Source organism: Salmo salar, chromosome ssa21, assembly GCF_905237065.1.
Source record: "Salmo salar chromosome ssa21, Ssal_v3.1, whole genome shotgun sequence".
Classification (NCBI taxonomy): domain Eukaryota; kingdom Metazoa; phylum Chordata; class Actinopteri; order Salmoniformes; family Salmonidae; genus Salmo; species Salmo salar.
In genome coordinates, this window is record NC_059462.1 from 13,819,473 (window position 1) to 13,891,561 (window position 72,089).

General features: G+C 42.0%; 1 protein-coding gene across 1 annotated transcript; it reads left to right on the forward strand.

The window, feature by feature from the left end:
• The first annotated feature begins 17,268 nt into the window (after window positions 1–17,268).
• Window positions 17,269–40,671, forward strand: LOC106581825 (potassium inwardly rectifying channel subfamily J member 3). The gene is made up of 3 exons (XM_014164207.2): window positions 17,269–18,879; window positions 19,573–19,789; window positions 38,686–40,671. Exons 1-3 carry the CDS (start codon window positions 18,040–18,042, stop codon window positions 39,321–39,323), a joined length of 1,695 nt encoding a protein of 564 aa, XP_014019682.2. The 5' UTR covers window positions 17,269–18,039; the 3' UTR covers window positions 39,324–40,671.
• Window positions 40,672–72,089: the final 31,418 nt, after the last annotated feature.

The window sequence follows — 72,089 nt, forward strand, 5'->3', positions numbered from 1 at the left end:
AAAAACACACAAGAAACTCAAATGTTAAGCTAATTATCACTCAATATAAGATATGTAGTCTTGCTTAGATATCCTTTTTTTGCAGGACAGTAATTATTCACTGTATTCAACAATGCATACTATATATAACATATTATGCATTATGTTATGTTAATGAAGGATGGATGTTCTATGTAACAAAATCATCCCAGCTCTTGGACAGATGTTATTTGATAACCACAATATGTTCACAGTTTCTTGTCTGTCTCAGTTGCTCTATCCATTTGACCCAGTTGTGATGCTCCATGGAATCACCCAGGGATACTATGGTATCCACCACATGCTCTCATGTTACATGACAGAAGAATGTGCGATGGCCTATAATTGCATCCATTTGGAGTGGCCATGGCTGCATCCTAATTGGCACCCTAGCCCTAGGTAGTGAACTACTTTTGACCCGGGTCCACAGGGCTCTGGTCAAAAGTAGTGCGCTAGGGAATAGCGTGACACTCGGGATGGAGATCGTGTCCTAGATAAAGTTAAAACGCCATCTTCGCTGAGAAAATCACAACCCATTTCTTTCATGGATAGAGGATTTTTGATCAACCTTGAGCTCCATTAGGAAATCAATATTGTCCCAACGAAACAAGGTTGTATAGTTTTTCAAATAGAGGTAAACGGCATTCGTGAGAAATAGGGCTCCAAATCCATCAACCATCAAATATTAAACCAGCAACAGGACCCATGCAGTATCCCTGATCGGAGAGATTATGGGGTGAGATGGGAAATTAGAGAATGTCTTGTGAAGTGATTGGCTGTTCTTCCCAGCGAATGACCTCAAGTGCCATCTCTGCTGATATAAAGTGCACGATAAGTGCATCTCCCCTACGTCTCTCTGATTAGATTATTAAATCAATCCCAGCCCTCCTATCAGGCCTTGCCCAGGCTATTTTTGTTAAATGGGTTACACAAGAACATCAAACTCTCTTCAATCAAACTCTGATGGGAGACGGTATATTGGCAAAAGAAAATCGAAGTATCTTCAGTAGCAAGAATAACATACCCTCACAGGATTTCTCAATGATGTGAATCTGAAATACCAACCCTGATATCAATCATCCTTTTATATGTGCGATCACAACTAGCGAATGTTTTTCTCTGTCCTTCTTGCAATGTGCATTACTCTCAACCCATCACCCATCTAGGATCATCTTGAGACGAGAACAAATCTGCACATCTTCCAGTTAAGTGCACAATGTTGCACAGCTCAACAGCCTTTCAGTGTGTTCTGTGAAAAGACTCAGATCAACCTCTAACCCACATGTTCTAAGTACTTTTGAGTGACATGCAATATGAAACTTAAAATTGAAAACTAATCGTGTGTGTGTGAGTGTGAGGGTTCAAGGGATTGCTCACAATTAAAAGGATTATTCAGACGGCTTTTTGAAATTGTTCCTTGTCACTGATCTAGCCGGGGCCAGGCCATTAATAGCCAATGCAATAGCAGACTCCCTTGCACCACAAAGTCAATGCTAGCTGTGTAATTGACTTGCTTTGATTCTGATGTCTGTGTGGTTAGAGTAAATCCCCATCCACAAGCAGATGTTTTATCCTAACACAGTCTGAATTGGACTGAAACAATAGGACAGACGAGGGTAACACTTTACAGTCTTCTTATTCCTGCTAATGAACAACTTACTGTGTATCTATTCTTCCACAGTGTAACAAATGTCATGATCACTGTTGATCCACTGTACAACAACAGTTACACAGTAATAAGAACACAATAGGGTAATATAGTGACTCAATAAACAAGGACACAAATGTATCCAGTTAGGCCTGTGTAGCATGTTCTCTACTAAAAGTGCAGACTTAGTCAAGACAGTGTAAGGATGTCTGGCCTAATTTTAGCTGTGTCTGAAAATATAGCAATTAAAAATCTCTAGCTCACAGCACAGAGCAGACATTCTCCAGCCAAAGCTAATGCTTTGGTCTTTTTACAGAAAAGTATCTAAGTAGCCTATTCCTCATAATGAGGGGATGGATATGTCACCCCATAGTCATTATAAAACGACTGAATGCAGCAGTTTGCTTTTCTTCAAGTCAAAACAATTCAAATCAAGATTTATTTATACAGCATATTTCAGACACGGAATGCAACACAATGTGGTTTATAGGAAAAAACAAATAAAAAACAATGAAAATAAAAGCTGAAATATTTACTACACAACAAACATAAGATAAATAATCTTTTTCATCTTCTTCTACCTTGGTATAATGAAGACATTGGTGGCTGCTGTCTAGACTCGCGAGGATTGAACTATTGCTTCAGAAACATGCTGCTATTGTAGGCACATTAAAAGTGCACTGACATACAGGTCCGGCCCAGTGTTAGCTGTTACAAGCGTTACAGTGGCTTGCGAAAGTATTCACCCCACTTAGCATTTTTCCTATTTTGTTGCCTTGCAACCTGGAATTAAAATAGATTTTTGGGGGGGTTTGTATCATTTGATTTACACAACATGCCTACCACTTTGAAGATGCAAAATATTTTTTTATTGTGAAACAAACAAGAAATAAGACAAAATAAACATAAAACTGGAGTGTGCATAACTATTCACCCCCCAAAGTCAATACTTTGTAGAGCCACCTTTTGCAGCAGTTACAGCTGCAAGTCTCTTGGGGTATGTCTCTATAAGCTTGGCACATCTAGCCACTGGGATTTTTGCCCATTCTTCAAGGCAAAACTGCTCCAGCTCCTTCAAGTTGGATGGGTTCTGCTGGTGTACAGCAATCTTTAAGTCATACCACAGATTCTCATTTGGATTGAAGTCTGGGCTTTAACTAGGCCATTCCAAGACATTTCAATGTTTACCCTTAAACCACTCGAGTGTTGCTATAGCAGTATGCTTAGGGTCATTGTTCTGCTGGAAGGTGAACCTCCATCCCAGTCTCAAATCTCTGGAAGACTGGAACAGGTTTCCCTCAAGAATTTCCCTGTATTTAGCGCCATTCATCATTCCTTCAATTCTGACCAGTTTTCTGGTCCCTGTCGATGAAAAACATCCCCACAGCATGATGCTGCCACCACCATGCTTCACTGTGGAGATGGTGTTCTCGAGGTGATGAGAGGTGTAGGGTTTGCGCCAGACATAGCATTTCCCGTGATGGCCAAAAAGCTCAATTTTAGTCTCATCTGACCAGAGTCCCTTCTTCCATATGTTTGGGGAGTCTCTCACATGCCTTTTGGCGAACACCAAACGTGTTTGCTTATTTTTTTTATTTAAGCTATGGCCTTTTTCTGGCCACTGTTCTGTAAAGCCCAGCTCTGTGGAGTGTACGGCTTAAAGTGGTCCTATGGACAGATACTCCAATCTCTGCTGTGGAGCTTTGCAGCTCCTTCAGGGTTATCTTTGGTCTCTTTGTTGCCTCTCTGATTAATGCCCTCCTTGCCTGGTCTGTGAGTTTTGGTGGGCGGCCCTCTCTTAGCAGGTTTGTTGTGGTGCCATATTCTTTCCATTTTTTAAATAATGGATTCAATGGTTCTCCGTGGGATGTTCAAAGTTTTGGATATTTTTTTATAAGCCCAACCCTGATCTGTACTTCTCCACACTTTGTCCCTGACCTGTTAGGAGAGATCCTTGGTCTTCATGGTGATGCTTGCTTGGTGGTGCCCCTTGCTTAGTGGTGTTGCAGACTTTGGGGCCTTTCAGAACAGGTGTATATATACTGAGATCATGTAACAGATCATGTGACACTTAGATTGCACACAGGTGGACTTTATTTAACTAATTATGTGACTTATGAAGGTAATTGGTTGCACCAGATCTTATTTAGGGGCTTCATAGCAAAGGGGGTGGATAGATATTCACGCAACACTTTTACATTTTACATTTTTTGTAATTGTTTTAAACAAGTATTTTTTTTAAATTTCACTTCACCAATTAGGACTATTTCGTGTATGTCCATTACATGAAATCCAAATAAAAATCCATTTAAATTACAGGTTGTAATGCAACAAAATAGGTAAAACACCAAGGGGGATGAATACTTTTGCAAGAAACTGTATGTGGTGTTAGGCAGCCCCAGGCTCTGTGCTGTTTTTAGAATGTGCTCATTTGTACTATAAAGAGGTGTATGGAAAGCCGTGTTAACATACTGTACATTCATAGAATGTTTTATACCAATAATAGTATTTTTTATATAAAAAAGGATTATCAATATCAACACATTAACACATTAATTGCACTATAACGGTGACAAACGGTGCCCACAAACTGTTAGGCGTGTCACGTCGGTTGAAAGGAGAGGACCAAGGTGCAGCGTGGTGAGCGTACATATTCTTTTTATTAGAAAAGACGCCGAACAAAACAATAAACACTACCCAACAAACCGTGAAGCTAAAGGCTATGTGCCATAAACAAAGTCAACTTCCCACACCACAAGGAGGGAAAAGGGCTACCTAAGTATGGTTCCCAATCAGAGACAACGATAGACAGCTGTCCCTGATTGAGAACCATACCCGGCCAAAACATAGAAAATAAAGAACATAGAAAAAGGAACATAAAATGCCCACCCTAGTCACACCCTGGCCTACCCAAAATAGAGAATAAAAAAACCTCTCTATGGCCAGGGCGTGACAAGGCCCTACATAAAGCTGTCCCAATAGGAGTCGCAACACCTTACCACTGCTACACCTGGCTATCAGCGGAGCCTTGTCTGGCAGCGAAACAGTTTATTCAGAGTCGTTTACTGCCTTAAAAAAAAACGTATCTGATATGGCTGACTTGCTGAAACAAATGTGGTTTCTACTGACAATTGAGATGTACAAACTATGGCATAAGGGGCCGACAAGCGGATAAGAGGCAATCCGTAATTTTGATTAAGACAATGACCGAGCGACGACGGACGTAGTCAACATAACTATTTGTTCAGCACTTTTGAAATGTACAGCGACAGAATTCAGAACATTGGCCGTTCTTACAGTGTACTCCCTGTACACCAAGTCAGAACCGAAAGATAAATAAAAGGGGCTATATAAGCAGACAATGAAAACTCTTACAATATTCGATGATTACATTTATCTAAAATAGGTTATAGGCACCACCAAGTTAGAAAAGTAGGCAAAATTAATAGGTGAAAATAGACCAAATTATTAGGGTGAGGCACATGGGCTACTAACAGCTTACTACACAACATACACTTAGTATTTCTTTCTTAGCTACAGTATACATATCTTCTTGGTATATTACATAATTTATGCAGCAGCATACAAGACATTTTTGTGCTGTGCTCACTTGAACAGGAAGTTGGCACGGTGGTTCTTCATCGGAAAATTTTGTCATCATAATTTGTCATCAAAGTCTGCCTGTTAATGGAGGTGACCGAGAGTAATAGAGAGTGGAAGAGATATCAATCATTGTCTCCCAAGACCAAGTACATGTAGAGATCAGGGCCTGTATTTGTCAAGCGCCTCAGAGTATATGTCACGTCCTGACCAGTATAGGGGTTATTTGTTATTGTAGTTTGGTCAGGACGTGGCAGGGGGTGTTTGTTTTATGTGGTTCAGGTTGTGTTTTGTGTATGTGTTTAGGTAGAGGGGTATTTGATTTATAGTCCGGGGTTTGTTAGTCATTGTTCTATGTTAGTATATTTCTATGTTCTATCTAGTCTTTTGTATTTCTATGTTTAGTTAATTGGGGTTGGACCTTCAATTGGAGGCAGCTGGTTATTGTTGCCTCTGATTGAGGGTCCTATAATTAGGAGTTTGTTTTTCATGGGTTTTTGTGGGAGATTGTTCTTGTTTAGCTGTTTTGCCTGACAAGACTGTCAAGTTCGTTTTGTATACGTTTGTGTTTTCCTTCTTCACTATAATAAAATAAGATGAGTATACATTTTCCCGCTGCGTCTTGGTCTCTACCCTACAACACCCGTGACAGTATAGTGCTGATCTAGGATCAGGTCCTCCCTGTCCATTATGATCTAAAAGGTTCTGGGTCGCTGAATACACTCCCAGATCTACTTTCCAGTTAGCTAATAGCTACAGTGTGACTGGAGAGAAAGAGACATTCCACAGAGTTTTTTTCATATCCTCATTTATCCTTGTTAGATCCCAGACATTACAGAGGGTTTGCGTGAATTTAAAATGTAAATGCATTCAGTGTATCGTATGTATTATATAACACAATTGAGGAATGGATCCATTATCTTACATCAGATAGCACATAAATTCCGCCTGCACTGATCTGTCTCGTATCTCGCAAAAGGTCATGAGATAGCGCGAAAGTAGTCTGCCTACAATGGGCTGCCATAACATTTGAAAATATTACCTAGGTGACATCGCCTTATGAACCAGATTTCAACCTCAAATCGTCCAAATGAATATAAAACAATAAATCCGTAATTGATTGTGATTTTTTTGTTTGTTAAGGAAGTCGTAGTCGTTCAATTTGATATCCAGCTAAGAGGTTTGGTGCTTGAATGAGCAGTATTTCTGGAGTTTGACAATGAGCATGACAACTATTTGTCCATTAGCTTGCTAATGCAGCTCTAAGCTAGTCACTTTGTATGAAATTAATAGGAAGCTAACCTAGTGCACACACTCTATGCTGAACACCAACTGCTTCCTCCATAAGCTAGCTAGCTAGCACACTATTTTAGTAACATTATTTTATCACAATGAATGAGTTTTGAAGAACAGCTAGCCCTGCCTGTTGTGCCGCGAGTCATGTATACAGTCGGTCAGTAGTCTCCTCTCAGCTCAGCTGCTGCGCTTAAGCGCTTATTTGACCCCTACGTTAGCAACGATCACGGAGAAACATGCTGATCTATGGACTGATTTCTGATAACAGTCCCTCTTAATTTTGGGGTAGCATGTCTACAACTTCAGGTCAAGCTACTGTAAGCAAGCTGTTTATTTTTCAGTAAAGGTAGAGCTAGTTATGTTATAGGGTGTCCACCCACTCTGCCCAACATTGTTGATCAAATGTCAATTCCTTATGTTATAAAATACATTTGACCAAGACAAATGGTATTAATGCTCTGAATTGTTCAGTGGGGTCATTCTGTAACACAACATTACCATAATATGTTTTTGTAATCTAATGCATTCGATAGTAAGCACAGAGGTCTATTGACATAGTGATGCAGGTTTCTCGTAACAACTTTTGAGGATTTGACATTTTGTGGTCGTCGTCTTCAAAGTTGCTTCCCCGGGTCACAAAAAGCAATGTAGCATGACACGAGCTAAAATAAATGTAAAAGGCTTTGAAAATGAAAAGCTTGGTATAAGCTCAGTGTTCCGTTGACATTTCACAGATATACGCTTGTTGAACTCTTCGAAAAATAACAGGAATTTGAAATGAATATGAAAAGTGTATACTAAATTATGAAAATAATACGTCTCAAAATCGATCTCTATCTTACCTCTATATTGTTTTATGTCTTGCGGATTCGAGAAGAAAGACCATGAGTTCAATGGGAAAGTGAGCCTGTCAAGTCGACTGTAGCCTTAATTCTTGCACAGAATCCAGCCTTGCTGACACAATACAATTTTCCTGATTTAGACAACTTTTTTTCTCTGGCCTACATTGAGTGGATTATGATAGAGACAGAGTTTGAACCAATGGTTTTCTTTGAGGATTATCTACACAATTAACATTATTTTACCAATTGGTCAAAAGATGCGTTTTTGATTGGACACCCTATATCTTAGTAAGCTAGTTAGCTAGAACAAGTTGGCTAAAGGGCTCCACACAGCCTACGCAAGGTTTCCGTAATAAACCCGACGGCGCTTCGTTTGCGTAGCGCTCCACGTAGCTCTACGTACTTTTTTGCGAATTCAACATAGTTGAGTCAGAGAGGAAGCAGGGAAGTGACATGGATAACTGGGCCCAAAATCTGTCTTTTCCAGCAGTTGCCTTAAAAATAAAACATTACACATTTCCAGCAGGTGGTGTAAAAATAAAATAACGCTCACCAAGCAGGAAGTTTTTATTGGAAGTCAGTGAGAGTGTCGAATATGGTAAATAAAAATGTAATGGCTTATTTGCTACATGTAGCTTATTTGATTGAATATAAGTTTCGTAATGATTAGGTTGTTAACAATGTACTGATATAAGTACGTGACATCCCAGCAACTTTGAGAAAAAATAAAACTATATATCGGTGTTGTACCTTCCCAGCTAGCAATGAGGATTCAACCCTCTTCCAGGCGGACGGAACTGATTGAATCGGCCCGGAATCGGGTGTCGGACTCGGCCCAGAATCAAAATGAATAACTACCCAGAATCGGCCCAAGTACAATGGGCATTTTCCGTCTAACGGAATTCAGCCGACTTTGCTGGCATCTTACCAGAATCCCCCCAGAAGCGGCCTGATGCAAGTTTTTTATTAAAGAATGCAAAATTACCCAATTTAGTCATTTTAAATATTACTATTATACATACAAAGTATAACACCCATCCACAAAAAAACATTTTGTGTAAGGAGGAAACACCATACATCTGGTGACCGTGTCAGTGTGCATGGCTCGCCACAGGAGTCGCTACAGCTCGATGGGACAAGGACATCCCGGGCGGCCAAACCCTCCCCTAACTCGGATGACCCTGGGCTAATTGTGCGTCGCCTCATGGGTCTCCTGGGCGCCAACGGCATGGGTCTTGAACCAGAATCTGTAGCAACGCAGTTTGCAATGCGATGCAGGCTCCCGAGTGGTGCAGGAGGCTCCCGAGTGGTGCAGGAGGCTCCCGAGTGGTGCAGGAGGCTCCCGAGTGGTGCAGTATAAATGCTTATCAATTGCCTTGCACAAAGTATCAAAATACTAATATACTACTTAAACAGGTATCTTAAAGAATTTAATTTAAATGTTAATTGTATTTTTTGATCACAGAAACAATGCGAAAATATGGAAAAATAAAGAAATAATGAAATGTTAATTATATAAAGCAGCCCCAATCGTCCTGAGCCCCAAGTAATACATTTGGGCCAGATAACTCGGAATTGGCCTGAGCTCAATCCCCGCATCCTAGCCATAAGTAATACTGCCGAAGACGGCCCAGACTCTCAGCCGAGTGCCCAGACTCTCAGCCGGAATCGGCCCAGATCAACTGTGCTAGCTGGGTTGTCGTCACTAGTTACCACAGCCACAAAGTCATAAACCCCACGCTGTGACACAGGGAGGGAGACAGGGGGAGTGGGCCATCTGGAGCCTTGTCGACGGCACCTGGGGGTGGGTGCCTGGAGAATGTCATTGCCAGAGAGTGAAATTGTGGGGGTCCCTGGGGTTTGGGGAGAAGCGGCCCCTCTGTATGGGGCTAACCTGTCCCGGTGCAGTGCCACCTTTCTCCCCCTGGAAGGAAGCTGCACCCGCTACACAACCTCCCCTACCCTCTCCAGGACGCTGCAGGGCCCCACCCAGTGGCTGTCCAACTTGGGGCATCTGCCTTTTTTCCTTAGGGGGCTGTAGACCCAGACCAGCTCCCCAGCCACAAAGTGCCTTCCCCGGGTGTGCACGTCATAGTTCCTTTTCTGCCTCACACCTGCATTCACCAGCTGCTCTCTGGCGAAGGTGTGGGCTGTCTCCAGGCGGTCCTGGAGTCTCCGGGCATACTCTGGCCCCGGGGGAACATGAGGGCTATCCAGGGGCTGACCAAACGCCATCTCCGCAGGGGTGCGGATCTCTCTCCCCAGCATGAGGAGGGCAGGCGTGCAGGAGGTGGAGTCTTGGACAGCGGAACGGCATGCCATGAGGACCATAGGCAGGTGCTTGTCCCAGTCACGCTGGTGTTTGGCAGAGACGATGACCAGCTGCTGTCCAAGCGTTTTGTTGAAGCGCTCCACAAGGCCACCACTTTGAGGATTGAGAGGAGTAGTGCGGGTCTTGTGCATACCCAGCCACTCACACATGGTGGCGAACACACGGGACTCAAAGTTTCTGCCTTGGTCGCTGTGGATGGACTCCGCAGCTCCAAACCTGCTGAACATCCCCGCTGTCAGGGCGTCGACGATGGCCTCTGCCTCCTGGTCAAGCAGAGCATAGGCCTCGGGCCATTTTGTGAAATAGTCCATGGCCGTGAGCACCCAGCGGTTTCCACTGTCTGTGGTGGGGAACAGCCCAACTACATCCACTCCCACCCTCTCCATGGGAGCCCCCACTGGGAACTGTTGGAGCTGAGCATGACAACTGGCGCCGCCCAGGGACTGTCTGAGGGCTCGATGAAGTCTGCCCGCTGCATCTCCAACAGCCTTGTCTGCCGCCTCCTGGCGTGCCAGTGGGATACGGCGGGGACGCATCTTGATGGGTCGAGCATCACCTGTGTCAATCTCATGCTGCACCAGATGAGTCTGACCCACCTCTTCCTCACTCAGCGCAAAGCTGTCTCTGAATTCAAACAGTAACTGCCACAACCGTTCCTGCTGCTCGGGGTCAAGACCAACACAGTTCCTCCCCCATATCTCCCTCACTGCAGACAGTGTCCTCTCCTCTCCCATCTGGGGTAGCTGGGCTGGGGGGGGTGCGGCCCGGGCTCACGGAGGGCTGTGTCGTGGAGGTAGCTAGGGGAATGTAACACACAGCCGTAGGGGGAAAAAATCACACACAGATGTGGGGGGGCAGCCATGAGTCTCTGCTGTTGGAGTAAAGGGTTTGTTGGGTTGAGTCTATGTGATATTAGGGGGGGCCATGGTGACTGCCAGCCCTCCCTGGAAGTTCAGTGTGCCCCCATTTAGGTCTAACTGGCAGCCTGTGCACCTAAGAAAGTCCAACCCCAGGATACAAGGGTCCTGCACAGCCGCCACCCACACAGGATGACGCACAGTCCTGCCCCCTACTGTCAGAGTCATTATTCCCTTCCCTTTCATGGGTGCCAGCTCACCTGTGACTGTGTGGAGCTGCACAGTTGTGGGCTCACACTGAGTCCAACCTGGTACAATATCTGGCCTCACCAGGGTTACTGTGGACCCAGTGTCCACCAGGGCAGAGCAGGGCACCCCCTCCACAGTGACAGGGACATGACAAAAGTCCCCAACACAGGTCCGGCCCACCACAACAACAGGCTCCGTCCACTTGCCCACGTCTGCTTCTGGGGGAAGTGGAGCCTTGCTTCCCCGTCTGGGCCGGTGGGCTCCTCCTGAAGAAGATGGTGGTTGGGATAGAAAGCCAGGGGTCCGCACTACCCGGTCTATGCGGACCCCGAGCCGTTTCCCTGAGCTCCGGGGGACTTGGGGCAATCCCGGCGCAGATGGCCTGGCTGGCCACAACCCCAGCAGACCCAGGGGACCACGGCGTGTGTTTCGTTCCACCTGTAGCGACACAGCACGAATGAGTTCTGTCATATCAGCCACGCACGCATGCAGGCTTTTCCGGCTCTAGGCTGCTCTGCCCCCCCAGCTCGCACAGAGGGTCTGCCTCCCTGCACCCCCACCAAAGACCCAGCTGAAACCCCAGCCCACACCAGCTCCCTCTCCAAAGCCATCTCCAAGGCTATCTGCAATGACTCAGGATGAGCCAGCTGGGTCTGTACGCGCAGCTCCGTAGGAGAAAGCGCCTGTATGAACTGGTCCCGTGCTAGCTCGCTCTGCACGGAGGGGGGCATGTGATCATATGCCCACCGAGAGAGGCTCTCAATGTCATTAGCTAGCACCCGTAGAGGCTCTCCAGGCTGCCTGCGTCTATTACTCAGTTCGGAGCGCAGCAGCCCGGGCTGTACACACTGTCCATAGCGCCTCCTCAGTACTCCCACTAAGGCACCATAATCGCGTCTGTCCTCGGGGCTAATCAAACAGGCCAGAGCATCATCCGTGAGGCATAAAGCCAACTGCAGTGCCCAATCTTCATTCGACCACCCCCTAAAATGAGCTAACAGTTCAAACTGAGCATGAAAATCTTCCCAATCCGCCTTACCGGAATACTTTGGGGTCTTAACGAATACGGACGCAGCCGGGGGCTGGGCGCCGCCATGTTTGTTTACATCCTGAGCCCCAGATTCCTCGTCCCGCCGCGTCGACGTCACCCCTTCGGTCAGCCCACCAGAATCCGCGCGAAGCACTCGTGCCCGCTTCAGCCGCCATCACTCTAATGTCCTCCCTCAAGCGGCCTCTGGGATCCGACGCCCTGGCGATCTCCTCAGCCAGATCCTCCGACGTCCATGCACACGCACCTCCTTGGCCATAACCGTCCCCTACCTCCACCTTCACTTTTGGATTCCCTCGAAGCATTTTCAACCCCGATTTCACCTACGGTAGCTAGCCACAGAAGTCAGCTAGCTAGCTAACTTTTATTCACGTTTTTACTTCTGACACCAATGTAACGACCTGACTAGATCATAAAGGAACAATTGTCCAGACAGAGGATGGAGTTAACGAATGGACGGTTTATTAACCCAACTTAGCACAGGCTACTGTTTGGCCGTAGCCCACGCCAAATAAATGAAAGGTACCCTACAAACCAACCGTGACCTTCACTTGTGAAGCCCAGACGTAAGAGAGAGAACAATGGCTAAACCCGGTCTTAACTTCCAATGCTCCATCCCCCTGCCCAACTCCACTCCACGCCACTCCGCCAACCACCAGGCTACCCGGTATCAGAACATTCCAGGCATTCCCGTGATTGGCAGATAGCAGGTTGATTGGCATGACCCCGTGAACACTGGTAAGTACGACACAACCCACTAATAGCCCAACACATAACCCACAGCTGTCTGTGCGGGTCGCTACAATATCTATCACGATCATTACAAAACGTGTAGCAGATGAAAAACGATTTGTGTTCAAACCAGAAAAAAAACATCAGTAATACATTTAGCTTAATATGTAGAGTGACTTATACCATGGCATTGTTGAATACTTGTTTCTGATTGGCTTGAAGGGAATTCTAGAGCATGCGTTATTTCCTTAAAACGCATGGTAGATTTCAATGGCTTTAGTTCATTCTTACATGTTCTATGTTTCACCTGCTTTTGAAAACAAAAGTCGAATTGAAAACATTATTGGCATTGTTGAATTCGATTTTCATAATAGCAAGCTAGGACAGATGGTTTGGTTAGCTAAACTGACAAATATGTTTGTTTGGTTACCACGGCAACTACTGTAACTCTCTTGTAAACTTTGTAGTTACTTCAGTGGATGTTGAACACATTTCTACCGGCAATTGAACACATTTTGCATAGCCCCACATTCATTATCCCATACTTATACAAAATATTTTCATAACTAACCCAAGATAGTTAATCTGTGTCGTTTACAGTGTTAGCAAATGAAGCATAGTGGGCAGAACAGCAAGAAGGGCAAAGCCAAGAACGAGCTAGTAAGATCCCATTGGCACGTTGTAGCATGTATTTGCATATTTCCATGAGGGAACACATCCTCTGTGAAGTGCAAGTATGCACAAACTCAATTCGACCTTGCACTCCTTCTAAACAAGGCAAGTCTATAAACTTAGTGCACCAGGGCTGCCAACTTTTGAAGAATGCTTGGAGTGAGATTTGCTATGTGAATTTCATTGCCCCCTGGCACTACCCCTAGACACATATTTAACTTTTTTGAAACTCATTTCCTGCAATTCTACGTATGTTGACATGGCTTAGGCCTATGACCAGGGTGGAACATTTTAAACTGCACCAAAGCTCTGCACAGGACATTTTAATATTAATGGTTAATGGCAGTCGATAACCAAATCATAGATCCTTGTCCATAGACTGCTTTCAAGGTAAGGTCACAAACATTTTGTAATTTGGGTGAAAATTCTGCTTGCTCTCCATGAGGGTTGGCCACCCCTAATCTATGTTTCCCAAGTGCTGAGTGTTTGAAAATGTTCTTCTTATAACAATTCATTTCTCAAAAATCTATTGATTATCAATATTCTGGTGGTTTATGACTACTAGTTGTAGATCCTTGTCATCATCTTACTCTACATAGACAAAATATGATGCGTTTAGGAGTTGTGAGTCCCCCTAAAATATCAGCAAAGAAAATATTTCATTCCTGGAGCATTTAATATCCAATGCTTATTTGTATGACTTACAGTTATTATGAAATACAGTGCATTCGGAAAGTATTCAGACCCCTTCCCCTTTTCCACATTTTGTTACTTTACAGTCTTATTCTAAAATTGATTAAATAAAAACATTTCCTCATCAATCTACACATGATACCCCATAATGACAAAGTGAAAAGATTTTTTTTTAAATGTTTTTACATTTTATCAATTGTACTACAAATAAAAAACATAAATACCTTACTTACATAAGTATTCAGACCCTTTGCTATGAGACTCTAAATTGAGCTCAGGTGCATCCTGTTTCCATTGATCATCATTGAGATGTTTCTACAACTTGATTGGAGTCCACCTGTGGTAAATTCAATTGATTGGACATGATTTGGAAATGCACACACCTGTCTATATAAGGTCCTACAGTTGACAGTGCATGTCAGAGCAAAAACCAAACCATGAGGTCGAAGGAATTGCCCGTAGAGCTCTGAGACAGGATTGTGTCGAGGCACAGATCTGGGGAAGCCCTGCCAAACTGAGCAATCAGGGGAGAAGGGACTTGGTCAGGGAGGTGACCAAGAACCCAATGTTCAATCTGACAGACCTCCAGAGTTCCTCTGTGCCGATGGGAGAATCTTCCAGAAGGACAACCATCTATGCAGCACTCCACCAATCAGGCATTATGGTAGAGTGTACACACGGAAGCCACTCCTCAGTTAAAGGCACATGACAGCCCGATTGGAGCTTGCCAAAAGGCACCTAAAGGACTCTCAGACCATGAGAAACAAGATTCTCTGATCTGATGAAACTGTAAGGTTCTGCTTTTCTTTTCTTAGTCAACCTTGTGTTCTTTTTCTCAGTGTTCTTGAACGTAGTAGCCCTGTCTTTCATTTTTGTTCATTGATTTCACCTGTGTTTGTTTCTCACCTGGTCTCATCAGCTCCCTATTTAGTTCAGTACTTTCTGTTTGTATGGTTGTGAGGTATTGTTTGTTTTTGACTGTCTACCTGTGTTTGACCATTGCCTACCTGGGACCACGATTCCTGCCTTGTGCGAAGGCTTACTAAACATCTGCTGCGCTCTGCGCGTGAATCCCTGAGTATTCATTACAAAGAAACAAAGATTTCTAAAAACGTGTTTTTGCTTTGTCATTACGGGGTATTGTGTGTGGATTGATAAGTAAAACATTTTTTTATTGAATCCATTTTGGAATAAGGCTGTAACATAACAACATTTGGAAAAAGTCAAGGGGTCTGAATACTTTCCGAAGGCACTGTATGTTGGCAAAATTGTGAAGAAGTGGAATAATAAAATAAGTTGGAGGAATAACAGTAGCGTTCTTCCTGACAAGCACGGTAATTACCATATATTTTAGCCCACTGTTAAGAATGATTACCCAGATCAGACTAAATAAAGTAAATAGGTAATACAATCTCCTGAAGACAAGATGATATACATTTGCCCCATACACCCTAACCAAATACTTTGTCTATGTATTGTCCCCCCTTTAGAAACAAACTTACACTTTTGGGTTCACAATCTGTTTGACAAAATGATTTTCATAGTTTCAAATCAGGTCACCCTACTGTACCAAACGTCCCCTGCTAAAACATTCTGTAGGTCTGTCTGTCTGGTGCCTTTTCGTTGTCACAGCCTACATGCCAATCACCAAACGAGGGGACTAATGCAAGTGTGGATTAAATTGACTTTAGTACATGCAGTCAATAGGCTGCATTCTGCAATCGTAACGGAAGTAATAGCAACCTAATTTTGTTGACAACATTGTACATAAAACAGCGCTAACGTGCTGCTCTTTGCACTAGCGGTTCTGGGGGGGGGGGCAGTGCCCCTGTGACAACAATTTTGGACCCCCTTGTGGCCCCCCTAAATGTGGAGTATGAAATCATTTTTACATAACACATTTTTGCTATCATTCATTTTTACATCCGTTATTAGACAGTGGCAACGATGATGATTAGGAAAATGGTATTTTGCCTGCTAATGCCTGCAATGCAGTGAAGAAAACGATATGACAACAATAACGTCTAATGTAACTGGCCCCTCTAACAGTACAACTGGCCCCAGCTTGCCCCCCGTTGAAATGGTCTAGAACCGCCACTGGCTCTTTGTACAGTTTTATACACTCAGCAGAGAACGTTCCCTCTCCATTCAACTCAAAGCTAATCTTAAGGGGCGTTTCTTTAAAACATGCATCCAATCTCCTTGATCCCTTACATAACTAGACCAATCATATGCTTCAATTGGTCGCGGTTCTCAGTGCTGTGGCAAGACAGGACAATGATAGAGGTTCTGCTCGTGATGTTAAATTGCAGGCGCATATGCTCCGATTTCAAAACGATTTGGAGCACACTTGAAAAGTTAACGCACTGACTATACATTGGACTAATTAGAAAAATAAAAACAGTACTTTTCAATGTGTGAGATATAGGAGGTTTGCCATGGGAGCGTGAGAAGAGGGTCAAATGCGTGTCTCACGGTCAATGCATAAATTGCCTGCTCTGGTGAACTGTGTTCGTAACAGATTCTAGTTTTTGGAACTGAAAAATTAATTGAGATCAGATGTTTCATCAATGAGAAAAATAGAAGAATGTCTGCCCAGTTTCACCTACTTCCATCCTCTCCCAGTACTGGACTTCCTCTCACTACCATATTTGGTGGTGAGAAAACGTTTTAAATGGACGCTTCAGTTTCATAGCCCCTGTGATATGTCTTGGTTACATCTTTTGTCTGTGCTTATACATGTCATTGTTGAATACTCGTTTCTGATTGGCTTGAAGGGGATTCTAGAGTGAATTATTTCCCTATAAGGCACGGTATATCAGCACGATAGAATTCAATGGCTATTGCTTATGAAAGCAAAAGTGATTTGAACACATTTGAAAACATTTCCAGGCACAAATTTGTAAATGCATAGCTCTTGTATAAAAGGTATAATCATCTCGAGGCTCTATGTGTTCTCTGGAAAAGAATGCAACTTTGTGGAGGGTTCCACCACCCCGCAAGTGCGTCATGGAACACAACGTCGTTCATTATTTTTCATAGAACGCATAGCCCCTCCTTGATTATCCCTTACATAATTGTCTATCCCACCATCAATGTACCACTAAAGAAAATTCAGAACTGGTTAAAAAAAAAATCAATGGCACTGTAGCCTGCTCTAAAATGCATTAATCAATGGTAGGCTGATTTGAATGAATGACATTATATCTTAGCAAATTGCGTTAAAGTAAATTAACTGCATAACTCTTCCCTCCCTCTTCTTCCAAACTGTATGTCTATGTAGTACCGGTAGGCAATAGTGAATGTATCATAGCATACGGAACGGGCAGTGCGCAGGAGCGGTGAAGTGGAAAATCGAGGGGAAAGAACGAAGCAGCCGCTGTCGGATTCCTATTGCACGCGTCCATAAGAACACCAGTAAAATTCCACCAGAAGAGGAAAAGGGGGACAGGAAAGACAGCTTGCAGGCATCATCGTTAAGAGGGAACCACATAAGTATGACCGGACAGTAAATTGTTCCACGAATCCATTATTTCCCATCATATTCCACTGTCATAGATCTGAATGCAGATCCTATGTGCGCACGCAGGAGCACAAAGCGGAGGTTTGGGAACCAAATTGTGTCCAACGCCAACACTGACATCGGATGTGCAGTATGTATGGAGCGGTTTCATCTTGACCACGGCTTATAATCACAGTAACCAACGATTCATTATTTACCTACAACATCTTAATTGCTTGATGGGGCGTGGAAACAATTTCAACTTTTAACCCAAGGTGTAGACTTCACAGATGAGGACAGTGTCGAGCCAACCTGCATTGATTGCTCTAGCCTGGGAGGGCGATGATCAGCAGCGACGCACCAAATAATAAACTGTTCAAAACCTGAACTGCGACGGACGCGTTTGGTTAGAAGATGATCCTGTGCGTAATTGTTTTTTAGCAGACTGCTTTTCGGATGAAGATCTGTTTGTAGTGATTGAAGTGACATTATTCCTCTCTATTTTCATGGATTTGAAGTGGTAACAGTATGTGGAGAGAGGGGACAATGCATGATTAGTTCGTTACAGAACGCACTTTCCACGCCTTATTTCCACTTCCGAGATATTGCCCACAACATAAGGCCAATTACTGCAACTACAACGAAGTCCTGTACAGAAATAGATTTTATATTGAACCCTTCAGATTATTTCTCTCGCGGCTGTCATCGTAGTATGTCTGCACTTCGAAAGAAATTTGGGGACGATTATCAGGTAGTGACCACCTCATCCAGTGGGTCTGGATTCAACCAGCCGGCACCAGAGAAGAAGAAGAAGAGGCAACGCTTTGTGGACAAGAACGGGCGATGTAACGTCCAGCATGGAAACCTGGGTGGTGAAACCAGTAGATACCTTTCCGATTTATTCACTACGCTGGTCGATTTGAAATGGCGCTGGAATTTATTTATCTTCATCCTAACATACACGGTGGCATGGCTCTTCATGGCATTCATGTGGTGGATCATAGCCTACATCAGAGGAGACCTCCATCGAACCCACGATGACAAGTATACGCCATGCGTCGCCAATGTCTACAACTTTCCCTCCGCGTTTTTATTCTTCATAGAAACGGAAGCCACGATAGGATATGGCTATAGGTATATCACGGACAAATGTCCCGAGGGGATCATTCTCTTTCTTTTCCAGTCAATCCTGGGATCAATCGTTGATGCTTTTTTGATTGGCTGCATGTTCATTAAGATGTCCCAGCCCAAAAAAAGGGCAGAGACCTTGATGTTTAGTGAACATGCAGCTATTTCGATGCGAGATGGAAAACTAACTCTCATGTTCAGAGTCGGCAACCTGCGTAATAGCCATATGGTCTCCGCACAGATCCGCTGCAAATTGCTGAAAGTAAGTGGCACTTCTACGGCCCTATGCACAACAATATTTATGTATCTAAACGTTAGTACCCCATTTACTTCTGTCATGTGAGTGTAAGTTATTCGTTTACGCCATAATTACACATAAATTACACATAAAATACTTAGAGGATTATTATAAAGTTTATTATTCTCTGCTGATATGATCTTTTAATACCAGTATTGCTCTTTTATCACTTTAGAGACATTTCTATTGATATTAATGTGGGCCTAATTAAACATAGATTCATGGATTTCTAGAGCCTACTTTTATGAACAGTCGTTTTTTCACTTTCTTTGCAAATAGGCCTACCAATGTGAATTAACACACAAAGCAATTGATTCCAGTGAAGTTTAGTGGCAATGCTATTCATCTATAAATACACATTTGACCATTATACAGGCCCCCTGAAGTAGAAGAGAGTCACTGGGTCATTATTAACGTCTTATGGTGTGCCTTTGATGTGGCTTGATGTGCCTGATTAGCTATAGCCAGAGCTATATATGTGTGGCTCTGGCCATCGACATTGATTTACTAACTCTGTATATTTACTGATGATTGGTTTCTTTAATTGTTCACAAAATGTGGATAGCTTTAAGTATGGCTCACTGGGTTGCAGTAGTTAAACTGTTTGTCCCCCACGCCTCTCTCTCTCTCTCCCTCTCTCTCTGTATACTTCCATAGTCTCGTCAGACGCCCGAAGGTGAGTTTCTTCCACTGGATCAGTTGGAATTGGACGTGGGCTTCAGTACCGGGGCGGATCAGCTCTTCCTGGTCTCACCACTCACAATCTGCCATGTGATTGACACTAAAAGTCCATTCTACGAACTCTCCCAGAGATCCATGCAAACAGAGCAGTTTGAAATTGTGGTCATATTGGAAGGAATAGTGGAAACCACTGGTAAGTTATCACAAATACCTTGCTTTTCTTTCTTGCAGTATTATTAAAAACAATAGGCCTATATCTATGCCCTGAGATAAACTAGTGGAGAGTGTTTTGCTCTGGGTAAAGTTATATGACAGCAAAATAAATGCACCAGTATGAGTGTTATGATGATGTGAATCAATATAACGTGAAGTTGCAGGTGTATACTGTAAGTTGACCCAGATGGGCCTCTCCATTGACCCCTGGATGTTAGTGGATGTCATTGATTGCATGCTATTGATGTGCTGTTGCACAACTGGATAGGTTATAAATAATATATGTTCTGATTGATTTTACTTTTGCAGTGGAAATGGCAACAAAAACAAATTGCAGTTGGATATGCTCAATCTCTTTTGAATTTGGTTGGCCTGTGTTTAATACAGTACATCAACATGGCACGGTATTCAATTATGTTTCGTTTATCTAAAGAGCCAGTCCCTTGATAGATTTGTATAAATCATTTTCAACTTTTTTTTATGAGATCTCCTAAAATAGTTGCTGTCTAGGGAACAGTTTTGCTGTTTTACAATACAACTTCATACTCTTCTGGGGGTATACTTTGCTTTCCCAATTGTTTTTTTGAAATTGAAACTTCAATTCAATAAAAACAGTATTGACACTTGAGAAACATTTTGGTTGTTGTGATCATATTTCAAATTCAACTGTTTCATTTGAGACAGTTAATAAAGGGCTGCAGGGAGTCCTTTAAGATTGTGGAATGACATACCAGTCCTGTCTGATGCAATACAGACCACTGCAGAAAACAGTTCTGTTGATCATGAAAAAGTTGGTCCTGTACTCTACTGTGCGTATGTGGCAGTGGCATACGGTTCACGTCATGTCATTATATATCCACCAAAAAAAATCTTTTCGGTCCTCAGATTTCTCAAAAATCCCTGTTTTCAATGTAGATTTGTGTTGATGAAAAATATAGTGTCGATGAAAAATCAGTAGCAACTGACATGCAACTTACTGACACAACTCATATTGTATATAAACATTTAATAGGACTATTTTATTTATGAGGGGTTACATATTGATGTTATGTAGAAAAAAAGGTGCGGAGAAATGACTGTATGATATAATGGTGCTGCCTTGTAGAATATATCCTTACAGCTAGTTATGTCATCATCTTTTCCCAATGTTTTGATCAATTGGTCAGTCGTCAACACAGAAAATTCTAGAATGCGGATAATAATTTCAAAACATACACTTTGGAGGTAAAGGTTCACATGTATCGTATGCATTGGGCACAACAACAAAATTAGACAGCAAACACATTTTGTAATTGTAATTTAACATATTTTTTATATTTTCTCAATGTCAAGATTCATTCTAGATACAGTAGTAGTGTAATCTCGACCGTGTCAATGTGAAGTTAAAAATGTATGTACAGTGAAAGTCTAACCCTCAGACACTTTCATTTCGTTCCAATGTAACTCTGTTTCCATGGCAACCTCTCTTTGAGCGTTCCGCATTTCAGCACTGCACCTGAACTTAGATTTTATGCCTATGGTATGGGGAAAACTGTAACGCAATGCAATTTTCAGTAATACACCAGTGAACATGTGGTAACCGTACAAAAAAAACAACAGAGGTCTACTGACAAAATAACCTGATATTAAGATAACTACTTTTCTGAGATCAAATTAGGAGATGGACTCGTGAGAGCTACCGTGAGGTGTTACAGGGCTTAATGAGTGCCAGAACAAGTGAATCAAGTCTGAGCCAGATAGAATGTTTATAAAATATTAATTCAGAGACTTGGCATTTACTGGTGTTAGCTAACAGCAGCATTTAATTTTTTTTTTTTTTTACATGTTCATAGAAAATCAGCTCTCTTCATATTCACATAATGAGCTTATCAAATGACATCATCATCACAACCTCTCGTGATATCATAAACTGAGAAAGTCAGCTCCACATGGCTTCCCATCTGTTATGTTATCAGAAATTGGAACATAGTCACTGCATGCATGAAAGTATTATACGAGAGTGTTACAATATAATAATATAAAGAACTAGAAAAAAAATACACTTTTCATATTATTTAAATACCTTTATTATGATGGCATGTTCAGTAGAACAACATTTTTTTTTTACGTACGTTTCTACATATCCTTCGTTAGGGAGTACTGATTCAAGTGTTATAACATTGTCCTTTACATATTTGAAATTGATATAACAGATAGGATTGTTTAATCCAAATTGTTAAGGTTTAGTTCCTTCTATAAATGTTTTTTTTTTTTTTTTAAACATTCAGGGGAACACTATACTGAATCACTGAGTTGCAATAACATTTTCTTTGTATTATGCAGAAGTGAAATTGCTCAGACTGCAATTGCTTTACCACTCGTCTGTTCAAATGGTATGCCAATTATACACAGTACATCTAACATGCAATTTTGTACTTTAGTCCCATTCTCTATCTTTGATCAGCTCAGTTACATGACAAACAGGCTGGGATTTTAATTTCATGGCAAACTGACTTTGAATGCGTGATTGACTAGAGGAAGAATGCTGTCAACAACACGTTTCAGCCTGAAAAGTTGTGTCTCGTTCTTTATTAACAAGACGCTTCACAGTTCAGCAAAAAAATGAAAAAATTGTGAAGCACTTAATTTAAGTTTCGTGTTCACTCATCAATTATGTTTAGAAACACAGTGGCTGGCACATCAGCAGAAAATGAACTCTGTGTGAAGACTTCGATGTGACTATCATGCAAATGAAAATGATTGATGGGCTATTAGGACCATGCTGTGGCATTTACATGACGCTAACAAGGCGTTTACAAATATTTTCCCGAACAACTCCAGCCGAAAGCTACAGTGGAACATTTTGTTAAGACTATTTGAAAAGAGCAATCCCCATATTGCGTTGGTCAAAAGTAGTGCACTACATAGGGAATAGGGTGCCATTTGGGAGACACATAACTCGTTAGCTGTGCATTGACGTGGCTTGTTGTCTTGGCTTCCTCTCTGCCCCCTCCATGACAGCACGAGCCTTTTTCACGATTCACTGCTATTGGAGAAAAATAGAATCTCCCTTGTTATTGTTTTTCTGCTATTTGTTTATGCTAAGACGTGTGGGTGGCATGAGACTGTTGTGGACTTGAATTGATTTAAAGTGCATTTGATGTTTATTCATGTGTATCCGTGAGCATATAAATACAGTATGTTTGTCTGTGGAAATTCTAGTATTGGATAAAGAAAGTGTTTTTAGAGTTACACGTAGTCTCACAGTTTGGCTTATCCTGTACCAAATATTTTGCCCGTTGAATCACTTCGCTAGTATAATGCATTGGATATGGACAACCTTGGGAATTATGTTATTATCATGTGTCAATGTACATCATGATTTATGAGCCACTTGAATTATATTGCTGTATTTCTGTAACAGATGTGAGATGGCTAGCTAGTTAGCGGGGTGCGCGCTAATAGCGTTTCGATTGGTGACGTCGAGGGTGACTGTTGTCGAAGAGTGCAGAGGGCCCCTGGTTCGAGCCCAGGTAGGGGCGAGGAGAGGGACGGAAGCAATACTGTTACATTTGCAATGGATTTTCCCATCTTTGGCTCAATGTTGAATATTAAACAAAAATGCTGCATATTGGACAAAAAGTATGAAAAAAAAGAAATGTGTAATGCATAACTAAGACAGAGTGGGCATATTGTCTTACGTCATGTCGCTGGCTGCTCTGTCCCCGATCTATCCAGACTGACTTGCTGCATTCTGGTAGAAGCGATGACCAGTTAGTTCTATGAGGGCCCAGGGAGACTCTTCCATTTAGGGTGGAAGAGCTAACATACCCAGGAAAAATTGGGAGATGCCATATGCTTTCCCTCATCATCTTTGAGCCCCTCGATGACAAGTGATTTTCCAAACGGCAGTTACTAGCCACTGTTCGCGCCCTCAGCCTGCCCAGGTTTTTTTTCTTCAGGTTAATGTGCCTATGGCTTTTCACCTGTCACCTTCCCTAGAAGGGCGTCCCCGTCGTTGTCCATGTATGCGCGGTGGGCGTCTACCTGGAATGTAGGAGAGCTCGGGCAAGAGTGTCATGCTCTTCGGTCATTGGGCAACCACCCTCAGAAGATACCTGACGATATCCTGCCGGAAAAGAAGCATGCTTGAGAATAACCAGAGGGCCGGAGAGTGGCTTCTTTTAAGGGAGGTGAGGGTCTCACCTCATTCGCCACTCTACCAGTCTGTCCCCAACATAAGCTTTTGATTGGTCCTTCCAAGAGTAGGCGATCCTTTGCGAATCCCCCACATGTGAGATATCGCACTCATAATATCAGAGATCCAGGGCTATGTAAGTTTTGCGAGGGCATGGCCTAAAAGCAAACAAAGTTGTGTGTCTCTTTTTTAAATATTTAAATTGTTGTATTAATAGTATCCACATACTGCATTATGAATAAACTTTTCCGTTATAATCTTGAAAGTAAAACAAGCAAAGAGGAGTTTGTCGTGCACAAAGAGTCGCAGCAGAATAATGAATTCAGAGAAATGGATACATCTCGTGTAGCAGATTTGCTGAGAAGTCAGAGGCAAATAGTGGCGGAATGGAGTTTGTGATTACACATCACTGTGAAAGGATAGACAGGCCGCTGGAGTAAGTGAGCATAATTCATTCCGAAAGATTACACTCAGAGCATGACCGCGATGATCCCCGCTCTCCATTCCGCCCCGCACTCAAGCACTCTGCGGTTCAAGGGTTAATGTGGGTTCAGCCGAGGGAAGTAGGCCTTCTGAGCAGGTGAGAGCAGGAGTCTCCGATTAAATCTAATGTGCCCAGGGTCAGAGCACGGCAGAGTCACGGCCCTCCCCACGGGTGCGCTGATAAGACGCATAAAGACGCTTTCTGTTCTCCAGTGGGTTTTTTTTATTTATTTGTTTCGTTTAACTTTTTTTTAACAACCCGTCTCACGCATTTCATTGCATTAAGAAGCCGCGTTGGAGCTTAAAGTTTTTCCAACGCCAATGTTAATTGTGATTAGCGACCAAATTTAGTGCGAGAATCTTTTTGAAATGTCATTTTTTCTCTCAGTTTATAGTATCGCACATTCACTCGGTAGTACATACAGTACTGTACGTCTCATGCTGGAATTGTTTTTAATAACTCAATTGAGGTACTGTACTTTCTGTTATAGACTAAATGTATATTGTGTTGAATTGCACATGACCAGTTTGCATTTAAGAGATATCCACTTAGTGACAGCCTACTTTTGTCTAAATTTGTCCCACTGTGAGAGAACGTGTCGATTCAGACAACACACTGGAGACCTTTACCTTACCTGAAGATATAGTAATTGCACCAGGAATGGACTCCACATAATGGGCATTGGGTTGAACCAGCTATGACATGGAGGATTCTTTATCCCCTTTCCCAAGGGGAAACAAGCTTACATTGTGTCTTTGGGGATTTGTCAGGTCTCTGTTGGACTGTAATAAATCCTGGGAGGGAGGGAGGAAGGGGTGTGGCATGACTCGGAGAGCCGTCACTCTACTTAAGAGTTGGAAATGATTGGCTCTTTCTCTCCAAGGACCTGCGTGTGTTTTGGAATTAACATGCACGTCTAATAATAATGGATTGTGTCTAGTAATATTGCCAATCATACCGTTTAGTGCCTACCCCCCCAAGAAAAAAAAGTTCCAAGAGGCTATTTGGCTGTCCCCATAGGGTAACCCTTTTTCGTTCCAGGTAGAACCCTCCCTGGAAAGGGTTATACCTAGAACCCCAAAAAAAGGTTTTTTAAAGGGTTACCCTATGGGACAGCCCAATAACCATTTTAGGTTCTAGAAAGCACCTTTTATTTCTAAGAGTGCATAAAGGGTCCGTTAAATTGTTGATCATGTTGCTCCTTTTATCACCCAGAACTAAAAGGAAACCGACAAAGATCTTGGTTATATGAAAGACTCACGAAGGATGGGTAGGCTAGAGCTTGGTCAAAACTGACTGAAGATGGTGGCTCCACAATAACCATATGTTATCGTTAAGTGACAAAGGTTGTGCTCTGCTTTAAAATATATATGTATATATCATTTTTGTGTCGTACGCTGGATAGGTGTGGTGAAATGCATTGTTTTACAGGGTCAGCCATAGTAGTACGGCACCCCTGGAGTAAATTATGTTCAAGTGCCTTTGCTCAAGAGCACCTCGACAGAGTTCCGCCTTGTCAGCTTGGGTATTCGAACCAGCGACCTTTCGGTTACTGGCCCGATGCTCTTATTGCTAGCCTAGCTCTTAGTGTTTTGGTCACTGTGCGGTATTGATTGATAGTGTCTGAGTGTCCCTGAAGTGCACGTTAATCGATCTAGGTCTAAACAGACACAGCCACGTTGACATTTCGTCTTTTGGATGCGCTTCTAGCGAGACAATCCTTAGGGGGATGCGTGCTTTCTATTTCAGTCCCATTGACATGCTGTGGGGTATTGGACCTCACTCAAACCACAGTGAGAAAACACAAGCTTAACTGAACATGCGATATCCCGTTTTTAAATGGCCACACTCCGAGTGTGATTTCTCTGCCACCCATTAGTTGGTGTTTGGCTTCAAGGCTATCGATCAATTGCCCCCCCCCTCACCCACCATCACCACCACCAACACCCTCTTTCCTTCATAATGTCTGTTTTTTTTGCTGCTTGTTAATGGTCTTGCTGTTGTGTAGAGCCAGCCGTATGGTCTGTCACCTCACCCTGTGTAGAGGCTTGGCAGGCAACGACACTCTCCTCTCTCTCACACACACACAGCCTCTGCTCCTCTCTGCTCTACTCTGTCTACCTCCACACTGATGTTATTGCCCGAGTATTCTGGCTCTCTCAACACCCATCCCCCATAGCAGTACATTTCTACACCATTTTTTCTCCGCCAGTATATTTCCTTCTCTGTGTTTTTGGGTTTTTTTTGCACACATTTTGCCTACCGCATGTCGTATAACGTGAAATAAACTCGGGATGCAATAAGCTCGGGATGCAACCGTTACAAATTGATTGAATACTTAAATAGTATTACAGCTGAGAGATTTTGTATTCATCTACGACGAATGAAAGAGGAAAAAGCAGGCCTCTAAAAGAATACTGGGTTTCTTCTCAGTGTACCGTTTGATGGTGGTCTCCATAGCAACAGATTATCTGTCTTAGAGAGGACTTGTGCCCATAACAGATGTATCTGTATCAAAATGAGCTAAACAGTTCTCATATCCTCTAATAGACACAATTTGTTGTGTCCTTTCAGGCGTTTCATAGGGAAATGTTTTTGTATATTCAGCTGTTAGGAAACCCAAAGTGCTGTACTCAGCACAGTAGTATTGCTGTACTGTATGGCTGGTGAATTCAAATGTTCCTTCTCCATTAAAGAGGACATCTCTTGGATGCTTATTCCCTCTCTCTTTTGTCAGTTGTCCTCCATGCTGCTCTAGCTCAGTGCATCTCTTTAATATTTGATGCCACTGGGCCAAAAAGCAGTCAAGCAGGGATGTAATTCTTCTGCTTTTCAGCAACAGCCTTCCACATGATGCATTGTTATTTAGCTGTTGCTGCTCACCGTTTGGTAAATAACTAAAGCTTTCATATGTTAATGTGAATTATCACAGAACTGAATCTTAACGGTGCAAGCATGAGAGGGTTGACTCATGATTATCTGTATTCACTGTCCAGAGCGCAGATTCACAGTCTTGCTTCCGCCACCGTTTTCTTCACAGACAATGCTTCAGTTGCTTCTAAAGCCTGTATACAGTGTTGATAGCCGTATTCTGGTGAGTGAGGTTGCATGGATGAGTGTTTGTTGCATGCGTAAAGGACGTTATGCTGCTTTTAGCGCGTTCCATTTCCTCCTGATTCGGCTCACACCGAGGGGGCGAACCCAGGACCTCTGCCTTGCTGGAACACCTGACCGCCCTCCTGCGTCTTACCAGTTTGGCGCCACGAGAAAAGCTAGCCATTCGCTGACAAGTGGGGAAACTTCAGGCTGAGGAGTAAGTTTCACACATCCCCATGTGCTACACTCGCGTGCTTGCATGTGTGTGTGAGTGTTTGTGAGAGGATTTCTTACATCTGCAGATCCTTGTCTGTGAGAGAATTGAGAGGTCGGGGAGGAATCTTTACGCCCACCTTTCTCCCAGTGACTTGGACTGTGGGAGTCGAAGTGCAGAAAAAGGCTAATCTGAATAACGGGCAATCAATCATTTGCATAAATATGTAAATTCGTTGCTCAATTTGCATTGCTCTATTTTCCAAAAAGTGCAGGTGGTTGTGAGTGTTTTTTTAAAAAAATAAACAGTTTTCGGAAGTCAAATGATGTGTATGGATTTGTTGATATGTAAGATCTGGATTGAATAAAACAGGCGTCTATCTAAAGCCAGGATGCAGGACTCTGGTCCTTGAGGTGTGGAGACAGTGGAGTTGAGCCTGACCTCCAGTATACGTCTGAGCCATGCAGCAAACAGATATAATCCTCTGCTCCTGTGGCTTCTATATCCTGGATAAGCTTATGTTAGAGACTCTCTGCTCCATGAATGCCAGTAAGTTTAGCGAGCCACCATTGTTGTTTCTGTCGCACTGCTTTGCTTTATCTTGGCCAGGTCGCAGTTGTAAATGAGAACTTGTTCTCAACTAGCTCACCTGGTTAAATAAAGGTGAAATAAAGTAAAAAGCAGAAACTATTGGCAAGCTTCCCCCTTAGTTTATGTTCCATTCTCACCACTTAAAGAATCAATTTTATCTCCCTGTCGCCTTAGTGACTTGGCTGCTTCTTGACTTTGTTATTTGAACCACAAAAGCTAGCTCAGTGTTATCCTGCAGTACTCGCTAGCTACATTCACTCACAAAGTACTAGCTTTTGATAGACTCCCAAACATACAACCTTAGAGAGATCAATTTCCTCTGCCCTTAATACTCTCTCAATGGCAACATGTTATTGCATGAGAAATATAGTGTATATTCAATTTGAAGAGCAAAATTCCTTTGGTATATTTACCAGTTGGTATATTTACCAGTTGTAAAAAGAAGGGAAATTGAGTCTTTTGTTTGCAGCTCAGTTTTCTTTACTAATAATCTGATATTTGAAAATAGTATTTGTGTTTTGCAGGGCTTTCACGCTTCAAATCCCGTCTATGATTAAAGCAGTCCCTGTCTATCTGATTTCATCATCTAATTAAAGTGAAATATTCCGCAACATCCAATTTATGGCGCAACATCCAGTTTATACAGAGGAGGCATGATATAAAGTAATGTTACCAATCTCCTGAGATGTCTCTAAAACAAACTGACACCACTATAGGCGTTGTTTCTTTCTCTAAGACTTGTTTGGATCTGGTATCACAGGAGGTTGGTGGCACCTTAATTGGGGAAGACGGGCTCGTGGTAAAGGCTGGAGCGGAATTGGTGGAATGGTATAAAACACGGGTTTCTATTTGTTTGGTGCCATTCCGTTCGCTCCGTTCCAGACATTATCATGAGCCGTCCTCTCCTCAGCAGCCTCCACTGTCTGGGATAGACTGTGCACATCACGCAGTACACATTACAGAGTATACATTAGAACATCAAAGAGAGTTCTGTACACAAAGCACAGTCTGTGTCCGGGAGGATGAAAGAGCCAGACAGATGGTAATAAAGGTACCTTTCACTGTGCTTATTAAATATGGTATTTGTAATATGAGCTGACGTCAATGATAAGGTACTACATAGGATTCGATCAAAACAAATGCACTTTGAGGAGCAGTGATGTGCTGGAAAAGGTCAGGGGCATACAGGCATTCAAACCAGTTCACTGTGGTCAGGAACTAGGGGTATAATGTATCATCCAGTATTGAGTGATAAAACCAGTGGTTTTATGGATGGTTGTTTCGATTGGGATGGTCAAAGACAAGAAATATACTTTTGTGTTTACTGTAAGTCCGCCACATTTGCCTCGAGTTGCGCACAAAGGTGACAATCCAAATAGGCTTCATATGGTGTGTTTAGGCTCACGTACCATTGGTAGATTTGGTTTCCATAGGAACACACCATTCCAGGCAGGTATGATGATTACGTGATGTTTTATGCCTGTTGGTACACTACATGACCAAAAGTATGTGGACACCTACTCGTCAAACATCTCATTCCAAAATCATGGGTATTAATATGGGGTTGGTCCCCCCTTTCCTGCCTTAACAGCCTCCACTCTTCTGGGAAGGCTTTCCACTAGGGACTTGCTTCCATTCAGCCACAAGAGCAGCAGTGAGGTCGGGCACTGATGTTGGGTGATTAGGCCTGGCTCGCAGTCGGCGCTCCAATTCATCCCAAAGTAGTTAGATGGGGTTGAAGTCAGGGCTCTGTGCAGGCCAGTCAAGTCCTTCCACACTGATCTCGACAAACCATTTCTGTATGGACCTCGCTTTGTGCCCAAACTGTTGCCACAAAGTTGGAAGCATAGAATCACCTAGAATGTCATTGTATGCTGTAGCGTTAAGATTCCCTTCACTGAAACTAAGGGGCCTAGCCCAAAACCATGAAAAACAGCCCAAGACCGTTATTCCACCTCCACCGAACTTTACAGTTGGCATTATGCCTTCGGGCAGGTAGCATTCTCCTGGTATTCGCTGAAACCCAGATTCGTCTGTCGGACTGCCAGATAAGTGTGATTCATCACTCCAGAGAACGCGTTTCCACTGCTCCAGAGTCCAGTGGCGGCGAGCTTTACATCACTCCAGCCAATGCATGGCATTGAACATGGTGATCTTAGTCTTGTGTGCGGCTGCTCGGCCATGGAAACCCATTTCATGAAGCTCCCGACGAACAGTTATTGTGCTGACGTGCTTCCAGAGGCAATTTGGAACTCGATAGGGAGTGTTTCAGCACTCGGCGGTCCCGTTCTGTGAGCTTGTGTGGCCTACCACTTCGCTGCTGAGCCGTTGTTGCTCCTAGACGTTTCCACTTCACAATAACACCACTTACAGTTGACTGAGGCAGCTCTAGCAGGGCAGAAATTTGAGGAACTGACTTGTTGGAAAGGTGGCGTCCTATGACGGTGCCACATTGAAAGTCACTGAGCTCTTCAGTAAGGCCATTCTACTGCCAATGTCTGTCTATGGAGATTGCATGGCTGTGTGCTCGATTTTATACACCTATCAGCAACTAATTTGACGGGGTGTCCACATACTTTTGTATATAGTGCATTAGGAAAGTATTCAGACCCCTTTACTTTTTCCACTTTTTGTTACATTATAGCCTCATTCTAAAATGGATTAAATAGTTTTTTCTTCTCATAAATCTACACACAATACGCCATAATGACAAAGCCAATGTTTTTTTGTTGTTGTTTTTTTACAAATGTATATAAAAGAAAAATATGAAATATTACATTTACATAAGTATTCAGACCCTTTACTCAGTACTTTGTTGAAGCACCTTTGGCAAGGATTACAGCCTCAAGTCTTCTTGTGTATAACGCTACAAGCTTGGCACACCTGTATTTGAGGATTTTCTCCCATTTTTCTCTGCAGATCCTCTGAAACTCTGTCATGTTGGATGAGGAGCGTCGCTGCACAGCTACTTTCAGTTATTTTCAGAGATGTTCGATCAGGTTCAAGTCTGGCTCTGGCTGGGCCACTCAAGGACATTCAGAGACTTGTCCCGAAGCCACTCCTGCGTTGTCTTGGCTGTGTGCTTAGGGTCTTTGTCCTGTTGGAAGGTGAACCTTTACCTCACTATGTCCTGAGATCCTGAGCGCTCTGGAGGAGATTTTCATTAAGGGTCTCTCTGTACTTTGCTCCGTCATCTTTCCCTCATTCCTGACTAGTTTTCCAGTCCTTGCGCTAAAAACATCCCCACAACATGATACTGCCACCACGATGCTTCACTGTTGGGCTGGTTTCAGGAATTCAGGCCCAAGACTTCAATCTTGGTTTCATCAGACCAGAGAATCTTGTTTCTCATGGTCTGACAGTTCTTAAGGTGCCTTTTGGGAAACTCCAAGCGGGCTGTCATGTGCCTTTTACTGTGGAGTGGCTTCCATCTTGCCACTCTAACATAAAGGCCTGATTGTTGGGAGTGCTGCAGAGATGGTCGTCCTTCTTGAAGGTTCACCCATCTCCACAGAGGAACTCTGGAGCTCTGTCAGAGTGACCATCGGGTTCTTGATTACCTCCCTGACCAAGGCCCTTCTCCTCCAATTGCTCAGTTTGGCCGGGTGGCCAGCTCTAGGAAGAGTCTTGGTGGTTCCAAACTTCTTCCATTTAAGAATGATGGAGGCCACTGTGTTCTTGGGGACCTTCAATTCTGCAGACATTTTTTGGTAGCCTTCCCCAGATCTGTGCATTGACACAATCCTGTCTCTTAGCTTCATGGACAATTTCTTCAACCTCATGGCTTGGTTTTTGCCCTGACATGCACTGTCAACTGTGGGACCTTATATAGACAGGTGTTTGCCTTTCCAAATCATGTCCAATCAATTGAATTTACCACAGGTGGATTCCAATCAAGTTGTAGAAACATCTCAAGGATGATCAATGGAAACAGGATGCACCTGAGCTCAATTTGTGTCTCATAGCAAAGGGTCTGAATACTTATGTAAATAAGATATTTCTGTTTTTAATATATAATAAATTTGCAAACATTTCTAAAAACCTGTTTTCGCTTTGTCATTATGGGGTATTGCGTGTAGATTGATGAGGAAAAACATGTATTTAATACATTTTAGAATAAGGCTGTAACGAAAAAGGGAAAGGGTCTGAATACTTGCCGAATGCACTGTACAGTATATAGTGTAGCTTATTATACTCATCTAAAATGCACAGCAAAGCTGCTTGGCTGTGTTTAATTGTAGTCGTATCACCTCCAAGTTTCCAAATGGTTATGATAGCAATTTGTCTGTAATTGTGGCTTTTCCCTATGGGTGAAAAGGAAAGCACAGAGCAGCCTCTTCAGTGAGACTGTTGATGGCCTTTAGTGTATGGATGCAGGAATGTACCCACTTACACGTCACCACTTTACCTTTTTGCCATGCTGTCGATGGTGCTATTACAAAATTGCTGGGCTTTCCTCCAATACGAGGCCGCTCAATAGGATGCAGATCAGAAAATAGAGAGTTACCCAACAGGGAATCAGAAGTTGATTATCTGATTTCAGATGAACTGTGCGATTCTCCTTATGTGTGCCAATTTCTATAGATCACTGAATGTGATTATGTTGCAGAGTTAATGGAGGAAAGTTATATTTTTGTAAATTTGTGGTAGAATTTTCCTCTATTTCCTCCATCCTCCACTCTATTTGTGTTCATTTGTGCTAGAATTAATGGAGGAAATGTCTGTTTCTTGCTTTAATAATCTCCTGTCATGCTCCGGACCAGTTCTGTTGAACTTTGTCACAATATTTGAATATCCTCTACTGATTATTTTCCATTGAGTGGCGTGTGATATTGACTTTTAATATGTTCTGTGTATCTCTGGCAGTCTTTGGGATGTGACTCTTAGCCCACTGCTGACTAAAATAGCAGAGAGGCTCAGTTGGTAGAGCATGGCGTTTCCTACACCAGGGATGTGGAGTCGATTCCCGCTACCACCCATACGAAAATGTATGTACTCACTGCTGTATTTCGCTTTGGTTAACGGCGTCTGCTAAATGGCATATAATATAGTTTTTATATTGGGAAAAAGTACCATAGCTAGATCATATCAAATCAAATCACATTTCATTCGTCACATGCGCCGAATACAACAGGAATACAACCTTACTGTGAAATGCTTACTTACAAGCCCTTCCGACAATGCAGTTTAAGAAAATACAAAAAAGAGTAAGAGATAAGAATAACAAATAATTAAAAAGCAGCAGTAAATAGCAATAGGGGCTATATACAGGGGGTACCGGGGGGTACCGGTACAGAGTCAATGTGCGGGGGCACCGGAGTTGAGGTAATTGAGGTAATATGTACATATAGGCAGAGTTATGTGTGACTATGCATAGATAATAACAGACACGTAAACATTAGATGTTCAGGAGTCTTATGGCTTGGGGGTAGAAGCTGTTTAGAAAGTTCTTGGACCTAGACTTGGCACTCCAGTACCGCTTGCCGTGCGGTAGCAGAGAGAACAGTCTATGACTAGGGTGGCTGGAGTCTTTGACAATTTTTTGGGCCTTCTTCTGACACCGCCTGGTATTGAGGTCCTGGATGGCAGGAAGCTTGGCCCCAGTGATGTACTGGGCCGTATGCAGTACCCTCTGTAGTGCCTTGCGGTCGGAGGCCAAGCAGTTACCATACCAGGCAGTGATGCAATGCTCAGGATGCTCTCATTGGTTCAGCTGTAAAACCTTTTGAGGATCTGAGGACCCATGCCAAATCTTTTCAGTCTCCTGAGGCTAAATAGATTTTGTCATGCCCTCTTCACGACTGTCTTGGTGTGGTTGTACCATGTTAGTTTGTTAGTGATGTGGACACCAAGGAACTTGAAGCTCTCAACCTGCTCCACTACAGCCCTGTTGATGAGAATGGGGGCGCGCTCAGTCCTCCTTTTCCTGTAGTCCACGATCATCTCATTTGTCTTGATCACGTTGAGGGAGAGGTTGTTATCCTGGCACCACACTGCCAGATCTCTGACCTCCTTCCTGTAGGCTGTCTCATTGTTGTTGGTGATCAGGCCTACCACTGTTGTGTCATCTGCAAACTTAATGATGGTGTTGGAGTCGTGCCTGGCCATGCAGTCATGGGTGAACAGGGAGTACAGGAGGGGACTGAGCACGCACCCCTGAGGGGCCCCCATGTTGAGGAACAGCGTGGCAGATGTGTTCTTTCCTACCCTTACCACCTGGGGGTGGCCCGTCAGGAAGTCCACTATCCAGTTGCAGAGGGAGGTGTTTAGTCCCAGGGTCCTTAGCTTATTGATGAGATTTGAGGGCACTATGGTGATGACCGCTGAGCTGTAGTCAATGAATAGCATTCTCACATAAGTGTTCCTTTTGTCCAGGTGTGGAAAGGGCAGTGTGGAGTGCAATATAGATTGCATCATCTTTGGATCTGTTGGTGCGGTATGCAAATTGGAGTGGGTCTAGGGTTTCTGGGATAATGGTGTTGATGTGAGCCATGACCAGCTTTTCAAAGCATTTCATGGCTACAGACGTGAGTGCTACGGGTCGGTAGTCATTTAGGCAGGTTGCCTTAGTGTTCTTGGGCACAGGAACTATGGTGGTCTGCTTGAAACATGTTGGTATTACAGACTCAGACAGGGAGAGGTTGAAAATGTCAGTGAAGACACTTACCAGTTGGTCAGCGCATGCTCATAGTACACGTCCTGGTAATCCGTCTGGCCCTGCGGCCTTGTGAATGTTGACCTGTTTAAAGGTCTTACTCACATCGGCTGCAGAGAGCGTGATCACACAGTCATCCGAAACAGCTGATGCTCTCATGCATTCTTCAGTGTTACTTGCCTCGAAGCGAGCATAGAATTTATTTAGCTTGTCTAGTAGGCTCGTGTCACTGGGCAGCTCTCGGCTGTGCTTCCCTTTGTAGTCTGTAATGGTTTGCAAGCCCTGCCACATCCGATGAGTGTCGGAGCGGGTGTAGTACCATTCCAGCTTAGTCCTGTATTGATGCTTTGCCTGTTTGATGGTTTGTCGGAGGGCATAGCGGAATTTCTTATAAGCTTGTGGGTTAGAGTCCTACTCCTTGAAAGCGGCAGCTCTAGCCTTTAGCCCAATGCGAATGTTGCCTGTAATCCATGGCTTCTGGTTGGGGTATGTATGTACAGTCACTTTGAGGACGACGTCCTCTATGCACTTATTGATAAAGCCAGTGACTGATGTGGTGTACTCCTCAAAGCCATCGGAAGAATCCCAGAACATATTCCAGTCTGTGCTAGCAAAACAGTCCTGTAGTTTAGCATCTGCTTCATCTGACCACTTTTTTATAGACCGAGTCAATGGTGCTTCCTGTTTTAAGTTTTGCTTGTAAGCAGGAATCAGGAGGATAGAATTATGGTCAGGTTTGTCAAATAGAGGGCGAGGGAGAGCTTTGTACGCGTCTTTGTGTGTGGAGTAAAGGTGGTGTAGAATTTTTTCCCCTCTGGTTGCACATTTAACATGCTGATAGAAATTAGGTAAATCTTATTTAAGTTTCCCTGCATTAAAGTCCCCGGCCACTAGGAGCGCCGCCTCTGGATGAGCGTTTTCCTGTTTGCTTATGGCGGTACATACAGCTCATTTAGTGCAGTTTTAGTGCCAGCATCGGTCTGTGGTGGTATGTAGACAGCTACGATAACAGGCACGCTGTTATTGGTGGTAAAATGATACAAGAATTATTGAGGGTTTAAGCAAAATACCAGTGTAGAAGAAGTGTGCTTTTGCATGTGTACACCAATACTAGACCTTTGAGCTTACAGTATATGCCTGCTGGTCAACATGTTGTGTGACTTTGGAAGATTATTGCAGTGTGACAACTTCATGATACAAATGACTACAAGATTCCCTGCACTTAGCCTCAATTGGCTTCTCAACCTCAAGTCCTTATTATTACTGTGGACCCCAGTCATTGAAGCATATTTCCATATGCCGAGAGCACTCAGAAGTGCAGAGCGATAGGGCAGAAATAATGCCCAGAATACCCTGACCGTACTCAATGTTAATAACTCTGGCACATCTGTGACTTGACTGTGACTGTTAAAAAACTGTTATCAGCGCATTATTGCACGGACCTTGGAAACACTGGCAGAAACGAAGAGGATCATAGCTTCAATTAAGATTAGCAATACCTAGTGTACCATGATCTTTAGTCTCTTTGAATGCTTACGATTCATTTATTGCTGCCAGGGATTTATTACACTATCAATTAGTATATGGGGTATTTATATCAGGGCAACCACTCAGCTTTTAATGGACTTCAACAGACCTTCAAGATCACAAGTGCCTCCAGCTTTGTAACAGCTTGGATACTTAGTTAAAAGGAAAAGGAAGACGTGGCTCAGTTCAATGTTCTGGACTGACAGATGATAAGCTGTGCATCTCATCTCTGTTAGAATTTGTTTCTATTGATTCATGAATTGTGGGGCGGCAGTGCAAAATACTGCTTTCAGCAGCCATGTTTTCCTAGACATTCCAAAGAACAAAAGGTTTTGCATGGAGCTCCGCGCAGGGTGAATTGATACAATGCAAGTATTCAGATCATGTGATAGTAATTACGAAGGCATCTGCCGAATAACAGTGGCGAGAGGGTTATCACTGAAGATGAACCTGTAACTTTATGTAAAACAAATGAATGTTGTTGCTCATTAATTCAACCCTCATCATTTGACTAATTGTATTCATTTGTTTATGGGGATACGGGTGGAGTGTTTGTTAAGCATTCATTTAATTCAACGTCTCCAGTAACAAAAACAATGAATGCCTGGTGCTCATGATCGAGTGTATCTTGTTTAATCTATGGAAAAACAAACCTTATGAACTTTGAACTTTCCTTCACAGACCTGGACGGGCAACATGGCTGATCACACTGACCTTGCTAAAAGAGTAGCCCACAAAGCTCTCTTATTTTAACGCCATCTTATCTTTGTTATCGTATCTTCTTTCCTTAAAAGCAACTTTTAAGGAAAAAATAAATAATGCATGAAATCTGCTTTGGTCAGGCTGAAATTCTTCAGGCAGCACTATGAGGACCTAATTACCCACTTGTCATAGGGACATTAACATTTTGAGACCAAACATGTTATATAACAGGCTTTGAATTGGAAGTCCCATAAATGGGGATGAATATTTGTTTCTCAAAAAGATATAGGAGTTGTCAGGAAAGCCCATTGGACCCATTGCACCCTTATCTTTGCGAAGCCTCCTGTGGTCCGTCACTTAAGGGATTTGATCATCTGAATCTGCTCTTTTGTAGTTCCTAACCAAGGTTACAATGTGGACTAAATTGACATGTAGCTAAAGACCCCGGGTGGCTTAGATAAAAGACATCTACTTATTTAGGAAATTGTTTTTAAAGTGCCTTAACATGATTCAGTGCCTCTGAAATAGCAATTGTTTCCCTGTCAATGCAAGACAAAATGAAAACAGTATTTGAGGAATAAAGAAGTAGAGGCATTTGTTTATGTTGTACTCCGCCAAAGACAATGAATCCCACTCGTGTGCACTGTACTGTATGCATTTTGTATTAGACGAATGCTTGTAGTTTCTTATTTTCATGCTCCCGGTATTGTTGCTCATACATTGATGAGAACAAGGAGCTCGATAGAAACCTGTTGCAGAATGTGCATAAAAGTGTCACCTTTAGTAGTTGACTATTTTAGCACTGACGTAGTGAATGTTTTACCAATAACAGAGGTAAAACATTGTGTGCTTTTTCATTTTGTTACAGTTTGTTTGGGAGAGAAAATGGTTTAGTTATTTTCTCATCAGACAAAATCTATACAGGATAAGATCTCTGGGAGCAAACAGTATTTACATTGTAGTGCTTTTCATCTTAAAAGTAATTGCTGTATGGACTCCTTCACTCACTCAGCTATCCTCTGCGTCTTTCTCAAATTACTGAGGAACTTGCTCATCAGTGTTGTATGGAATCTGAAAATCAATTAAGTGTTTTTTTGAGGCAACTTTCTGTGTGTCAGTTTGTGAGTGATATTGTTTGTTGAATGGAAATAATCTTTGAGGAACACTTCACTCTTGTGACTGAGCTGAGGGCACTGCGTCAGCCATGTAATTGAATCAGGGTTGCTCTTTGATTCTGAAGTGTTTGTTTATGTATTTGACTAGCATAGCATTAATCTCCATAGCATTAGCCTTGTCTGCCTTGTCCACAGACAATTGTGCATAATTCCCTGCATAGAGTCAAAGTCGTCAAGTAAATTTCCTGAAATAAAGACATGGAAATAAAGACATGAACTTTTTGTTGTTTTTGTTGTTTTGTCTGTGTTCGACAGGGATGACTTGCCAAGCGAGGACTTCTTACACTGAGGATGAGGTTCTATGGGGACATCGTTTCTTCCCAGTCATCTCCCTGGAGGAGGGGTTCTTCAAGGTGGACTACTCCCAGTTCCACGCCACGTTTGAGGTCAACACTCCCCCGTACAGCGTGAAGGAGCAGGAGGAAAACCTGCTCATATCCTCTCCTCTCATGGCCCCGTCCCTGTGCAACAGCGGCGAGGGGGGGGGGAACAGCTCCATGGACTGCCTGGAGACCCTGGAGGACAAGGAGAGCACCACCACCAAGCTGCCGTCCAAGCTGCAGAAGATGCAAGGGGGCGGCTGCGGACGGGACGGGCTGCCCATGCCTAGGAAGCTGCTGAGGATGAGCTCCACCACATCGGAGATGATCTACCCCGGGAGCATGGGGGAGCTGCCCATGAAGCTGCAGCGCATCAGCTCCGTCCCCGGCGTCTCCGATGAGAAACAGGTGAACAGGATGGCCTCCAAGATCAGCTCCGATCACATCAGCCAATCCGTGGCAGACTTGCCCCCCAAGCTGCTAAGGATGCAGGGGGGAGGGGGAGTAGGGGGCCGAATGGACGGACACCTGCCCCCGAAACTCAGAAAGATGAATTCCGACCGCTTCACGTAGAATGGGCAACCAGTTTTAACTTATTACACCCCAGCCCTTTATTATTTCTAATTTATTAAAGGACATGATTCTTATATTCAAGAAAATGTAGTATATAAATACGTACAGATAAAGTATACCTTGATAGAACACCGCAGATTTGTTCCTGGATATAAGTATACATGCTATGATGAAAGACAATGTATGATAAGCACAATCTGGCACGTACGTTACACTAAGTGCATGTAAAACATAGTTTCTTTCATTTCTGGCATGACATTTATAGATATATTATTTTACAGAGATGATTTGAGCAGGGATATTACTTCCAATGGATCTGAACAGTTGCACAAAGCCATATGGTTTACAAAATGGAAAACCTACACAACATGGGACTAATTTGCGGTGAAGAAGGGTACATACATTCGATTTGAGTTGGCTGCTTTTGTTGTTTAATGTAAAATTGTGTGGCAATGTTCTGTTAAAATGCATGCTACTTTTATTACTTAGCTATACAAAGGTAATAGACACAGATGTTTAGCCTTAACTATATTACCTTGTTTCCATTTCCACGATTGTTCACAGCTGTATTTTTGGTATTTTCATGTATAGGATGATATTTTACCATGTGCAATTTTAAGAACTTCTTAGTTCAGCAAGCGTACTGTATGTTGCTGGATGATGCAATCTTTATTTGAAAATGCATGATCCATATCATATGTTTTATTGGAACTGGGCACAATCTTATTAAGCAACCTGAACTCACTTTTCAAGGTAACACTTATGTTGAAAGGGCCAGTACTATCAATCAAATTCAATCAAATGTATTTATAAAGCCCTTCTTACATCAGCTGATGTCACAAAGTGCTGTACAGAAACTACAGCCTTATAAGCACAACACAGTACACTCTTTATGGCAGTAAGCATTTATGGCTTTTCAACATAAATGTCCTGAACAGTACTGTAAATTACTCTTTTACATGGAAGGAAAACAACTAAATCCATGGTCACGCATGCCTTATTGAACAGTACTGTAGTTTGGAAGTTCAAATGATTATTCATTCTACATTTAATTTAACGAACATGTGCACCAAAATTTCAACTTAAGTGTTACTGCAGAAATATAGATTTAGAGGTGGACCTACAGCATATTTAGGAAAAAGTCACCACCTTTTGTCTTAAGAGTCCATATGCTCCCTGTTTAACTAAAGCAATAATGTTATAAGGACTATACTCTTTATATAGCCACAGGGTCTGCAGCAGCCCAATAACCATTATATTTACTGAATCCATGGAATCTGGTTCAACTAAAAGCGCCAATGATATTGTATGATCCTCAAACTCTTCAGGAATAAAGATCTAAGATCAATTCTTGACATGTTGATTTAATGGGACACGGGTAGCTAGCTTTTTGTGGACACTATCAAAGAAATAAAAAGGCTTGTATAGAAGACAAAAACATGACAAAAGCCCTACTTGTTATGGATATTACATGTGGTGCATTCGGAAAGTATTCTGAACCCTTAACTTTTTCCACATTTTGTTAGGTTACAGCCTTAATCTAAAATGGATTAAATACATTTGTTCCCCTCGTCTACACACAATACCCCATAATGACAAAGTGAAAACAGATAAAAATTTTGGGGGGTAAATTTATAAAAAAATTAAAACATAAATACTTTATTTACATAAGTATTCAGACCCTTTGCTATGAGACTCGAAATGGAGCTCAGGTGCATCCTGTTTCCATCGATCATCCTTGAGATGTTTCTACAACTCGATTGGAGTCCACCTGTGGTAAATTCAATTGATTGGACATGATTTGGAAAGGCACACGTCTATAAGGTCCCACAGTTGACAGTGTATGTCAGAGCAAAAACCAAGCCATGAGGTTGAAGGAATCTGTGCCTCGACACAGGAATGTCTGCAGCATTGAAGGTCCCCAAGAACACAGTGGCCTTTATCATTCTTAAATGTAAGAAGTTTGTAACAACTAAGACTCTTCCTAGAGCTGGCCGCCCGGCCAAACTGAGCAATCGGGGGAGAAGGGCCCTGGTCAGGGAGGTGACCAAGAAACCAATGGTCACTCTGACAGAGCTCCAGACTTCCTTTCTGGAGATGGAAGAACCTTCCAGAAGAACAACCATCTCTGCAGCACTCCACCAATCAGGCCTTTATGGTAGAATGGCCAGACAGAAGCCACTCCTCAGTCAAAGGCACATGACAGCCCGCTTGGAGTTTTCCAAAAGGCACCAAAAGGACTCTCAGACCATGAGAAACAAGATTCTCAGGTCTGATGAAACCAAGATTGAACTCTTTGGCCTGAATGCAAAGCGTCACATCTGGAGTAAACCTTGCATCATCCCTACGGTGAAGCATGGTGGGGGCAGCATCACGATGTGGGATGTTTTTTAGGGTCAGGGACTGGGAGATTAGTCAGGATCAAGGGAAAGATGAATGGAGCAAAGTATAGAGAGATCCTTGATGAAAACCTGCTCCAGAGCGCTCAAGACCTCTTACTGGGCCGAAGGTTCACCTTCCAACAGAACAACGTCCCTAAGCATAGGGACAAGTCTTTTCGGGACAAGTCTCTGAATGTCCTTGAGTGGCCCAGCCAGATCTCAAACCCGATCAAACATCTCTGGAGAGACCTGAAAATAGCTGTGCAGCGACGCTCCCCATCCAACCTGACAGAGCTTGAGACAGAGCTTTCTCCCATTCTTCTCTGCAGAGAAGAATGGGAGAAACTCCCCAAATACAGGTGTGCCAAGCTTGTTGCTAAATACCCAAGAAGACTCAAGGCTGTAATCGCTGCCAAAGGTGCTTCAACAAAGTACTGAGTAAATGGTCTGAATACTTATGTGAATGTGATATTTCAGATTTTTTCTATATAAATGTGCAAAAATGTAAAAAAATAAAAAATGTTTTTACTTTGTCATTATGTGGTAATGTTTGTAGATGGACAAAATGGGGAAAAAAAACGATTAAAAAAACGATTTAATCAATATTGGAATAAGGCTGTAATGTAACAACAATTTGAAAAAGTCAAGGGGTCTGAATACTTTCCGGATGCACTGTAATAATATCTAAAGGTATGTATTGAATGTATGGATAAGAACGACTGGCTTTATTTTATAAAGGTACCTAAAATGGTTTATTATATACAGTAAGTCAATGCAGTATCATATCAAGCTTGCCATTGGATTAAGTCTGTTCTCTATCCAGAGATAAGCTTTAGTTCAGAATCTTAAATAAGCCTATGTGACATGGATCATAGTAGTAGAGCTCCTGGTGCCATTATCCTCAGTGCTCCTGAAGTATAGACTAAATCCTCATAATGCACCTTAAATCAGCACTTACCTCAGCTGAGCCAATTTCCCTTTATCATCAAGGAAATCTTTGCACCAGGTGCCATTTGCCTTTATCATCTGCCCTCAGAACGCCAGTGTCGCTGAGGTCTCTATCCATTCAAGGTTTCATAACTGCACCCAGAAAAACTGCACCCATACTGTATTCCTTGACTTACTGTATGTGAACTTTAAAGACATGTACATCTTTGTCATATGTTCTCCTTTCCTACTGTATGAGAGGCAGGTAATAGCAGAAACTCTGACTTATAATTCTGCTCAGATGTGTTGGTGGAATTAGAATTAGCAGACCTATATGAAATGAATGACTCTGCTGATGTGTCTCTTTGTTTCATTGACATTGCCTGTATCTGTTGGTACTAACTGTAAAGAGGGTACTACAATAAAATACAAAATGCTTGTTGATATCTGAAGAGTTAAACATGTGAAGGCGTTATGGAAATGCTTTTTCATACTATATCCTGTAAAGTGAGGCGGCCTATTGCAAGGACATTGCAGTTATTAGCAGCTGATTATCCAAATAAATTCAATTTAGAACTGGCTGGTAATGCACTTAAAATGACTAAATTCCATCAGCGGTTGCATAGAATACAAACTGAACTAAAGTAAACACCCTTTCTCCATCTATTTGTTTGCTAAATAACATAAATGTTCTTGCATTCAGCCATTTGCAATTAAAATCCCACTTTGTTATCATATTACAACAACAGTGGCACTGAGTTGAATATTCCATGCTAAATATAGTCTGCTGACTTATGACGACTGACTGCTTGCACAGCTCTCTCTCTCTCTCGCTCTCTCTCTTTCTCTCTCTCTTGTGAGTGACAGCCAAACAGACACTTTTAAATATACAGTACCTGTCAAAAGTTTGGACACACCTACTAATTCAAGGGTTTTTCTATATTTTACTATTTTCTACATTGTAGAATAATAGTGAAGACATCAGAACTAGGAAATAACACATATGGAATCATGTACCAACCAAAAAAGTGTATAACAAATATATTTTATATTTGAGATTCTTCAAAGTAGCCACCCTTTGCCTTGATGACAGCTTTGCACACTCTTAACATTCTCTCAACCAGCTTCACTTGAAATGCTTTTCCAACAGTCTTGAAGGAGTTCCCACATATGCTGAGCACTTGTTGGCTGCTTTTCCTTCACTCTGCGGTCCAACTCATCCCAAACCATCTCAATTGGGTTGAGGTCGGGTGATTGTGGAGGCCAGGTCATCTGGTGCAGCACTCCATCATGCTCCTTCTTGGTAAAATAGCCCTTACACAGCCTGGAGGTGTTGGGTCATTGTCCTGTTGAAAAACAAATGACAGTCCCACTAAGCCCAAACCAGATGGGATGGTGTATCGCTGCAGAATGCTGTGGTAGCCATGCTGGTTAAGTGTGCCTTGAATTCTAAATAAATCACTGACAGTGTCTCCAGCAAAGCACCCCCACACCATCGAACCTCCTCCATACTTCATGGTGGGAACCCGAGCCTTACTTATGATTCAGTACTACACAAATTGGTTGAATTATTTATTTATTAGCTAATTAAATGGTAACACAGAATAAACACACACACTATGTTAAAAACAGGTCCCTAGCGGAATGACAACAATATGGCTGCTACTCTCACATACAGTAATCATATACTTTGCACACGAACCACCGCCCTCTTTGAGTAAGAAATCATGAATGTATTTACGTGAAATGCCAAATCTCTCTTGGTGGACAGGGCCTTGGAAAGGGGGTTGGGCCTTTTCGCGGGCACGCTTGTAAGGCTCTGAATGTCCCAAAATGGTTCCAACAAGCCTTCTACTGTTGTTCTTCTCTGTAGTTGTCCGGTATCCGGTGACTTGTCGTGTAGTCCTGAACAGAACTACAGAGTTTAATTTCCTTCCATTCGCTCCTGAAGATGCCTCTTTGAAGATAGGTTAGCCAGCCGGGTTGATGGTTCCCAGTGGGGTGATGAGAGCAGCATAATACGATGGGTTGAGCAGAGTAGTAGAATGGTCCCATTTAAATTTGCTTTTCTAGATACTTTACTTAGGACAGCTAATCAGCCGTACCAGTGATTGTCCGGGAGGTGAGTTTATCGTTTCTCTACCTCGTGTTGATATTCAAAGTTCAGACCACTTTAAACGTGCAGCTGCAGCTCAATGCTTTTCTGGTCTGTTATGTAATTCTTAACCCATAATTTATACAGTTTGTTCGAAACGGCGGTTCATCAGGCTGACACACTTTCTGACCTCACTCAGGGGCGTGACTTGTCAATGTGCAAAGTGTATGTAAAGCAATTATCTCGAATGGCTCCTAAAATCACATCCCTTTCTTAACAACTACTCTTTCATCATTTTTCATATTACATGTACTACACGCAGGATGGAAACTTTGTACATGTAGTGGGTATACTTTCCAAGTTACAGTATTTCCTTTCTAATATTTTTATGACATCACAAAATAACAAACAATATGACATTAGTGTTCTATAGATCGCCTCTGACTATTCCCCATGTTCTATGCTAGAAATATTGTTCCAGTATTCGCTTTTTAACGTGTTAGAGTTTCGTCGGGAAAAAGTATCTTGAAACAAAGCACATTCCTTTGGTGAATTTGGAGAGGGAGAACATAATCTTCTCCGTTTGATTTACAACAGTACTTGAGTTGTTAATCCCTCCTAGTTTTTTCCTCCCCCCTTCTACGGGTGAGAGGGGGTCTGGTTGAAGTTATTCATTGCAAACCTGATCTGACCTATTTGGATCCTCACAGGACATCATGACAAGACCAAAGGACAGATTTCCACCAGTCTAATGTATATTGCTTGTGTTTCTTGGCCCAATCAGGTCTCTTCTTCTTATTGGTGTCCTTTAGTAGTGGTTTCTTTGCAGCAATTTGACCATAAAGGCCTGATTCACGCAGTCTCCTCTGAACAGTTGATGTTGATGTCTATTACTTGAACTCTGTGAAGCATTTATTTGGGCTGCAATTTCTAATGAACTCTCACTACTTGATTCCATACAGTTGAAGACAGAAGTTTACATACACTTAAGTTGGAGTCATTAAAACTCGTTTTTCAACCACTCCACAAATTTCTTGTTAACAAACTATAGTTTTGGCAAGTCGGTTAGGACATCTACTTTGTGCATGACACAAGTAATTTTTCCAACAATTGTTTACAGACAGATTATTTCACTTATAATTCACTGTATCACAATTCCAGTGGGTCAGAAATGTACATACACTAAGTTGACTGGGCCTTTAAACAGCTTGGAAAATTCCAGAAAATTATGTCATGGCTTTAGAAGCTTCTGATAGGCTAATTGACATAATTTGAGTCAATTGGAGGTGTACCTGTGGATGTATTTCAAGGCCTACCTTCAAACTCAGTGACTCTTTGCTTGACATCATGGGAAAATCAAAAGAAATCAGCCAAGACCTCAGAAATGGTTTTAGACGTCCACAAGTCTGGTTCATCCTTGGGAGCAATTTCCAAACGCCTGAAGGTACCTTGTTCAAACAATACAAACAATATTACGCAAGTATAAACACCATGGGACAACGCAGCCGTCATACCGCTCAGGAAGGAGATGCGTTCTGTCTCCTAGAGATTAACGTACTTTGGTGCGAAAAGTGCAAATCAATCCCAGAACAACAGCAAAGGACCTTGTGAAGATGCTGGAGGAAACAGGTACAAAAGTATCTATATCCACAGTAAAACGAGTCCTATATTGACATATCCTGAAAGGCCGCTCAGCAAGGAAGAAGCCACTGCTCCAAAACCGCCATAAAAAAAGCCAGACTACGGTTTGCAACTGCACATAGGGACAAAGGTCATACTTTTTGTAGAAATGTCCTCTGGTCTGATGAAACAAAAATAGAACTGTTTGGCCATAATGACCATCGTTATGTTTGGAGGAAAAAGGGGGAGGCTTGCAAGACGAAAAACACCATCCCAACTGCGAAGCACGGGGGTGGCAGCATCATGTTGTGGGGGTGCTTTGCTGCAGGAGGGATTGGTGCACTTCACAAAATAGATGGCATCATGAGGGAGGAAAATTATGTGGATATATTGAAGTAACATCTCAAATCATCAGTCAGGAAGTTAAAGCTTGATCATAAATGGGTCTTCCAAATGGACAATGACCATACTTCCAAAGTTGTGGCAAAATGGCTTAAGACAACAAAGTCAAGGTATTGGAGTAGCCATCACAAAGCCCTGACCTCAGTCCTATAGAACATTTGTGGACAGAACTGAAAAAGTGTGTGCGAGCAAGGAGGCCTACAAACCTGACCAGTTCTGTCAGGATGAATGGGTCAAAATTCACCCAACTTATTGTGGGAAGCTTGTGGAAGCCAACCCGAAATGTTTGACCCAAGTTAAACAATTTAAAGGCAATGCTACCAAATACTAATTGAGTGTACTTAAACTTCTGACTCACTGGGAATGTGATGATCGAAATAAAAGCTGAAATAAATCATTCTCTCTACTATTATTCTGACATTTCACATTCTTAAAATAAAGTGGTGATCCTAACTGACCTAAGATAGGCAATTTTTACTCTGATTAAATGTCAGGAATTGTGAAAGACTGAGTTTAAATGTATTTGGCTAAGGTGTATGTAAACTTCTGACTTAAAATGTATGTGTTATTTCATAGTTTTGAGGTCTTCTCTATTATTCTACAATGTAGAAAATAGTAAAAATAAAGAAAATCCCTTGAAAGAGTTGGTCTGTCCAAGCTGTTGACTGGTACTGTACATCAGCTTCACTATAGTTATGTTATTCCCAGTGGCGTGTATTCATGGAGGCAAAGGGAAGCCAGGCTTCCCCCAAAAAATGACAAATAAAAAACATATAAAATAATTTATCTTTCATCTTTCTGTGTTTCATAATTGTCCTTCAATTTGCAAGAGGCTGAATGTATCTCACTGGAGAAAGCATCCGAGTTAGCGAAACAGTGCCCCTCTGTCTCTGTGTATTTAGCCCAGCTAACTGATGCTGTCTGGTCAAAAAGAGTATGATATTGATTATCGTTGCCGCCTGTAGCATTGAATGCAAGGGAAGCCAGCGAGCATTGGGCCTCCCTTGATTATTATTATTATTATTTTTTTTACAATTATAGCCAATCAGCATCAAAGCTAAATTGTGTTAGCTCAACTGTGAATGATCCCGGAGCACCAAAAAAAGTGTCAACGGAAGACAGTTTCGATTTGGCTTCAGACCAATCACATAACATGAAGCCAAACATCATTGACAGAAAAAATTGAATTGTTGCATCTTGTTGTGTTGTCCTCCGGTGGCTGGCTAGCTGTCCCTTCCCTAAATTAGCCGTGGATGGAGATAGGGATTCACTTAATTCTCCGTACTGGCCAATGATTATAATGGCGATTCTGATTCAACCATCATTTCATACATTGTGCCTCTGGCCTGAGAGAATGGAAGTTCAATATGTAGCTAGACGTAGTAGGCTAATGTTAACTAGCCGCTAGTTGTTGCCCATGAAAGGAAGTTAGGCTATCCAGCAAGCATTTTAGCCTGGTAGCCTAGTACAACAAAATCTAAAAGCGTGTACTGTATGACAGAGTCATAGATTGTTTTGGCAACATGAAAAAGAGGAGGATGGCATTGGGTGAGTAGGGTGAGTCAACATGTTTTTTCTACTTACGCACACACACACACACACTCACACTCACTCTCACACACACACACACACACACACACACACACACACACACACACACACACACACACACACACACACACACACACACACACACACACACACACACACACACACACACACAGAAATCAATACCATGGACAGCCACATGATACATTGATTGGACTAAATTGTTTTTGGAATCTTTTAGTTGTAGTCTTTTAGTTGTCACTGTATTAAGGCGTCAGCATGCTTCAGTTCGGCTAGTGGCTAGCTGAAGTCGACTAGGCGAACCAAACGAGCGTGCTTGCATATTCCCTTAAAAGACCATCCCTTGAAAAACGAGAAAAGCGACAATAGAATAGTTTTGCCATTTTGAGACGCTGTAGCCATACACTTCCTCAAAAGAGTCTGAATTAATCTGAGACAGGGGGACGTGCAATGCTATCGGGGGTACGCCCCCCAAAAAATGTGATTCACATTTAAAAATATAAATAAATAAATACCTTTTATTACATTTTTCTTTTCTTCACATTTTCAAACAGTCCATTTAGATTTTCCAACGGGGCTATACATTTGGGTTAGTTTTTTTTCTCGCCCGAGTAGCCTCGTTTCACTGACAAAAATTAAATTAAACCATCTAGTGTTCAACGAAATAACAACACAATGTCAAATACAGGTAGCCTAGTCAAATAATTAACATCCAATCACATTAATCGTTACTCTCTCGGGGGAATTCCACTAATGGTCCATATGTAGCAAAACGTATCTGCTGCTCATTCTGTTTGCCCGAAAATTGATTAATGGTTAAAAAACGTAAGGCTTGCGTCCATAGAGACACATACCAGCTCTACTGGTAGTACTGCTACTACCAGCAGTACTACACCTGCACCTGTCGATGACACAAGTTGTTCTGCCCCTGAAAAATAAGCCACAGGAGTTTTTGGAGTGAGAATTAACATGACTTTCTAGTAATAAGTCATGTATTAAAGGAACAAATACCATTAATAAGAAGGGGCTAGAAGCGTCTTATATGGTGAGCTACCGAGTGGCTAAGACAGGCAAGCCCCATACTATTGTGGAGGACTTAATTATTCCTGCTGCCGTGGATATGGCTGGGACAATACTGGGGGAAAAGGCCCCAAAAAACTATACAGACAATACCTTCACCAAACAACACCATTTCACGACGCATCAGTGACATGGCAGGAGATGTTTTGAAACAATTGCATACAAGCCAGTGAATTCTATGCATTATTGCTGGATGAGTCAACAGATGTGACGGGGCTGGCACCGCTCCTGGTAAATGTCTGTTATCCTCTTCTGCAAACCACTGGAAACCAGGACAACAGGAGAGGATCTTTTTAAAGTACTGGACAGCTTTGTAACATCAAATGGACTTTGGTGGTCAAGATGTGTTGGTATCTGTACTGATGGCACAAATGCCATGACAGGGAGACATAGTGGAGTGGTAACGCACGTGCAAGCAGTTGCTCCCGATGCCACTTGGGTACTCTGCAGCATCCACCGAGAGGCTCTTGATGCCAAGGGAATGCCTGACAGCTTGAAAGACGTTTTGGACACTACAGTGAAAATGGTTAACTTTGTTAAATCAAGGCCCCTGAACTCTCGTGTATTTTCTGCATTATGCAATGATATGGGCAGCGACCACGTAACGCTTTTACAACATACAGAAGTGCGCTGGTTATCAAGGGGATAAGTATTGACACATTTTTTTTAATTGAGAGACGAGCTTAAAGTTTTCTTTACTGACCATAATTTTCACTTGTCTGACCGCTTCATGATGACGAGTTTCTCACACGACTGGCCTATCTGGGTGATGTTTTTTCTCACCTGAATGATCTGAATCTAGGATTACAGGGACTCTCCGCAACTATATTCAATGTGCAGGACAAAATTGAGGCTATGATTAAGAAGTTGGAGCTCTTCTCTGTCTGCATTAACATGGACAACACACAGGTCTTTCCATCATTGTATGATTTCTTTGTGTGCTAATGAACTCAAGCTTACGGACAATGTCAAATGTGATATAACGAAGCACCCGAGTGAGTTGGGTGCGCAATATACGCAGGTACTTTCCCGAAAAGGATGACACAAACAACTGGATTCGTTATCCCTTTCATGCCCTGCCTCCAGTCCGCTTACCGATATCTGAACAAGAGAGCCTCATCAAAATTGCAACAAGCTGTTCTGTGAAAATGTTATTTAATCATATGCTGCTTCCAGATTTCTGGATTGGACTGAGCTCAGAGTATCCTGCCTTGGCAAATCGCACTGTTAAGAGACTGATGCCCTTTGCCACCACGTACCAATGTGAGAGTGGATTCTTGGCCCTCACTAGCATTAAAACTAAATACAGGCTCTCTAATACAACCCAACGTTGCAGAGTTTATGTGCATACTTTCAAGCACACCCTTCTTATTAACCTGTGGTGAGTTATTCACAATTTTTGATGAACAAATAAGGTTTTATATGTAAGATGGCTGAATAAAGAGCAAAATTATTGATTATTATTCTATTATTATTTGTGCCCTGGTCCTATGAGAGCTCTTTGTCACTTCCCACGAGCCGGGTTGTGGCAAAAACTCTTCTTATGTTTAATAAATGTATCGTATAGTGTGTGTGTGGTAGGCTTACAAAGATGGCAAAAAACAACATTTGAGAGTGCGCTGTCCCTGGTGCTAGAGGGGGTATGCAGGCGGAGGTTGAATGTTTGAAGGGGTACGGGACTATAAAAAGTTTGGGAACCACTGATCTAAGATAACTCAAGAAATCTTTCATCAATGTTGACATTTTTGCCGAAGACAGCTTAGTCACACAATTTTACTTCTAACTAAGATGTTTGGTACAGTATTTCTCAATGAAAAACTGTGCATGTATACGAGTCGTCCCTTGTTGAATGACATCAAAGACTTAATTGAAGAATCCCTACTGTTGAGCAAACAATTCTAACTTGATAAATGAAATCTCTTTCTCTGAGCAATTGTATTAGTATAAAATAATATAATTTCCCCATGTTTTTGAGTATAAAATATAACTCAGCATTCATCTTTATAAATGGTGTCAATAATTTCTAACCACACTGTGCATACAGGTAACTGCCAAAATAAAGGAAACATCAACATACTGTAAAGTGTCTTAATAGGGCATAGGGAAACCACAAGCCAGAACAGCTTCGATGCAACTTGGCATAGATTCTACAAGTATCTGCAACTCTATTGGAGGGATGCGACACCATTCTTCTACTAGAAATTCAATTTTTATGGTGGTGGATAACGCCGTCTGAGGGGCCACTCCAGAATTTCGCATAAGTGTTCAATTAGGTTAAGATCTGGTGACTAAGACAGCCATGGCATATGGTTTACAATAGATCATTTTCATGCTAATAAACCATTCAGCGACCACTCGTGCCTTGTGGACGGAGGCATTGTCATCCTATGGGGGCATAGCCACGGTAGCCAAAATAATGGGCAAAATAATGGCCTGCCCAGCATTTTTATACATGACCCATGTAATGGAATGCTTTGAGGTCAGAATGGAAATGCCAGTCATGTTATTGGAATGATACTCTCAGATTCACTGATCAATAATTTAATGCTGTTCCACTTGTCATGACTGTCCTGCTCGGCTCATGTTACCAATGACCACAATCCTGCAGAGAGATTTCATCCCCACCAGAGGAGAAGGGATCTCAAGGGATAGGAAGATGTGGGGGTTTTATGACCCCTCTCGCCATTGTAAATCTTAGGCAACAGACTAAAATCCTTTGTCCCCACACTATGGAGAACCAGCCTCAGAACATTAAACATGCAATAAAGGGACTTTGGAACAATGGTTTCCGTTAGCCACAATGGTGGTCATGACGATAGATGGAATATGAACATGAATGTCATTTTTGTCTCGTTATTAAAGGTTAAAGGACGATGTTATTACGGAAACATTGTAACTTTAAGAGTTTTCCTAGTATATGCTTGATGTTTATACATTGTACGTTGTGTGGAAAATGTTCAAATCAAAGAGAATGTTTTGGTAAAGATGAAATGTGAAGTTAGTTGTCTAAAATTGGATTGGAGTTAAATCTAGACCTTCAGCCTCTTAATTTGGCATGCCCAGAGAATTGCCCTAAAGGCGGTTACGCCCACTTCTGACCTGAGGGTATAAGACATGTGAGTTAATAACCTCTTCAGCGATCAAAATCCAGCGAAAAATCATATCGCCAATTAGCATTAAAAAAAATCATAATTTAAAAAAAATATATATATATATATATTTTTTTTATAGATACACCTCTCCTGAATCGACCCACGTCGTCCGATTTCAAAAAGGTTTTACAGGAAAAGCAAATCATTAGATTATGTTAGATGAGTCCATCGTAAAAAGCAGCAACATAGCCATTTTCCGACCAACCACTTGCATCACATATAACCAAAAAACAGCTAAATGCAGCACTAACCTTTTACAAACTTCATCAGATGACACACCTAAGACATCATGTTACACAATGCATGCATTCTTTTGTTCAATAAAGGTCATATTTATATATAAAAACAGCATTTTACATCGGCGTCTGACGTTGACTAACGAATTTCCCCTCAAATGCGTCCCGGGAAACAATGCTACAATTCCCTAAATTACTATCCTATAACGATTTTTTAAATTTATATTGTCAATCTAACATTTATAGATGAATATCTCTTGAGAACACCTGTCATACCAGATTTTAAATTAACTTTACTGGGTAATCACACTTTGCGATAAAAGGAGATGCGATACTCAGAAAATGAGCTAATATACAGAGCTCGGCGCCATCTTGGAACAATCGCATGTCACATCTCATCTTGTATAATATTGTCAATAATCGCCTACCTTTAGTTGTCTTCATCAGAAAGAATCCCAGGTCCACAACAGATGTATTTTCGGTCGAAAAAGTCCATACTTCACGTTCCATTAGCCTGCTGTTGGTAGCGCGTCCTTGGGCTCTCTCCAAATTCTCCGATGTGCGCAGGGCTGAAGTTTCGGATAAAATGATTCTCCCGCCTGTAGGTTCGTTCAAACATGTCAAACGTTGTAAAACATTAATCTTCAGGGCCTGTAACACCAAGAGAGCCAATAAGATTCGAGGGGGATGATTTAATTGTCTTTCAAACCGTTTCCAAAGGTGGGGGTAGACATGGCCGCCGGCGTCATAATGGTGATGGCCCATCCCGTGACCAATTTCCAATGACTCTCATTCACTGAGTTTCGACTGTATAAGGCTCAAACCACTGTGAAAAGACTGGCGACATCTAGTGGAAGCAATAGGAAGTGCTCACTGAACCATGGTTAACGGTGTGATTTATAGGGAAAGATGAGAAGTCGAGTCCACAATTCTGAATTCCACTTCCTGTTTCAATCGGTCTCGGGGTTTTGACTGCCATTTGAGTTCTGTTATACTCACAGACACCATTCAAACAGTTTTAGAAGCTTTAGGGTGTTTTCTATCCATATATAATAAGTATATGCATGCCCTAGCTTCTGAGTTTGATTAGTAGGCCGTTGAAAATGGGAACGATTTTTTTTCAAAATGCGCTGTGGCGCCCCCTATCATAGGCTATCCTAACACATCAGACTAAGTGACCCAAGCTGCAGCCAAGGTCTGAGTAGTCAACGAACCCAAAACGCAACACAAGGTTGAAGACAAAGAAATCTTTTTTCTACCCATGCTACGGATGAGTAGCTGTGTCGAAGCGGGTGAATTCAAGCCGGAACACCTGGCCTCCACTCCCCATCGATTCGTGGTATCTACGCTGTTTCATTCCTACGCTGTGAGCTCTGAGCTACAGAGCTGTCTGTCCTCAGAAGACCCCTTTCAGAGCAAGGGCGAGGAATCAGACCACTAAGCCAAAAGGACACTGACATCGTGAGGACAACCAGAGAGTTGCGCCGGAGAAGTGCGTCATTGAGAAGCCTAAACGACCCACGCGGAGCTTCCCATCTGAGACCTCCAACACGTAATTACATCATTATATTCTGACCCGTAAGAGCGGCAGTTCGGGGCAAGGCTAGGGTTAAATTATGCATAGCTGACAAATGCACCCAAATGTATATTTCTCTCGTCTACTTTCTCTTTTTCTCTCTCTTTTAAATCCCCATTTTGGGTAACACGCGCCATAGTGTGTTTGCCCATTATACTAAGTTCTAATCAATAGCCTAGACTGTGTTGTGTATGTGTATCTTTTATTATCATTTTAGCTTTCTAGTAAATAAATAATCAACAAAAATTGGTGTGGTACGAACTCATTGGTGGGACCCGGGTTTGTGCAGATTTGCAACGTTCAGAATGAGACTGTAGAGGAATTTGATTAATTAGCGACTGTTGTAAAATTGATATTCTGATATTCTTTGAGTTAATTTGGGAAATAGAAACTCAATAAAACCAAGTTTCCCATGGTGCCCCAGGTTAATGAGTTAATATTTGCCTGATTCATTTAATCACGCAATTGTAACTCGTTAATCATTTGATGAGCAGCAGTCGTCACATTAACTAATACAACGTCATGACACACTATTATAGGAAAACATGCTATTGTAGTACTATACTTGTATTTATGTTACATCTGTAAAAAGTAAGTCTGAAGTGCCATAGAACTCAAAACCGACCTTTACCACCATGGTATGGCTAATAGGGGAAGTTGGAACTTAGGTCCATGACACATAATACTGTGGGAAATCACACACTATGTACGGTCATGACCTGCTTCTATCCAGGGACATATTACTGAAATCCATTTGCCTTGAGAATGAGTTTAGAGGACTTTTCCATTCATTTTGACATTTATGCAGTACCTCTGCATTTAGACTCTTAACTCATCCAATCTGAATGTGAAGACAAAGGTGGTAGTTGGGTCAACAAAGCTAGCATTTGGGTGTGATCAAGGCATCCCTGAATTTGCAATGTCAGTGAGCAAAGTGATAAAGATTGAGGTAGCAATGCAGGGTATAACTGTGAGGGAAAGATTACAATGGTTGGAGGGTGTGAGAAGAAAGACAGGGGGGTGGCACACATGACTCCAACATTTCCTCAGTGAAAACAATGTCCTGAGCAAATATCAAACTGGCTTCTTACCAAAATACCGTATGACAGACCACGTATACACCCTGCACACCTTTATTGACACACAAACAAAACAAAACAAAAGCAAAGTCTTCTCAGGGTTTGTTGATTCAAAAAAAGCTTTTGACTCAATTTTGCATCAGGGTCTGCTATACAAATTGATGGAAAGCGGTGTTGGGGGTAAAATATATGACATTATAAAATCACTGTACACCCTGCTGGACTCGGAAATCAAATGTCTACTGTTTGCAGATGATGTGGTGCTTCTGTCCCTAACAAAGGAGGGCCTACAGCAGCACCTAGATCGTCTGCACAGATTGTGTCAGACTTTGGCCCTGACAGTGAATCTCAGGACAAAAATAATGGTGTTCCAAAAAAGGTCCAGTAGCCAGGACAACAAATACAAATTCTATCTAGACACCATTGCCCTAGAGGACACAAAAAAACTATACCTACCTCGGCCTAAACATCAACATCACAGGTAACTCCATAAGGGTGCGAACAATCTAAGAGACAAGGCCAGAAGGGCCTTCTACGCCATAAAAATGAACATAAAACTCGACATCCCAACTAGGATCTGGCTAAAAATACTTCAATCAGTTATAGAACCCATTGCCCTCTATGGTTGTGAGGTCTGGGGTCCACTCACCAACCAAGAATTTACAAAATGGGACAAACACCCAATAGAGATTCTGCCTGCAGAATTCCACAAAATATACTTTCTATACAATGCAAATTCCCAAACAATGCAAGCAGAATTAAGACTAGACCTGCTAGTTATCCAAATCCAGAAAATAACTGTTCAATTCTACAATCCCCTAAAAGGAAGCGATGCCCACACATTCCACCACAAAGGCCTCACCTACAGAGAGATTAACCTAGAGAAGAGTACCCTCAGCCAGCTGGTTCTGGGGCTCTGTTCACACCACAAACAGACCTCACGGAGCCCCAGGACAACACTACAATTAGACACAAACAAATTATGAGAAAGCAAAAAGATAACCATTTGACACACTGGAAAGAATCAACCAAAAAACAGAGCAAATTGTAATGCTATCTGGCCCTAAACATAGAGTTCATAGCGGCAGAATACCTAACCACTGTGACTGACCCAAAATCAGTGAGCATAGCCTTGCTATTGAGAGAGGCGGCCATAGTCAGACCTGGCTCCCGAGAGAAGACAGGCTATGTGCACACTGCTCACAAAATGAGGTGGAAACTGAGCTGCACTTCCTATCCTCCTGCCAAATGTATGACCATATTTTAAATACCACCAATATTTATCTGTTTATTTATGTTCCCCTACTATTCGTACTACAACTATTTGCACATTGCTAAAACACTGTACATAGCTGATACATTTTTTTTTTACCTTTGTGAGAGAGAAAGCGAGAGAGAGAGAGAGAGAGAGAGAGAGAGAGAGAGAGACTTTCCTGTCTTCTTGTCTGATTCTGTCAAGACTTGTTTCACAGATTCACACTTCTCCAAATTCCTATAACACAAACAAAGCCATCGAGGCTGAATTGCTATTTTAAGTTTATTGATGAGCAAAACCTTAAAGCTCCAAATGCAGCCATTTCTAATTCATTATCAAATCAATTCTGTGATTTAAAAAAAATTTAATTGTCAAAAATAAACAAAAATGGCTTCTTAGCAAAGAACAATTTTTCACGCCAGAATTTTGCTAGGACTGTCTGGGAGTGGTTTGAGTAAGGAGGGGAAAACCAAAAATGAGCTGTTGTTGGCAGACAGGTTTGGAACTCTTCCACTGGGCACACCACGTCATTTCATTGTGGATGATTGGGTAATATTTGGTTGAGATGTTGATCAATGAGACAGCCAAAAAGACAGCTAAAAGTTAATTTAATTTCCATGGTGTTATCACTATGCTTTCAACCATCTAAAAGCACGACAAAATTCCAATGGAAAAATAATGTCTGATATTTGGTTTAGTTGTCACCCAAATGTTTATCACTGCTTTCAACCATTTAAGAAAGGTTCAAATGGGAATACTTTTGTTTATTTATACAATTAATGTGTTATCACTTTGCCTCATCTAATAGCAGAACCAAATGACCTGGATTGCAGTTGAGATTACATTGAAAGTACATCGTGCAAGTGATCAATGCTGTTCGAGATTCTGTGCAGATTATTACAGCAATTGTGAAGATCTCCACAGACCTGCAACGATGTCACACCCTGATCTGTTTCACCTGTCTTGTGCTTGTCTCCACCCCCACCAGGTGTCTCATATTCTCCCCATTATCCCCTGTGTATTTTTATACCTGCGTTTTCTGTCTGTCTGTTGCCAGCTCGTCTTGTTTTGTCAGGTCTTACCAGTGTGTTTCCTGTTTCCCTAGTTCTTGTTTTCAAGTCTTCCCAGTTCTGTCCTTTCTGCCTGCCCTGACCCTGAGCTTGCCTGCCGTTCTGTCCCTTTTTGACTCTGCCTTGGACTACGAACCTCTACCTGCCCTCGACCTGCCCTCGGCCTGCCCTTTTGCCTGCCCCTTTGCTATAATTAATATTCTGAGCACCAAACCATCTGCCTACTGTGTCTGCATCTGGGTCATATCCTGAGACGTAATAAACGACCTATGCATGCTACCTTGAACATGCACACTTGATATGACTACATAAGAAGAACGTTATGGTTACAGTAATCTCAAAATGTGGCCATGGATGTGTTACTCATTTTAAGGTTGAATGTTACATTAGTTTGTAAGATAGTCTTAACTTTAGGCTTTTTACAGTATTACAAAGTCATTTTGAATTGTGCTTGGTTGACACATGCATGCAAATATCAACATTTATTAAAGGAGATGTATCTACTGTTTGGATAGTGCCATCTAAACCATGGCTTAATCCCATTCCTTAATTTTTATTTTTGGTTGAATTGGAGACGTGAATCCAACATATAATTTGTTAACTTGTTGTCAAGTTAATAGGCTATTTATTGTGTTTCAAAAGTGATATTGAATTGTGTTTGGTTGTCAACGCAACCAAATACAGCATTTGAAGGAGATTTAGCTCCTGCTTGGATATTTCCATCTGTGCCACTGACTTAGTTTGTCTTTAATACCAGTTTGTCTGTCTTGCTTTAATTCCAGTTTGTCTACCAATGAATAATTGATGTGTTGGATTCTTGTCTCAACCAATCTCAACCAAATATCTAAGTGAAATAATAGGACTAAATCAAATGAAATCAAATCAAACTTTAAATGCACTTTTAAAAAGTCTGATTTGATTTAATCCAATTCTTTAACTTAGATTTTTTAGTTGAGATGGAGCAGTGAATCCAACATATCAAGTATTAATTTGTTAATAATTTGTTGAATCCAGACTTAATCAGTGGAACTATCCAAGCAGAATATACTGTACATCTCCTTCAAACTTTGATATTTGGTTACGTTGACAACCTAACACAATTCAGTATCACTAAATATCATTATATTTGAAATCAACCATAGCTTGAAACACTAGGCTTATTGTGTTGTCCGTTTTTAGTTGAATTCTGGATTCAATTCAAATATAGCCGTTGATGACTTTGCAAATGCTATACAGGCCTAAATAGTCTGATTGATGATATATGACTTATAAAGTGTGGTCACATTTAATTTGCTCTGTTAAACCTACCCTTTGGAATTACTTTGAAAGTAACATTGAATCTATTTAGTTTTCATGCCGAGATCACTCAACAATCATTCTCATTGGTAATAGTCAGAAAAAAATAATATTTGATAAGCAGGGCTTGGTTAAAACACTGGATGGACGACTGAAGGGTAGCTCTAGATAATTTCTCCAGTAGGAGGTGCTGCCCAACCTATTGTATCTGACGTTGTTTCAAAGGTACAAATTGAATGATTTTTTTTATATAGGTTTGTCTATATTGAAATTTGGTTACCATGATGACATAATCTTGTGGGTGAAATTTCGCCCTCAAATCACGTCACAATACGCTGACAAATGACGTTGAAAAAAAATGTTGATTCAACCAGTTTGCGCCCAGTGGGCTATTTGATATTGGTCTATTAACTAATTTAACTCATGGTGATGTCACCCAAAACTCCCTCCCTCTAAAACAGGCTGAAATTTCAGTCCGTCTTTTCAATCCGTTCTTACACTAAAAGGGCATTATTTGAACAATTTCACAGTATTATTCTAAACTCATAGTGTGGAAATATATATACAGTGCACTTGGAAAGTATTCAGACCCCTTAATTTATTCCACTTTTTGTTACCTTACAGCCTTATTCTATAATGGATTAAATTGTTCCCCCCCCCCCCCCCCTCATCAATCTACACACAATACCCCATAATGACAAAGCAAAAACAGGCTCTTAGAATTAAAAAAAATCTATTAAAAAAAAAAAATACGGAAATATCACATTTACATAAGTATTCAGACCATTTACTCAATACTTTGTTGAAGCACGTTCGGCAGCGATTACAGTCTAGAGTCTTCTTGGGTATGACGCAACAAGCTTGGCACACCTGTATTTGGGGAGTTTCTCCCATCCTTCTCTGTAGATCCTCTCAAGCTCTGTCAAGTTGGATGGGGAGCGTTGCTGCACAGTTATTTTCAGGTCTCTCCAAAGATGTTTGATCTGGTTCAAGTCCGGGCTCTGGTTGGGCCACTCAAGGACATTCAGAGACTTGTCCCGAAGCCACTCCTGCATTGTCTTGGCTGTGTGCTTTGGGTCATTGTTCTGTTGAAAGGTAAATCTTCACTCAAGTCTGAGTCCCTGAGTGCTCTGGAGCAGGTTTTAATCAAGGATCTCTCTGTACTTTGCTCCTTTCATCTTTCCTTCGATCCTGACTAGTCTCCCAGTCCTTGCTGCTGAAAAACATCCCCACAGCATGATGCTGCCACCCCCATGCTTCACCGTAGGGATGGTGCCAGGTTTCCTCCAGACGTGACGCTTGGCATTCAGGCCAAAGAGTTCAATCTTGGTTTAATCAGAGCAGAGAATCTTGTTTCTCATGGTCTGAGAGTCCTTTTGGTGCCTTTTGGCAAACTCCAAGCGGGCTGTCATGTGCCTTTTACTGAGGAGTGGCTTCCGTCTGGTCCCTCTACCATAAAGGCCTGATTGGTGGAGTGCTACAGAGATGATTGGCCTTCTGGAAGGTTCTCCCATCTCCACAGAGGAACTCTAGAGCTCTGTCAGAGTGACCATCGGGTCCTTGGTCACCTCCCTGACCAAGGCCCTTCTCCCCCGATTGCTCAGTTTGGCCGCCGGCCAAGCTCTAGGAAGAGTCTTAGTGGTTCCAAACTTCTTCCATTTTAGAATGATGGTGGCCACTGTGTTCTTGGGGACCTTCAATGCTGCAGAAATGTTTTGTTACCCTTCCCAAGATCTGTGCCTTGACACAATCTTGTCTCTGAGCTATATGGACAATTTCTTTGACCTCATTGCTTGGTTTTTGCTCTGACATGCACTGTCAACTGTGGTACCTTATATAGACAGGTGTGTGCCTTTCCAAATCATGTCCAATCAATTGAGTTTACCACAGGTGGACTCCAATCAAGTTGTAGAAACATCTCAAGGATGATCAATTGAAACAGGATGCACCTGAGCTCAATTTCTAGTCTCATAGCAAACGGTCTGAATACTTATGTAAGTAAGGTATTTCTGTTTTTTTATATTATATAGATTTGCTAAAATTTTCAGAAGGCACTGTAAAACACAGGGGAATCAGATTTTTGACTACACTGGACCTTTAAGACCTACTGTAAGAACAGTGGTGTAAAGTACTCAAGTAAAAATACTTTAAAGTACTATTTAAGTAGTTTTTTTGGGGTATCTGTACTTTAAGTTACTATTTATATTTTTGACTACTTTTACTTTTACTTTACTACAAAATTATGTACTTTTTACTCCATACATTTTCTCTGACACCAAAAAGTACTAGTTACAATTTGAATGCTTAGCAGTACAGGAAAAAGGTCAAATTCACACACGTATCAAGAGAACGTCCCTTGTCATCCCTACTGCCTCTGATCTGGTGGACTCACTAAACATAAATGCTTCCTTTGTAAATTATGTCTGAGTGTTGGATTTGGCCCTAGCTGTAAAAAAAAGTTATAAAAAAGGAAATAGTGCCATCTGGTTTGCTAAATATAAGGAATTTGATGTATAGCATTTACTTTTACTTTGTACTTTTACTCAAGTATGACAATTGAGTACTTTTTCCACCACTGTACTTAAGTACATTGAAAATCTGATACTTTTAGACTTTTACTCAAGTAGTATTTTACTGGGTTGCTTTCACTTTTGCTTTAGTCAATTTGTAAGTCGCTCTGGATAAGAGCCTCTGCTAAATGACTTAAATGTAAATGTAAATGTAAATGTATATTAAGGTATCTTTACTTTTACTCAAGTATGACAATTGAATATTTTTCACACCTCTGTGTGAGAGCCATATGGTGCTGTGCCAGAGACTGGGGAAATAGGCTCAATTGTAAGACAAATCTCATGTACCCATGTGAAAGATGCAGACAATTAGACACATAGGTCAGAGGATCAATATAAGAGAGACAAATCCCCTACCTCCCTCACCTCTCACTCACACACCCAAGTTGTACTCTTTCTCCATATCTAAAAAAAAATCTCTATCTCTCAAACATGTGCCCTGAACCCCCCCCCCCCCACACACACACACGCATATGTGCACTCATGCACATGCAGCCTAACAGATGCCTCGTCTTTGGTGTATTGTATTTGTAAGAAAACTCTGGTGTAGGCGTCTGCAAAACAGCTTTGCACCTGAGTCAGAATCCATCTCGGCTCGAGTCGCCAGCAGCAAAAAGAGCAGAGAAGAGAATCACACCAAGCCCAATCTCTCTGGAATACTTTGTCTGCATCCCAAATGGCATATTTTAGGGTGTCATTTCGGACACAGCCTGTGTCTCACTGCTCCATTGATGCTGTCCTTATTTTCTCTCCCCCATTACATGTTTGCTGTAAGAACTATTGCCCTCCTCTGTAGCATGGTGTACTACAGTAATGCTCTGTAACTATATCCAGTTTTATCTTACTAAACATGTTCCCAAAGCTAAAGCTATGGTGTCCCGTCTCCTTATTCTTGAGGGCCCGACGTTGCCTAGCAACCAAGACACAGTAAGCTTATAGACACATGATGCTGCTGGGCTTCCTCCCCACTTAGCTAGCATGCATTACAACATCGTCCATGTGCCAGGGAAGAATCTCATCACTGCAGATATGCTGTCGAGGGCACCACTGGGTGACACACCATTCACCAACAACCTACAACTGGGGCACGCGGAGGCCAAATTGAGCATGCGTATCTCACATTTTGGAACAACGCAGAGGGCTCCACATATATTGACATGATTGGTTGACGGTAGGTGAGGGTCCTGTATAAACACAAACTCACTTCCTTGACAACTTCCTTCACAACAGCTTCTGCGCTGCTCTGGGCGCAATAAGTATGAATGCCCTGACGTCTGCCGAGGCCAGAACAGCGTAAATGCTGCATGGCCAATGCAGATGGCGGATAGACCACGTAGCGCCTTTAATGGGATATCGGTGAACACATGACGTGGTCAAGGCTGCGACAGCGTCAGTGAATTGAGTGGAATTTAGGAATGTAAAAGCGCATATCAGGCCGAGAGCCTAATGCTGCTTAGGTAGATTGATGAGTTTTAGTTTAAAAAACAATCTCTCCACAGAAGCGACAGTTACAGGATGGTAAAAACAGCTTGATTGCCATAGAAACATCAGGGAAACTGGGCAGAAGGGAGTGGTGCTTCAAATACATCAGCATATTTAATTGAGCCTCTCATTCTCATTAATTGCCGGCCTCAACACATTATGGAAATAAATTAACTGTATAGAAAGCTCTGGGGGCAGGTCGCCTGGATACTGGACAGACAATAAATTGGCAGATGCAAACAGATTATCATCTTTAGTGGACAACAATTCTTAGGCTTGAACAAAAAAAGCAGTTTGCCATTTCGTTCATACTGGTGAATCGGTATTTGAGTTGTGTGCAGTGCAATGGACATATAACGCACAACATCTCAGGAAACCCACTGGCCACACACTTGTTGAATCAACGTTGTTTCCACATCATTTCAATGAAATTTCGTATAACCAACGTGGGATAGACGTTGAATTGACGTCTGTGTCCAGTGGGGAGACTGTCTGGGTTGGCAATAGTCTACTCCGTATAGAAAACAGTCGATCCTGCAACCTGGACCTACAGGGTGTGGTGAAAACATTTGCACACAAAAAAGGACACCAGGGAAGTTTCTCAAGTTTGATTAAATGTACCTTGAACATCTGCACGTTTGTGTAGGCTATTAGCCAGATAAAACCCGCTAAATTCAACAATAAATATTGTCTGAATTTATCCTCAAGCCGACTACTTTTTTTCCTCATTGTTAGGTTAATTGAGGTGTCATTTTTATACTTTTTAAAATAAATAGCAGGTAAATAGCAGCTCAATACGCTATATCCTAGCTATATAGATACTACACTGCATTATAAAACATTCCCTATTAAGCTAGTGTTTTGAGGGTGGACTGACTGTATGATTTGAAATGAATAGGCTGGTTTTATGCACAACAACTTTCTATCCAAGCTGAAAGAGAGTAGAGGACGGTTATGTTCAGGTAGCTTATACAGGACAGTTGCATATTCGCAAAAAAATCTATCGGTAGCTGATTAGTATGATGTTGCATCTAACATTTATTTTACAACCTGCAATGTTTGAATTTCCAACTTTAATTACCGAACAAGTAATTACATTATTGCCACCAGCCAGCAGTCTAAAAATGTCAGCATTGCGACACCATGTATGGCTTTCGTGAAATGTTAGGCTTAACAAGACGACCAAACAGGCCTATCAATAAACATGTATCCATAGTTAAAGAAAAGCTCTACGTGCCCTGACACCACAGAGAGCCTATCATAGATTCGATAGGATTGCAGCCACGTAGACATGTCGCAATTCCAGCAACATGGACGGCCATTGGTAGTCTATGCTTTGTGAGTTGCTGTCTGGCTGACGTATTTTAAAAAATGTAGGGGGGGGAGAAATCTGACCTTGCGGAGGTCCAGAGAAACTGCGTTACGCCAGTGGTACAGACACTTGTTCTTGAAAGTAATACATCACAATAGAGTACATTCATAAAAAATGGGTGATGATGATGATCTAAACAGTTGTTTATCATCGTTGTTCTATTCAGGAAATTTCCACTCAGCAGACCTGATGACGATGACAGCTGATGATGGAAAATAAGGAAATAGAGGATATCAGAAACCCTTGCATGCCATACAATATTTACCACTGAAGAATGTACTGTAGACATTTAAAAATGATTGATCGTTTGGCTGTCGTATTGCGATGATGCTTTAACTATTACTTCGTGTTCCTGCAGATTCATACTGTCACAAAATAGCACAAGGACGAGTATATTGAATAAATTGAATGAAATTGAATTTTATAAAATAATTCTACGAATAGGGGCTGCATTTCCAAGGAATCTCTTACTACCTTCCATTACAGAAGCCACTGATGAGATTTTTTCAGAATAAGCAAAATCAGGACATGCTTTACAAATACATCGTCATGAGGAATCTTCTTCTGCAGGCTGCTTGAGCAACAATAAATTAAATCAAATCAATCAAATCAAATGTTATTAGTCACATGCGCCAAATACAACAGGTGTAGACCTTACAGTGAAATGTTTACTTAGGATCCCCTAACCAACAATGCAGTTTAAAAAAATACAGATAAGAATAAAAAATAAAAGTAACAAGTAATTAAAGGGCAGCAGTAAAATAACAATAGCGAGACTATATACAGGGGGGTACCGGTACAGAGTCAATGTGCAGGGGCACCGGTTAGTTGAGGTAATATGTACATGTAGGTAGAGTTATTAAAGTGACTATGCATAGATGATAACAACAGAGAGTAGCAGCGGAGTAAAAGAGTGGGAAGGGGCAAGGCAAATAGTCTGGGTAGCCATTTGATTAGATGTTCAGGAGTCTTATGGCTTGGGGGTAGAAGCTGTTTAGAAGCCTCTTGGACCTAGACTTGGCGCTCCAGTACCGCTTGCGGTAGCAGAGAGAACACTCTATGACTAGGGTGGCGGGAGTCTTTGACAATTTTTAGGGCCTTCCTCTAACACCACCTGGTATAGAAGTCCTGGATGGCAGGAGCTTGCCCCAGTGATGTACTGGGTGGTCGGAGGCCGAGCAGTTGCCATTCCAGGCAGTGATGCAACCAGTCAAGATGCTCTCGATGGTGCAGCTGTAGAACCTTTTGAGGATCTGAGGACCCATGCCAAATCTTTTCAGTCTCCTGAGGGTGAATAGGTTTTGTTGTGCCCTCTTCACGACTGTCATGGTGTGCTTGGACCATGTTAGTTTGTTGGTGATGTGTACACCAAGGAACTTGAAGCTCTCAACTCGCTCCACTGCAGCCCCGTCGATGAGAATGTAGGCGTGCTCGGTCCTCTTTTTCCTCTAGTCCACAATCATCTCCTTTGTCTTGATCACGTTGAGGGAGAGGTTGTTGTCCTGGCACCACACGGCCAGGTCTCTGACCTCCTCCCTATAGGCTGTCTCGTCGTTGTCTGTGATCAGGCCTACCACTGTTGTGTCGTCTGCAAACTTAATGATGGTGTTGGAGTCGTGCCTGGCCATGCAGTCGTGGGTGAACAGGGAGTACAGGAGGGGACTGAGCACGCACCCCTGAGGGGCCCCTGTGTTGAGGATCAGCGTGGCAGATGTGTTGTTACCCACCCTTACCACCTGGGGGGCGGCCCGTCAGGAAGTCCACAATCCAGTTGCAGAGGGAGGTGTTTCATCCCAGGGTCCTTAGCTTATCGATGAGCTTTGAGGGCACTATGGTGTTGAATGCTGAGCTGTAGTCAATGAATAGCATTCTCACATAAGTGTTCCTTTTGTCCAGGTGGGAAAGGGCAGTGTGGTGTACAATAGAGATTGTATCATCTGTGGATCTGTTGGTGCGGTATGCAAATTGGAGTGGGTCTAGGGTTTCTGGGATAATGGCATGATGTGAGCCATGACCAGCCTTTCAAAGCACTTCATGGCTGCAAATGTGAGTGCTACGGGTCGGTAGTCATTTAGGCAGGTTACCTCAGTGTTCTTGGGCACAGGCACTATGGTGGTCTGCTTAAAACGTGTTGGTATTACAGACTCGGACAGGGTGAGGTTGAAAATGTCAGTGAATACACTTACCAGTTGGTCTGTGCATGCCCGCAGGACACATCCTGGTAATCCGTCTGGCCCTGCGGCCTTGTGAATGTTGAACTGTTTAAAAGTCTTACTCACATCGCCTGTCGAGAGCATGATCACACAGTCTTCCGGAACAGCTGGTGCTCTCATGCATGTTTCAGTGTTATTTGCCTCGAAGCGAGCATAGAAGTAGTTTAGCTCGTCTGGTAGGCTCATGTCACTGGGCAGCTCTCGGCTGTGCTTCCCTTTGTAGTCTGTAATGGTTTGCAAGCCCTGCCACATCCGACGAGCATCAGAGCCGGTGTAGTACGATTCGATCTTAGTCCTGTATTGACGCTTTGCCTGTTTGATGGTTTGTCGGAGGGCATAGCGGGATTTCTTATAAGCTTCCGGGTTAGAGTCCCGATCCTTGAAAGCGGCAGCTCTAGCCTTTAGCTCAGTGCGGATGTTGCCTGTAATCCATTGCTTCTGGTTGGGGTATGTACGTACGGTCACTGTGGGGACGATGTCATAGATGCACTTATTGATGAAACCAGTGACTGATGTGGTGTACTCCTCAATGCCATCGGAGGAATCCCGGAACATATTCCAGTCTGTGTTAACAAAACAGTCCTGTAGCTTAACATCTGCTTCATCTGATCACTTTGTTATTAATCTCGTCACTGGTGCTTCCTGCTTTAATTTTTGCTTGTAAGCAGGAATCAGGAGGATAGAATTATGGTCAGATTTGCCAATTGGAGGGCAAGGGAGAGCTTTGTATGCGTCTTTGTGTGTGGAGTAAAGGTGGTCCAAAGTAATTTTTTTACTCTGGGTGCACATTTAACATGCTGATAGAAATTTCGTAAAATGTATTTAAGTTTCCCTGCATTAAAGTCCCCAGCTACTATGAGCTCCGCCTCTGGGTGAGCGTTTTCTTGTTTGCTTATGGCGGAATACAGCTCATTCAATGCTGTCTTAGTGCCAGCCTCTGACTGTGGTGGTATGTAAATTGCTACGAAAAATACAGATGAAAACTCTCTAGGTAGATAGTGTGGACTACAGCTTATCATAAGATACTCTCCCTCAAGCGAGCAATGGCTCAAGACTTCCTTAGATATCATGCACCAGCTGTTATTTACAAAAATACATAGTCCGCCGCCCCTTGTCTTACCAGAATCCGCTGTTCTATCCTGCCGGTGCAGCGTATAACCAGCCAGCTGTATGTTGATAGTGTCGTCATTCAGCCACGACTCCGTGAAGCATAAGATATTACAGTTTTGAATGTCCCATTGGTAGTTTAATCTTCCGCGTGGGTCATCTATTTTATTGTTCAAAGATTGCACGTTTGCTAGCAGAATGGAAGGAAGTGGGGATTTATTTGATCGCCTATGAATTCTCAGAAGGCAGCCTGCCCTCCGGCCCCTTTTTCTCCGCCTCCTCTTCACGCAAATCATGTGGATCTGGGCCTGTTCCCGAGAAAGCAGTATATCGTTCGTGTCGGCCTTGTCAGACTCGTTAAAGGCAAAAAAGGATTCTGCCAGTCCGTGGGGAGTAATCGCAGTCCTGATGTCCAGAAGTTATTTTCGGTCATAAGAGACGGTAGCGGCAACATTATGTACAAAATATGTACAAAAATAAGTTACAAACGACGCAAATAAACAGACAAAAAAACACAATCGGTTGGGGACACGTAAAACGTCTGCCTTCTTCTCCGGCGCCATTTTATTATATCAGTCTTTAGCCACCCATCTGTTGGAAAGATACTGAAGGGAGGGAAATGGAGTTTGTGCATACGGAGAGTATAATAATATTTGTGGTGCTTGAAGCAGAGCCACTAGGACTGAAATAAAACAAGTGCTCTCAGATAATCCATCCTTGCTAAAAATACGCCTTTTCATACGGGGGTGGGACTCACTCCACTGCATCTTCGGCTGCTCTCTGTTCTGCTGCTATGGAAGCACCATGGTTTCATAAGCCAGTCTCTAGTTGCATGTGTCATATTCTTTAATGTTCCATGCACATGCATATATATAGTAATTTACACATACATACACAGAAATAAACAATGATCCAAGGAAGAATCACATACTGTAAGCAAATTATATATACCGTAACAATAATAATCATATTTGTTTTGAAACATGGACACGCATGTATGTATGTGATGAAATTAAGGCAAACAAGTTCAAATACTTTCCTACGGAAAATAATATTGATGAGGAATGCTCAATGTTTTGTTTGAGAATGAATAATTAATGATGCATTCTAAATACTTCATGATGAGGATTTTCCTCCTATACTTGCTACCTAGCAACTGCAAACGGCATCTGAATTAAATTATGTTCTCAAAGTAATGCAAGGACTCGGAATTATAGGCCTCAATTTGAATTCAACAGTTATTGGAAATGTTTTAAGAACAGAAATATTAATTTCAATTTAGCTTAGGCATTTTCCTTGCTACAGCGATTCACTTTATTCAACTACCACTGTAGGGCATCCCAGGCTCTGCACATGGCTATTCATTTCATATGAGCAAACACTGACTTTGCCTGTCATGAAATATGATTATGTTGACTTACATATTTTATGAGTTTACCTGATTGTGCTCCTGATCTCAGCCGGTGAATGTTAAAGCAGAATGGTATATCCATATAATTACATATAGAACTCTTATTTATCTATTGACATGTAGAACAGAGTCATTTAATAGGATATCTGTGGCTATTTCTCCCCGCTTTTCTCTGTCTCTGGATGAAATGGCCTGACATTGCTGTAAAATGCTGTTGAGGCATTTTTGGCCTGTTTTTTGCTAAAAAGCCCCCGGGCCCTTGTGCTGTTAATGTATAATAAATATTTAAAGAGTCCCTGTTCTGTATTGTGCTTGATTAGATCCCCTAGTGGTAAGGTGCAATGTGCTCTACATGAAATCAAATCAAATTGTATTTGTCACATACACGTGTTTGGCAGACATTATTGCGGTTGTAGCGAAATGCTTGTAATAGTCTACTGCTCAACTGCTGCACACAGCGTAGTCCATTTTTCCTGGGCTCTTTGACTTTTCACTAATACCGTTATTGCACATTTCTGCTCTGTCTCTGTCTCTTCTATGTCTCTCTCCCCCCCTCCTCTATCTGTCACTCCCCAATCTGCTACTGTCTTTCAAGCATTGCATATATTTACATCTTAAGACATAATGCAGTGCTTGAAAATACCAGATCTTCTTGTTAAAATCAGTGAGTAATGTACCTAGGCTTTAGCTTAGTGGGCTAACACAGTCTTGAGGCCCGGGAGAAGACCCTGGTTTAAACCCGGTGCACTGTTGTCATATAGAGTTCACCTTGCCATGACTAGTCAGACTCCTGAGGCCCTCTGTCTCTCAAAAATATGTTCACGCAACACAAGTACCTCATAAATAATAGATGGCTGATGGTTTAGTGTGAGTCCAGTTCTATATTGGTATGGAAGGATGGGGTATCCACTAGGCACAGACTTCAGTTCAACATGTAGTTGTGATTCACATGTGGTTGAGTTGTCAACTAACATGAATTCAACTGACATCTTTTTTTTTTAAATCACCATATCACTGGATTTAGGTTAAAAGATGAAATTTCCTTACATTGATGACTTTTTTCATGTTGATTCCCACGTTGATTCAACATCATCACATTACATGTTTTGTTTGAAATAACATGGAAACAATGTTGATTCGACCAGTTTTTGCGCAGTGGGTAGCTTCTTTCACTTCTGGGCTAAAGCACTTATAAAATAGACTTAGCACTACGTGTGTAGAAACCTTAATTCACCACACCTACATTCATTTTTTTTATGCTTTTAATTGAAGAAGAAGAAGCAGCATTCACACAGCGTCCACTTTGGTTAACTGCTGGAGCCTAAACCTCTCTAACCTTTTATCCACAGGGAGCTAATTCAATAAATATAGGGCATTGGTCAAAAGAAGTACACTATAATGTAAATAGGGTTCGGTTTAGGACGCAAACAAAATGTTTTAGAATAGAAGGACAAACCCTACTGTTATTGTAGCTTTCTACTACTGTGGAAAGTGGTACTGACCTAAAGAAGACCTGCGTTGTTCATCACTATGCTGTTTGGGCAATGGCTATCCACTGGAGAAGAATGGGAGGGAGTCAATAAGTGAACGGACCTTGGACAATATAGATACATATATTTTGATTAGGGGAAGCCCACAATATTGTTTTGGCTGTTTTGAGCAATGGGGAGCTTTAAGAAGATACTGTTATTGACCCTGTGCTCTGTCTGTAGCCTTCACATCAGCTATGAAATTGCAGTGACTTGTATTGTGATGTACAGTAGGTCATAATCTTAATTACAAAATGATGTCTCTTAGATATTTCACTATCACATTTCAATCACTTGTGGGTGTACTAATAACTGCAAGGTCTTACAGGTCAAACGAGAATGTAAATATTGAGAAAATAGATGTGACAGTCATGATGCTGTACCAACAATTCTCAATATATGAATCAAACATCTGGGCCTGTATTCATAAAGCGTCTCAGAGTAGGAGTGCTGATCCAATCTGGGATCAGTTTTGCCCGTCAGATCATAATGAATACAATCATATGGACAGGGGAGACCTGTTCCTTGATCAGCACTTCTACTCTGAGGCGCTCAATATATACACCCCCGGGATCTATCAACCATCAGAAAAGTAGAACTTGTTTGTCTCCTAGCTGACAAAATGACTGAAAGAGTCCTTTCATTTCTGTTTATACAAACCCTGTGACGGGCACTGGGGTTGTGTTGCACAGAAAATTTGCTTAATTGGTCAGCTCAAATTTGAAATGGACCATTCTTTTGGTTTCTCTCTCTGACCTATTTTTCTTGCCTGGAATTGATTTTTAAGCAAGGAAGTGGTGGAATGGTGAAATAATCTTAATTAGGGTAGGAACTTGGCGCGTTCAGGGGTTGGTTTACAGGGCGGAATGAGAACTAGAACGTGGGTGACTCTGACAGCCTTCTCATCACGGCAAATGTCGGCTACATTAAATGATGGGGCTACTTGTCAGACGGAATGAATCACTCTATATCTGTAATGTACAACACCGTCGAGCCAAAAGAAAATGCATACCATGCCATTTATTTTTGGGCCTAATCATTTAGATTTGGATTTGGTTTGTTTAACTTTCTATTTTACCATCACGAATAGGACAAAACAGCACAGTCGGACTTTTGATGGATTGATTTGTCAAAAAGAAATGAAATTAAGGTACGTTCCTGAAAGAGATCTTCACTACACATTTACAAACATCCATTATTATCTGAATACGGTGTGGCTAACGATAAACCCAGAGGGGGGACTGTCACTGAGAAAATCATAGATATTTGACTGCATACATTATCTAATTGATCGGTGGGCTATATCGATGTCTGGCCGGACATCTGCAATGGCGGTGCCTGTTG

Excerpts from the sequence above, each read along its gene's own strand:
- LOC106581825 (XM_014164207.2), top strand. The coding sequence starts at position 18,040 with ATGATTAGTTCGTTACAGAACGCACTTTCCACGCCTTATTTCCACTTC. Across the intron at positions 18,880-19,572 it reads TCCGCTGCAAATTGCTGAAA|TCTCGTCAGACGCCCGAAGG; the intron begins GTAAGTGGCACT and ends ATACTTCCATAG. Across the intron at positions 19,790-38,685 it reads AGGAATAGTGGAAACCACTG|GGATGACTTGCCAAGCGAGG; the intron begins GTAAGTTATCAC and ends TGTGTTCGACAG.